Here is a 72089-nt window from a genome sequence, read left to right on the forward strand (position 1 = left end):
CGCCTCTCTCCCTCTGGTACCTGGCTCTGTGCCTGTCACTGGGTTCTGCCCAGATCTGGTGCCCCCTTCTCTAAGTAGTAATGAGGCCTCCAAACCTCCCTTAATAACCTCATCCCAGTCCACGGTAGTAAACAATAACACAAATACCAGCCCCTGGGCTACAACATAACAATGCTAATGGAAACTGTTCGGTCTCTTTAAGAAGGTAAAACTTCCACCCTTAGGACAACACATATCTTAGCCCTGGGTATCTTAGGCCCCTGGATCCTCACCAGGGATCCTGGTTTTCTCTGATTAAAAATTGCAAATTCTCTAATTAAAAAGTCAAAATCTGTGATAAAAATTAAAGGCCCCCCCCAACACCCTCCCAGCACTGCTGGTGTCCTGAACTCTCTGCAGCAGTCTCAATACCCCTCCTAATGCCCCTCACAACAGCCCTACAGACACTGACACCCACCCCAGCAGGTAAGTGTGTGTGGGAAGAAGGGGCAGGCCAGGGGAAAGGGAAGGTGCTGGAGGGGGTAGATCAAGAAGGCGGTGGGGGAGTGTGCCCCTGTGCCCACTCCCAGGAGCAGGGCCAGGGGTGAGGGCAGGGGTACCACTCTGGGCCACACACATGCTGGCTGGCCTGACAGGAGGTTCGCGCATGGAGGCTGCCATCGCAACTCTGCCACTACACCCTGTGCTACCATCCCACAGCCACTTGCACAGCTTTGTGGGCAAGTGGCACAAGGCGCAGCAGTGTGGTGGTAACCACTGTGTGCAGGCCACATGCATGCTGCCCGGCCGGGGGGTGAAATGGGGCTTGCATGCAGCGGCATGTCCCGCAACCAGCTGTACGGCTCCACAGCAGTGCAGGGTGGTGGCAGCTGCATGCAGGGTTGGGGGGCTTTGTGGGCAAGCGCTGCCACTGTGGAGCCGTGCCCTTCGCCCCTGGATCCTAGAGGTAAGTGGGGCTTGGGGGGCTGTGGGGCAGGGCTAGGGAAGATGGTTTGGGGGATGAGGGAGTGGAGGGTGCTGCCAGCCCCAGGTGGCACACTGCAGCTGGGTGCAGGGCCCGGGGGTGAGGGCAAGGGTGCCCCTCTGTGGGGGGACTTCGGAGGCAAGTGATGCAGGGTGCATTGTGTTGGTGACTGCCACGTGCGGGCTGCACGCATGCTGCCTGGCCTCCTGCCCAGGAGAGGGGGAGGCTGGCATGCAGCCGGAGCACAGCTCCGTGGCCGGTTCTGCAGGGTGGGGTATGGAGGCTTGCATGTGGCGGCTGCTGCCACTTACATGGAGACCTGTGACAGCGGTGACGGCCGCTGCCTACAAAACCTCCTGCTGCTGCTGTGGAGCCATACCCGAATGGCAGCATGGTGGTGGCTAGGCAGCGCAGCCATCCTTAACACCACTCCACGGCGTCCCTGCCCCTCCCCCCGCATGTCCCTGCCCCTCCCCCTGCAATCCCTTGCTGTGGCTGCAGTCAGCCACAGAGCTGTGCTCCAGCCACATGCCAGTCTCCCTCTCTTGGGCAGCTGTCCGGGTGGCATGTCTGCAGCCCGCACATGGTGGGCACCACCACACTGTGCCCCACATCACTTGCCTGCAAAGCCCCCCTGCTGAGGGGCACCCCTGCCCTCACTCCCTGGCCCTGCTTGCAGCTGTGATGTGCTGCCTGTCGCTGGCAGCACCCCCCAGCCTTGGCTGCCTCAGAGGCTCAGGACCTGCCCTCCCCCTCCGGCCAGGGCAGGGGGTTTCCTGCCCTTTTTGCAATCAGCTCTTGTAGGCTGGAGCTGTGCCAGCCTGCAAAAGCTCTTTGCAAAAGCAGAGAATCCGCAGGTTTTTCTGCTAAAAAGAGAAATCCATGTTTTCTCCAATAAAAACAGGGAATCTGTGGTTTTCTCCATTTTTCCATGGGAAATGGAAAACCCGAATCCATGATCCTCACAGTTCTTGCAGGCAGCAAAGTAGGTAGCACCTAGTCTCTGGTAGTTCACTTGGACAGAGGTTCCTCTCCTTGGCAGTTGCTAGAGAGAGAGCGAGTGTTCCTGCTAGCTCTAGCCCTAGGGTTGTATGTCCCCCAGGGCCAGCCCCCCTGGTCAATGGACCACCTGCAGGTGAGGTCCAGTCAACCCACAGCTGTGGAACTCTGCCTAGGCTTCTCAGCAGCCTGGCCAGGCTGCTTCTGCCCCTTAAAGTAGTAGGCATATCTTGGCGCCCTGCTACAGGAATGATACAATGCAAATCGCCTATCATAATGCACAATAACCACAGATAGCTTTGGTATGTTATATCACATTGATGACATGCCACATTGTGTTGCACGATGACATGACATCATACAGGTATGACACCTGTAAGAGAAAGCTTGTTATGAGGGTTTTGTGGAGGAGCAATGTGCATGAGAACGTGTATGCAAGATGGCCAGCTAGCAGATTCACAAAGCTGGTCACCACCGGTTTGAACCAGTTGGAGCTTGTTTTGCAGTTACTTTGTGACCTCAAGTGGAAAAACCCAAGGTGAGTGGAAATTTCCCAAAGATACGCGCGCATATATGCCTATATTTGCATATGTATGACCTGTTGGTATAAAAGGTGCTACCGAACTCAGTTTGGGGAAGCATTTTGTCTACTGGGCACTGAGTGACCCCTCTGCAGAGAAATAAATCATTTTGCTGACACTCCCTCATTCTCTAATTGATCGTGGCTAGGAACGAGCCCAGCAAAAGGGACGAGATCAGTGCTCTTCGGTGTATGAGCACACCCTTTGGTGTATGGGTGCTACGCACTAGCTGATCCAATTTCCCCAACAAATTGGTGACCCAGGTGAGACCCTAGTTCTCCGGACCAGTTGCACCGCCCCGCAACTATGTCCAGCTGGCAAATGAGGGTAAGTTTCCCCTCAGTGTCCTTGTTGGGGGAGTGGGCGGCCCTGAGTCAGAGGTAAGGTGATCTCAAATCTTTTAAGGGTAGGAGTGTCAGCTATATGCCCTGAGTACGGTGATTCTCGGGCACCAAACTGATTATTTGTTTTATGGTGTGTCAATCTGAGTACGGCAATTCTCAGGCTCCTTGTTATCTGTGTCTCTGTTTGTCTGTGTGTTAGTCTTACGCCTTGTCTTCTCTCAGTTCCTTGCCCTGGTGACACAGGCAACCATAGTGGGTTGTCTGTCCGACTCTTTCGGGCCGGTAAAGCTGTGTGGCACAGTTTATGTCTCCGTTCGTGCACTGAGGAACCGATTTCTATCCCTATTTTTTTCCTTTTGATAAGTCCCCTTTCCTGTTTGGGGCACAATTCTGGTCTGGTCTGTGAGTTGACTCTTGGTATCTGGTTTAGTCTAGACAAAGGGGTACCTCACCGAGGGAGATAACATGAGGCAGACGGGATCTGTCCCTGTCCCACTAGGAAGTCCCCTCGGAATTGTCCTTTCTGATTGGACTAAAATCCCGGGAACTGGTCAGGTTAAAAAGTCTAAATTGATCCAGCTGTTTGGCCTGGATATACTTATGGGGATCTGAGCCGACAATGGCCCAGCCTCAGCTCCTTTGACTGAGAAATTTTGAGGTACCTCAGAGGATCCCTGGAAGATCCTCATTCCCATCAGATGGATTTCTGGTATGTCTGGGCAAATGCTGCTACTGAAATAGAGAAGGGCCACATAGGCTCCTCCAAAGATAGGACCTGACATCTGGCTTCACTTCAGGCTAGCCCAAAGAACCCCTCTGAAACTTTGCCACCTCCTTACGTTTCGAAAGCCCCTCGATCTGAGGAGGACGAGTGGTGTCCAGCTGGACCGTCACCCCACCCTGTTCCTGACCCTATCTCAACTCCAGAGTCTCCTATGTCTTCGAACAGCGAAGGCGATTTGAGGTCTAAACCTTCCCATGAAACCCTTTATCCAAAACTCCCAGCACCAACCGATGTCTCCTCACCTGTGGCAACACACACACGAAGTTGAACTAGGGATCAATTGCCTGCCTGTTTAGCCCCATTACGTCAGTATCCAGTTGCCACACAAGACGGAATTCAATGTCCATACACTCATGTTCCATTCAATCCTCAAGACCTTGTTCTCTGGCAGACTAACACCCCCAAGTTCAGAGATGACCCAGAATCAGTGAGGCGCAGAATAGAAACTATAATTAATACCCACAATCCTACATGGAAAGATATGACTCAACTCCTAGATACTCTCCTTAGCAAAGAGGAGAAAGCAGAAATTATTAATCAAGGTAATCAATGGGCTCTAGAAGGGGGCATTGGCCACGATCGTACAGCATGGCCCCTAGACCCTCCAAATTGGGACACAAATGATGAACAGCATGGCCTTAACAACTTGCTGCACCTGCAACGAGCCCGGCAGACCCTCTTAGAAGGATTAAAAAGAGCAGGGAGAAAAAGAGCAGATTGGACTAAGGTCCAAGCTATTAAACAGGGACTGTCCGAACACCCGAGTGATTACTGTCAGAAGCTCCTGAGCACTATGAACAGACATGGTGGTGATTTTGATCCTAATAGTCTTACCAATCAAACAGTGGTGATTTCCACATTTGTTGGTCAAGCAACTGATGATATAAAGAAATATATCACCAAACACCATCCTGATTGGAACACCAAGACACTTCCCCAGCTAGTCGATTTAGCCACTTACGTTTTTGACCAGCGCCCTGAGGTCCAGAAACAAGAAAAGCTAAAGCTAAAACAAAAGGAAGTGAATATGCTAGCATCTGCCCTAACACAACACCTTCAAGCAGCACCCCAGCAAAGCTACAGCCAAGGCTGAGGGAGAGGGCAAGAGCAAGAAGGACTCTGTACCAGGTCACCCCAAGTATTCAACCAACCAATAATGGGGCCACAGCCAGATGACACCTGCAACTATTGCAAGCAAAGGGGGCACTGGAAGCGAGATTGTCCAGTTCGTCCACGGGGAGCCCCCGCACCATTCAGCGTCTCTCGTCCGTCTGCCATCCTGTCTGGGACTGATCACTACCAGCAGCTCCTAGAAGATTTGCCCAAACCTGAAGATTGACATGGGGGGGCTCTTCCACGAGATGAACCTTGGGGACTTTGATATAGCATCACATAAGCTAAAGTGTCCATCCTCTGAACCATATATTAATCTAGAAGTCCAGGGCCAAGTATATAAATGCTTAATCGATACTGGCACAGATCTTTCTTCACTGGGTGTCTCCCCTAGTCAGGCCAAATTAAAGGTAACAGGAATTAAACAGGTAACGGGAGTATCAGGAAAGCCCTTTAGCATCCCATATAGCGTTCCCACAAAGGTTATCATTGGTCCCTTAACTACTGTGCATGCCTTCCTACTTTCAAGCGGGTCACCTATTAATTTGTTAGGAAGGGACTTACTCTGCAAACTTTGTACCACCTTGCAGTGTAGCCCGGATGGAATCCAAATTACTGTCCCTAGCACTAATCTCTTGGCCTTCCAGACCATACTCAATGAGTCAGAACACCCTTCCCTCCCAGAAGATCTTCAAACCCTGCCCAACTCATTGTGGGGTTGGATCCCCACAGCAGTAGGACTCCCTAAGTCTGCCACCCTGATCTATATACAAACTAAACCAGGTCAGCCTCTGTCAGTACCCCAGTATCCCCTGTCCAAGGAAGCAGAAGAAGGTTTAGAACCACTGGTGAATAGTTATTTAGAACAAGAAATATTGAGAGAGTGTCTCTCACCCTGCAACACCCCCATTCTCCCAGTTAAGAAACCTAAACTTGGTCCTGATGGCAAACCTGTGTACTGGTTCGTACAAGACCTTCGGGCAATCAATAATTATGTTGTTCCATGGCACCCCGTAGTCCCAAATGTGGCTACCATTGTTACTACCATCCCAGCCACAGCAACCTGCTACACTGTTGTGGATTTGTGTGCAGCTTTCTTTAGTTTTCCTATACATCCAGCTTTGCAGTACCCGTTTGCCTTTACTTGGAAAAAGAAACAGTTAACCTGGACACGGTTACCCCAAGGGTATGTGGAATCCCCCACACTTTTTTCACAAATTTTACATAAAGATCTATCTGTGATCACTTTATCCTCAGATACCGCTTTAATTGTTTATGTAGAGGATCTCTTGCTAGCTTCAAACAGCATAGAGTATTGTAAAAAAAATACCAAAAAGCTACTCTCTGCCCTCGTGAGCCAAGGGCATAAAGTATCTCCTTTAAAGCTGCAGTACTGCCAGCCTGAAGTTGAGTATCTAGGCGATGTGCTCAAAGAGGGCACCAGAAAGCTATTGCCCAGACACTTGCGAGGCATTCAAGACCTTCCACGACTCCAGACTAAAAGGCAAATCCGTGCGCTTTTAGGCATGGCAGGATTTTGTAGACTTTGGATCCCAGCCTTTGGAGAAATAGTTCGTCCTCTAGTTCAAGCGACTGCAAATGAAGCCGAGGACCCTGTTCACTGGTCTAAAGATAAAGAGCAAGCCTTTCATCAAATAAAGCATGCCCTCATGACTGCACCAGCTTTAGGCCTCCCTGACTATACTAAGCCTTTTGTGGGCTGAATTGGCTGAAAAAGCCCCCAAACTGGTTCTATACTCTACCACTCCACCCCCTTATCATCCTCCGATTTCAGTCTCTGTGGAGTCTGAAGATGGACCTGAGCCTCTCTACCCTGCTCTCCCTGTCCCTGGTCAACCCCTGCCCCCTGACGAGAGCGCTGCAGCTCCCATGGTGTCAGCACCGGCTCCGAGCTCTGGGCTGCCTGCCTCCAGAGGTTTTTCTCCAGTCTGGACCCGGAGCCGAGGTCCTGTGGGGAAGGCATTTCCACCCAGCCAGGGGAAGGAGCACCTGAATGCGGTGGTTCAGGCTCCTTTGCAAACCTACCCAGTCCTGTTTGTAGATGGTGGGGGCAGCTTCCAGGTTCACCCTACTCTAATTCATGTGCCTTTCAGCCAAGGGGACCTCCTCATTTTGCAACAACAAACCCCCTCTTTTTGGGAGAAACCTGATGAAGTAGGACGGACTATTCGGCGCATAGTCCATACTTATGACCCCTCTTGGTCAGACATGCAGGAACTCATGGATACCCTGCTAACCCCAGACGAGCGGGCTAAAGTTTTAGACTGTGCCAGGGCTGTTGCCTCAGCAGCAAACAGAGATCCTTGGCCTTCTAATAAACTTAATTAGGATTACAACACCCCCGGGGGAAGGGCATCCCTGAGGGAAGCCCGGAATGATTTACTAGCAGGCTTTGATGAAGCGAGTAAAAAGCCTGTGAATTGGGGAAAATTCCATTCATGCAAACAGGGACCCAAAGAGCATCCGGATGCCTTCTTTACCCGTTTGTGTAAGGCAGCCAAGATATACGTTCGTCTTGATGTAAATAAACCTGAGCATGTGCCTTCGCTGGTATCAGCCTTTGTAAAACAGAGTGCTCCCGATATTAAGGAGCATTTCTGCAAGTATACTCCAGGCTGGGAAGAAAAGAGTATGTTAGACATAAGAAATATAGCAAGCTATGTGTTTGATGGGAGAAAGGAGAGGGAAAGAAAAAAGGAGAGAAAGGAAGATTTTAAGCTAGTAGCTGCAATAGTTGAGGGAACTATGCACAGCATGTCAAGAAGAGGACGGAACAGGGGAAGGGGCCAGGGAGGGTTTCAACAAAGGGGATTAGGTCAGAGAAACCAGGGCGAGGGGTGGTCCACAGTTCAAAGGGCCAGTGAAGTATGTTACCACTGTAAACAACCTGGACACTTCAAATGAGATTGTCCCCAGAGGAAGGGGATGAGCATCGGAGTCATCTCAGAATGGGGGCCCCCTCCGGACCAGTGACACAAGGAGCCGGTGTCAAAAACTACTCACAGGAAAGAAGAACTCAATGACCCGACTGACCACCTTCACCCAGTCTGCCCTGCGGTAACTATAAATTGCAATAAGAGCGACCCTGTTGCCTCAATTCAGGTAAGAAAGCAATGATATGACTGTTTAATTGACACTGGCGGTACTATGTCTATGTTATCTACAATTCCTGAGTGTGCAGGTCTAACTGAAGAAGGAACTGAGAATGTGATGAGAGTGGGGGGAGAATTGTTCAAAACTAGCAGGAGTGCCCCTACTCGAGTCCAAGTGGGACCCTTGTCATGTGAACACTCCTTTTTGTTGTCTGTCCGTGCTCCTATGAATTTATTAGGACGGGACTTACTGTGTAAGCTGAGGGCCACTCTGTGCTGTAGTCCGGAGGGAATAACTTTAGAATTACCAATTGACAAACTGCTTTATTTCGCCGGGACGTTGGCCTCAGGGAAAGAAAAGAGAGATTTACCGGTGGAACTACAACGATTGCCAGCCATATTGTGGGGCTGGGAGTCCACCGATGTAGGACTGCTGAAGTCTGCCACTCCGGTTGTTATTCAAACCAAGGGGGGAGTCCTGCCTTGCATGCCTCAGTACCCGCTGAATAAAGAAGCAGAAGAAGGTTTGCAGCCCCTTATAGATGAATACATCAGGAAAGGGATCTTAGCGGAGTGTCAGTCTCCTTGCAATACCCCCGTGTTACCAGTCAGGAAACCTAAATTAGAAAAGGATGGCAAGCCTGTTTATCGGTTTGTGCAAGATTTACGTGCTATAAATGATTATGTGATTCCCAGAGCTGCCGTAGTTCCTAACCCTGCCACTACCGTTACCTTCATCCCATGGTGGGCCACTCGATTCACAGGAATTGATTTGTGTGCTGCCTTCTTTTCAATCCCAGTTGCAGCCCAGTCTCAATACCTTTTTGCCTTTACTTGAAAGAGAAAACAACATTTAACCTGGACACGACTTCCCCAAGGATACACCGAGAGTCCTACTATCTTCAGCCAAATCCTGACGAGAGACTTACAAGGTATCATACTTACCTCGGATACAGTGCTTGTACAGTATGTAGATGACCTACTACTAGCATCACGGACTCAGGTAAGCTGCTGGACGGACACTTTAAGACTATTAGAAGAATTAGCTGAAAGAGGACATAAAGTATCCCCAGGAAAGTTACAATATTGCCAAAAGAAGGTTACATACCTGGGGCATGTGATCTCAGAGGGACTGCGGGAATTGTCTGATGGAAGGGTAAAGGCTATAAAGGACTTGCCAAAGCCTACCACTAAGAGGCATATGTGAGCTTTTTTAGGAGTGGCTGGATTTTGCTGGCCGTGAATCCCTGCTTATGGAGAGATGGTTAAGCCTCTGGTAGAGACGACTCGGAAGGGAGAACCTGAAGTGGTTCAATGGACCCCCGAGTTAGACCATGCTTTTCACCAAGTTAAACACCAGCTATCACAAGCCCCTGCTCTAGGACTCCCCAGCTACGAGAAGCCATTTGTATTGTTTGTCCACAAGAGATGGGGAGTAGCTTCAGGAGTCCTAACCCAGAAACTAGGACCTCAGCTACGCCCAATCGCTTATTACTCTGCCACCTTAGATCCAGTGGCAAAAGGGGTAGTCAGCTGTCTGTGCGCTGTTGCAGCAGCAGCATTGCTTGTTAAGCGATCGAAAGAGCTAGTTATAAGATATCCCCTCGAAGTCAGGGTTCCTCATGAAGTTAAAGCCCTAATGACTAAAGACTCAAGCCTTCTCTCACCAACATTTAGCCCGGTACAAAGTGACTCTGCTAGCTGCCAAGAACATGCGCATCTCATGCTGTACTAGCCTCAACCCAGCCTCGCTTTTGCCTTATCCCAAGGATGAAGAGCCACATCACGAGTGCTGCACCGTTGTTCGCATGATAGAAAAGCCCCGAGACGACCTCACTGATGTGCCCCTGAACAATCCTGACTTAGTCTTCTATGTGGATGGGTCCTCCTACATAGAAGCTGGAGTTTGTCGGACTGAGTATGTGGTCGTCACTGACTTCAACATCGTTGAAGCAAAGCCCTTATCTCCCCGGCTGAGTGCACAAGCAGCTGAACTGATTGCTTTAACTTGTGCATGTGAACTGGCAACCAGGATGACTTTAAACGTATACACTGACAGTCGGTATGCGTTTGGAATTTGCCATTCCACCGGACAATTATGGAAACAGTGAGGCTTCATTACTTCTTCCGGAGCAAAAATTGTGAACTCCACTCAGGTTCCTGAGCTCCTGGAAGCCATCCAGAAACCCAGACAGATAGCCATAATACATGTCGCCGCACACACCGGCGGGAGCACGCCTGAGGCTAAAGGAAATGAGTGGGCGGATGCTGCTGCCAAAGCCGCCGCTCAGCAACCCATATGTCTCAATGCCTTTGCTCCTGTGTGGGAGACACCCAGAGCCTTAGAAGGATATAAGCAAGCGTGCAAAGGAGAAGAAGAAGAATGGAAACGTCTCTATGGGGCTTATTCAAAGGATGGACTATGGTACACTAGCGATAACCGCCCCATCTTGCCTAAAACATTACAGTGGCCCCTGTGCCAAATAGTCCATGGGCAAAGTCATTATGGGGCAATTGCCATAGCTGAAACTATTCTCCAAGTTTGGTTCACCCCTGGGATCCATGCAGTGGCTAAACAAGTGACTAGCATCTACCCCACTTGCCCAGCGTTCAACTCTGGCCCAGAGAGAGAAGCCCCACCTGGGGGCCGACCTTGGGCATATCAACCATTTGAGGGGCTGCAAATAGACTTCGTCAAACTTCCTTGGTGCCGAGGATACAGATTTGCCTTAGTAGTGCGAAATCAGGTCACCCATTGGGTGGAGGCGTTTCTCACCATCCAGGCCTCTCATCAGCAAGTCGCTCACGCACTTCTAAAGGACATTATTCCGCGGTTTGGCATACCTCAAGTCATCGACTCAGATCAAGGAGATCACTTCACCTCCCAGGTCTTACAAACAATTTACACACGGTTAGGAATCACTAGGCAGCTTCACACCCCTTATCACCCTCAATCATCTGGAGGGGTAGAAAGGGCAAATTGGACTCTAAAAACCCTTCTAAGTAAAGTGTGTTCGGAAACTCAGCTTAAGTGGCCTGAGGCATTGCCCCTTGCACTGTTTGCTATGCGAAACGCACCTAGAGCTGATATTAAGATATCTCCCTATGAGCTTTTGTTTGATCATCCACCCCCCATTACCCGTAGTTTCCTTTCGCCAACTACCGGATTGCTAGCGGGAGATGAAAATTTAACCCATTATGTAATTTCTTTGCAGAAGCAGTTTACTACTTTACAGCGTCGTGCTTCCGTTCAGCAATCTGTACCCTTTAATTGCAAGATACACCCCTTCAGTCCCGGTGACTACGTGTGGGTCCGTGTTCCATGACGGAAAAGTTGCCTAGAGCCAATGTGGGAAAAACCATACCAAGTCCTACTAACCACCCACTCTGCAATCAAGATCGCCGAAAGGAATTCGTGAATCCATCACACACACATGAAACCTGCAGTGTTTACCCCATTACCCCAACGAAACCTCATCGTGTACCTCCCCCTTGACTGCGGAAATCCAACAGTCAATGGACAATATGTGCCTTGCAAGTACTGCCATGAGTATATTTGTGTTAGTAGTCTGTCTGCCCACATTAATCGGGTGCCTCTGCAGTCTCACCTGGTTCGCAAGAGTCTATCCTGGCACCCAACTAAGGTATACTAACACCAAACAAGTTTGAGACAAAGTTAGTCAAGTCCCACCTAAAGGGGCTTCCGCTGTCATATACAAGACCAATGCTCCCCCAGGTCAATGTAAGCTGTATGAGTATTACACTAATAGCCATGAAATTTGGTGTACAGACCCCACCACAGACGCAAGTCAAACTTACATCCAAAGTAAAACTACTAACCCTGAGAAACAATCATTCTATTTCAAAAGTGGAATTGGGACCTTAGTTTGGCGAGTGGCGTCCCCTAAATTACTAGCTATCAATCCTCACCAAAATGTAGAATGGCCTCATAACGCTCTTGTGAAAACAACCAATTCCTACGTGAGTAACCTAAACTTCTCAAACTGCTGAGTGTGTACTCGACTACCCAAGCATCCTAGCGTAGGTATTTCTCTCATCGGTCTTAGCCTTAGTTCATTCAATTATTCTTCTATTAGCAAGAGCACCCATAATGACAGTAAATGGTACTGTGAATACTAGTTCCTTAATAAAGTAATCCTCCCTGAAGATTCTGTGTGCTATGACAGAGACCTCAGCTACGCCCAATCGTCGGGAAGGAGTGGTAACAAGCCATGTCTTAGTAGTTTTACTGTGTTTGTAGAGAATGCCACAGCAGGTGCTTATAATATAACAATAACCTTAGACCCATCCTCTCTCAGATGGCAAAGTAATGGACCTGTACATGTAGGGCATTATTGGCTTTGTAGAAAAATTGCATTTAAGCATTTGCTACCCACCTGGTATGGCATGTGCACCCTGGGCATAGTGATCCTAGACATGACACTTCACCTGAACACATCGCTTCAAGCGTGGCACCGAAACTGCCCACATCGGTTTCGACGAGGGGCAGGCCTCAACCCTCTTGTCGAGCGAACTACCTCATTCCATTCCTTTGCCCGATGGTTCATACCTTAGCTAAGTATTTCTAAACTTGAAAAGGCTCTTGTAAATCTTTCAGCCTCACTGAAAGTATTAGCTAACAACACCACAGATGCCTTAACCCGACTGCAAACTGAAGTAACTCAAATGTCTCATATTACTTTACAAAATCTCCTAGCGTTAGACCTGCTTCTTACTAATCAAGGAGGGGTATGTACTTTAGTCAATGATACCTGCTGCACCAATGTAGCTAAATCAGGACACGTATTGGAAGATATTCATAAGATCCAGAACATGGCTAGTCAATTCCACGCCCTAACCACAGATAACACTTCTTAGGGTATACAAGATGCATAGACTCTCCTAACATCCTGGTTCCCCGGATTATTATGGGCTCACAAACTCGTTATTATTGTTGCTCTTAGATGTCTTTTAATTTTAACCTGTTGTTATATTCAATGTATTGGAACCCTACCTTCTGTATTATCCACAAGTTGTAGATGTACTATGCATAACATAAAAGAATATGTTGAAATGTCTAAAGCTGAAGTACTGGAGTGCCAGAAGCGTTTAGATACTAAGTATAGTAGAAAGTGATCCTGGCCTTTGAAGGCCAGGATCAAAGCAGGGATTGTAGAAATTAACTAACAAGACCATAGATAATAGTGTAGAAATTAACTACAAAGCAGACTCAACACTTCAAGGACACAGCTTGATAAAACTTCAGAATGACTAACCCTTAATCGCCTTGAAGTCTGAAACAAGCAAAGATGTAACCCCCTCCCTATTAGTTAGCATTTCAAAAAACAAGCATGTAGCCAAAAAACAGTTTGAAACAATTAAGAGTTTTCTCACACTGACCCGATATCTTGTTTTCTTTCACAGTGGAAAATTCCCACCTGCGTGCGGATCTTGTCTGTAAACTATAAATCGCCTCTCACAGTTTTATTCGGGGCCTCTGAGCTTGCTCAGAGTGCCCAGCATGCTGAATAAAATTTAAGACTGACAGCGACTCTGTGTCTTTGGGAACAGCTCCGTAAGGGGTCATGAACTCCTCAACACTGACACAGCCCTGGGGAGATGGGCCTTGTCCAGTGGCATACTACTCAGTTCAGCTAGATCCTGTCACCCGGGGAGCTGTTGTGTGCTTTCGCTCCATTGCCGCCGCTGCGACATTGGTGCTGCGGGCCCAAGATCTAGTTTTAGGGCATCAGCTTATCATGAGAGTGCCACACTCAGTCGAGGCCCTCCTTCTCCAACATAACGCTCAACATTTCTCAAACCAAAGGCTCAACCGATATGAAGTCCTTCTGTTAACATCTGAGAACATCACCATACAGTGATGTGCACAACTTAACCCAGCCACCCTTTTGCCAAAGGCAGATGAAGGACAACCACATCATGACTGCTGCAAAATGATTGAATTCGCCAAAAAACCCCGGAGTGCTCTAAAAGAGCAGCCCTTGCCTAACCCAGACTACGTTCTCTTCACCAATAGGTCATCAGTCATTAAGGGCACTAGGCATGCAGGGTATGCAGTAGCTACTATGCAGTGGGTTTGGGAAGCCAAGCCTCTTGCGCCAAGTACCAGTGTTCAAGCTGCAGAACTTACTGCTTTATGAAGAGCATGTGAGCTTACCAAAAACTGCTCAGTGACCATTTTTACTGATTCCTGATATGCGTTTGGCATTTGTCATGCAATCGGTCAACTATGGAAGCAGTGAGGATTCCTCACCTCAAATGGACACTCAATTGCTTATGCCACAGAAGTTAAAAATCTTCTGAATGCTATCTTGCTTCCCAAAGAAATTGCTGTTGTCCACTGTCTGCGTCACTCTAAAGACAAAACTGAAGTTGCTGTCGGGAACAACATGGCTGATGCAGCAGCAAAGGCAGCGGCCATTCAGCCCATTCCCAACGACTATGACTCCCATCTCTTATGCATCACTCTATCTGACCCCTCTTCCATCTACCAGCATCTTCAACCAGCAGAGGTCCAAGTCTGGAAAACCAAATACGAGGGTGCAAAAGGAGCAGATGGTATCTGGAGAGTACCTGATGGATGCCCCATCGCCCCTGGAGCTATTCTCCGTACACTTGCGCAACGAGTCCATCACCTGAACCACTCAGGAACAGAAAACCTAGCATACAGTGTGCTCTGCAACTGGTTTGCTCCTGGCATTTACGTAGAGACCGCCAGAATTGTAAATTCATGCCCTACGTGTCAAGCGCACAACCACTCGACAAGGAAAAGCCCTCACAAAGGGGGGAGACCATGGGCTTACTTGCCATTTCAGAGACTACAAATTGACTACATAGACTTGCCAAAAGCTCTCCATTACAGACATTGCCTAGTAATAATTGATCAGCTCACTGGATGGCCAGAAGCTTTCCCTGCCTCGTGAGCAGATGCCTCAGCTGTTGTTAAATCCCTCCTACAAGGCCATGTAAACCTCTCAATCTGTCACCATATGAGTTGTTGTTTGGTCACCCCCCACCATTGTATAAAGACTGGCAAAGTCCACATGTAAGTCTGCTGGGGGGAGATGAAAAACTAACTGATTATGTCTTATCGTTACAGCATTCTCTCAGTTCTCTTCACAGGTCTGTGGCACTAGTACAACCAGTACCCCTTGATGCTAACCTTCACCCTTATAAACCCGGCGACTGGGTTTGGATCGAGAAACATCGACAACAGAACTGCTTGGCACCGCTCTGGAATGGGCCCTTTCAGGTTCTGCTGACGACTCACACGGCAGTCAAGGTTGCTGGAAAAGAACCCTGGATTCACCATAGTCACCTGAAACTCGCTCCCACATCACCAGCACCACCCCCAGCAACACCAGATAAGCAAGCTGTTCCACCTTTAAAACTCACAAGGACTGAAGGAAACACATGGCATGTTAAAAACCCATTAGACTCCTCTTAAGTTGTAGATCCTATTTTAACAATAGTAACAATTGTTATTATAGTATTTAGTGCTGATTGTTGTTGGTTGCAAGGGCAGAGCTAAAAGGATGAAGTTAACAGTTTGCTCCTTTCTTGCCATCATCTTAGCTATAGTCACTCAGAGTATAGGCAATATCGTCCTACAACTTATCCAAACCTGGGCGAGATCCCTTGATAGTCCCGGTATCCCAGCCTGTCTGCCTGTCCCGTCCTCCGTCAGTGACAGCCCCTTAAAGGCCTATGTCACCCCGCTTGATGTAGACCAAGCCTTGTCCACTATCCTTAACCAGAGTGGGTCCATAAGAATCACAACCCACTTCAATAACAAGGTAAACTTTTCCTGGCCCAGGTGCCACCTGGCTCTAGATTGTTCTGAGTTAGACAATTCCTTGAATCCTATGCACAAAAATTGCAGTAAAGGCAATTGTGAGGAAAAGGAACAGTGTTTGACTATTCCCTGGGGAATATCCCCTTCAGGAGCAGTGTGGTCACGAGAAGATCACTCCCTGCAATAGGACCCACATATGATCTCAGATCCCCCATGGTGCACTGAATGACCATCCATGGTTAATAACATATATGAAACATGGAGGAAAAGGTATGTCACCCTTAGCCCCCTTACCGTCGCACAACCTCTAACTACCTGGCGATGTAACCAAACCATAACTAACCCATGCCAACAACAGCTTCTCAACTTTTATTTCCCAGCCTTACACGCACACTTACAAGGTCTAGCTTGTCATAACAGTAGGCTCGGCTTTAACCAAACTAACAAATGGGCCGACAAGATGTATCGCGACTATCCCAGTTCCTTGTTTAATTGGCACCTCCATGCAGGTGGAGACACAACTAAACTGATCCCCTGTAGTGAGGTTAGCACCCCAGCTCCACCAGGATTTTTGTGGATATGTACTGATGGAATACTCCGAACAGTATTACCTGCAACCTTAAGTAATGTCCAATGCACTCTAGGAGTTGTAACCTTCTGCCTACCGTTAATATACACTGGTATATCACCTCCCATAACCCTTTGGAGAAGGAACCGCCGAGAAGTACAAATACCCCGGTTTTCTAATGAAGCCTGGAGCCAACTCACTTATGGTGAACGAGTAAAAAAGAAATAAGAATGGGGATTTGAAGGGTTGTTTTTATGGGGCATAGGAATTGGCAAGGCTTGGGTAGCTGAACAGGTCGCAATCCTTGCCAATGCAGATTGTTTCAGCCTAGTTAACAAGCAATTACAGGCTACTTCACAGATGTCCCTACAGAATCGATTGGCCCTAGATACCCTGCTTATCCGCGAAGGTGGTCTATGTCAATACCTTAACTTGTCGAAGGATTATTGCTGCATAATTATCCCCAATGTTTCTATTCCACTCAAGCAACAAATAAAGAAAATTAAATCTGTGGCCACAAATGTTAATAAAGCAGCCTTAGCTAGCAATAATTGGTTTAGCTGTTTAATTAGCTCATTAGGATGGCCTGTTAGTGGTTGGTTAAGTTCCTTATTAACCCCCTTGTTCTCTATACTTGTTGTGGTTATTATAGTGTGTATGTTTGCATCTTGTATTATTGCTTACGTGAAAAAGTTGTTTTTGGGTACAATACAAAACAGGCACATCATGTATGCCCAGGAATGGCAGCCTCTAGTGTCAGCCACTGAGCTTATGCTCAAGGCTGAAAGGGGGGAATTGTAAGAGAAAGCTTGTTATGAGGGTTTTGTGGAGAAGCCATGTGCATGAGAATGTGTGTGCAAGATGGCCAGCTAGCAGATTCACAAAGCTGGTCACCACCGGTTTGAACCAGTTGGAGCTTGTTTTGCAGTTACTTTGTGACCTCAAGTGGAAAAACCCAAGGTGAGTGGAAATTTCCCAAAGATACGCGCGCATATATGCCTATGTATGCCTGTATTTGCATATGTATGACCTGTTGGTATAAAAGGTGCTACTGAACTCAGTTTGGGGAAGCATTTTGTCTACTGGGCACTGAGTGACCCCTCTGCAGAGAAATAAATCATCTTGCTGACACTCCCTCATTTTCTGCCTAATTGATTTCTAGCTAATTGATCGTGGCTAGGAACGAGCCCAGCAAAAGGGACGAGATCAGTGCTCTTCGGCATATGAGCACACCCTTCGGTGTATGGGTGCTACACATTAGCTGATTGAATTTCCCCAACACACCATTGTGTTTGCATTGCCTTGTAGCTGTTATGCTGTTTTATATTGCACTGTATGAAAATAATAGAATATAATGCACTATGTTTTATATTTTGCCATATATTATATCATGCCACAGGGTGGGCCCCTAGTGGCCCTGCAGCTCCTGTCCAACTCAAACTCTAATGAGACTCTCCCTAGATTGCTTTCCTGCCATGCCTTGTTCTTAATATTAAAGGTTGATTAAGGGAGGCTGACAGGCTTAGAGTGAGCCTTAATCCTAATAATCTCCCACTGGGTCTCAACCCAGCACTCAGGACTGATAGGTCCCTCATGGTGTGACTAGGCCCCTATAGAGCACCTCGTGCCTTAAGGGCAAGTTGTGTGGCTCCTTTTCGTCCCCTACACCACACCCCAAACCTCACGGAAGTTACTATAACTTTGTTTCCTCTGTTGGGGCTTTGGCCTCCTTGGTCTCTGCACCCTTAATCAAGGCTGGACCCAGGTATGGGGGAACCAGGCTGCTGCCCTGGATCTGGACAGAAAGGGGGCCCAAAAATGATAATTTTTTTGATTATTACTATCATTATCTCTGGCAAAAGGGAGCCTGATACTAAAAGTTCACCCAGGGCTGCCAGGAATCTAGGCATGGTACTTGGTTTAATTTTGCTAGGCCTTCTAGCCTAGGCCCACTATTTTGAACCTAGCTCTGAGGCACTAGTTCTCTCTCGTCCTTTCCAGTCACTGGTCCCCTGTCCTCTGTCAGCTGGGTCCCTAGACCCTATGTGACTATGCCCCTCTCTCACTGTGCCCCTCTCAGGCACTGGGCCCCTGGCTGCTCTACAGCCTTGCACTCTGCCCCTCTGTGGGCTCCATAATAGCTTAGAACTTGAGCCTGCTCCTAGCAAGGCTCAAGATGATTGCATGCCTCTTGGGCACTAATGAGGTCTCTGTAAACCTCCACTTACCCAAACTGCCAGTATAAACAGTAACATAAACCACAAGCCCCTGGGCTATAACAGAAATGCCAACAACAGCAGAAGCCTCCCCTGCCCTTTTAAGACGGCAAAGTTTCCTTATTTCCCAGTGGGCATACCTTTCTGACCAGTGCAGGCTGTAAGCTTGTATAACTCCGGTCTGAGCCTTCTTCTGCTCAGGTGAGTCCCTCATTAACTCCCCACTGCCACCTGCAAGCTGCCTCTCCGGCTGCTTACTCTCTTAAAGGAACAGGCATATCCCAGTGACCTCCTACCATTATATTAAGTTATATATTATGGGGGTGTACTGATAGAGATTTTGGGAGCCAATACTGATAGTTGATTTTAAGCAGGCATATTGGGTGATACCGATCCAATTTCCAATACGCCAGCCTGGCAGCTTGAAGAGCAGTGTCTGGCTGGTAAGTCTGTTGTGGTGGAAGGGGCAGAGGGTGGGAAGGGGTGTGTGTGTGGCAGGGTGCAGCTTGAGGCCCCTGCAGTGAGGGAGGGAGTGGGGTTGGGGCAGGTGCTGCCCAGCTTGGGGTGGACCAGGGCATGGGACAGAGCCATGGCTTGGAAAGGCAGGGGGTGGCTCCCACCACTGCACTCACCCTGGGAGGGCATGGATTGTGTGTTCTTGGATCTACATGAGGTGAGGGTGGGCTGCTGCTACAGCCTGGGGCTGGGGTTGAGGCTGTGCTGGGCTGGGCTCTTCTCGGTGGGGGGGCTGGGAAGGGCTATGCTCGGGGTGGGCAGTGGCGGCAGTGGAAGGGGGCCTATGTAGGGGTGCAGCCCAGCCCAGCCCCAGCCCATACTGGCAACCCACCCCACCCCACGCAGATCCAGGGGCACATGCCCCCCCATGCCCTTCCAGGGTGTGCACAGCAGTGGGAGCTACACCTGCTCCCTGCGCCCCCCTGGACTAGCTGTGGCTCCATCCCACACCCTGCCTCACCCCACCTGGGCAGTGCCTACCCCAGTCCCACTCCCTCCCTCACTGCAGGGGCTTCAATCTTCCCCCTCCACACCCCCTTCCTTCTGCTTCCCCTTCCACCACAACAGACTTACCAGCTGGACGCAGCTCTCCAAGCTGCCAGGCCGTGCTCCTCACCACCTACATGGTGCACTGTGGCTTCAGGCTGGGGCCTTGGCCTGGGCTGTTTTCCCCCCTCCCCTTCAGGCCAGAGCCTGGGCCATTCCCTGCCTCCCCCACACCACCTTGGGCTAAGGCCATTTCCCCCCCCCCCCCCCCCCCCCCCCCCGCCCTTTGGGCAGGAGCTTGGGCTGCTCCCTGCCTTCCCTCACCACTTTGGGCTGGTGCAGGGTCCTGGGCCATTTCCCCCCTCCCCTTCAGGCCAGGGCTGGGGCCAATCCCTGCCTCCCCCTGCTGCTTTGGGCCAGGGCCTGGGCCTTTTGGGTCGGGGCTGCTCCCCACCTGCCCTCTGCCACTTCTGGCCAGGGCCGGGGCCGGGGCCGGGGCCGGGGCCATATTCCACCCTCTCCCCCACCGATTTGGTCCAGGACTGGGGCCTGTGACCATGGTGGTGGTGGTGCTAGTGGTTGTAGCTGTGGCAGAGCGCAGCCACTGGTAACTCCCCCTCCCCTTCCCACTTCCCTCCCTGCCCTGTTCCCCACTGCCTCCCCTTCTTGCCACTGTTGATGGGGTTGGGGGGGGTGCTGGCCCCTGGATCCCAGAAGCAGACCCAGGGGACTGAGGGCAGCACTGCTGGCCTCAGCCCCCCCCACTCCATCCCTTCCATTATGGTGGCATTCTGGTCCCTGCCATCCCCCTCTGCTTCCAAGGAGCAGGGGAGGGGGCTGAGGCCCCCCAGTCCCCACTGTCATGGTAGCTCCTTCCCCCAAACCTTGGGCCAGAGCCATGACAGCCAATCAGAGTGTGAATAAAGTATTATGGACAGACAGAGGCTTTTATTATATTACTAGCCAATTGCCTGTCAAGAATGCGGGGGGAGGGGGAGCGGGCGAGGACAGAGCCTTGCCCCACCCCCATCCGGGCCCACCCCCTGTTCCCTCCTGCTGCTTGGGGTCTGGTCCCACTCCCCCTCTCCCCACTGCAGCAGTAGGGGGAAGGGAGGAGTGGAGCCAGGCGTGATGTGGGGGGAGGCTTGGCTTTTTGTCACCTAATCAGAGCATGAATAAAGTGCTATGGACAGACGGACACATTTAGGCTTTTATAACATTAGAATACTAGCCAATTGCCCATCAAGAATGATGGGGGGGTGGGGAGCAGGTGGGGACGGAGCCCTGTGCCCCCCCCATCTGGGTCCGCACCCCTTTCCCTCCTGCTGCTTGGGGTCCAGGCCTGCTCACTCCCTCTGTGCTGCAGTGGTTGGGGGGGAGGGAGGGAAGCAGGCCCCGGGCCAAAGCCAGTGGGGGTAGGAAGATGGGAGCACTGGCGGAGGGGCCAATGTGAGGTGGGTGGGGGAGGAGTGGAACTCGGCCCGACACAGGGGACAAGGCCTGCTCCTACCCTTCCCCCACTGCTGCTGTGTCAGGTCGGCCTGCTTCTCCCCCTTCCTGTGTTGGGCCCACTTCCCCCCATGGTGGTGGCAGTGAGGGAAGGGGAGAAGTGGGCCTGGGCCTGATGCAGGGAAGGACTGGGCCCAAGGCTGGGGAGAAGCTGACCTGCTACAGCTGGGGGAGCAGTGGGCCCAGTACAACCCTGTGGCAGCAGGGGGACAGGAGGAGCAGGCTTGGGGCTGATTTGGGGGAGAGCGGGGGATGGGGGAGAAGTGACACCGGGTCAAAGTGGAGGTGGGTCTACTCCTCTGCTCCCCTAGCCACTGCTGTGTCAGGCCGTGTCGGGCCAGGCCCACTGCTCCTTCTCCCAACTTTGGGCTGGTTTCTCCCCTGGGTTGAGTTTGGGCTCAGTCCTCCTTCCCCCCTCAGGCCCAGTCCCAATCCTCCCCACTCCCCATCTTTCCCATGTCAGCTCAGAGCCCACTCCTCCTGTGCCCCCCACAGCTGCCATGTCAGCCTGGGCCTCCTATTCTCCCTGCCATGGCAGGCCACTGTTAGGGTAGCTTGTCATATTTTATACTTTAAAGTTGCATGTGTTTATAGAGTGGTGAAATACAGAATTGTTAAAGTTTTCTTTTGTACTCAGCCTAAAGTTTTGTATAGCCTTATTGTAATCTGAACTTTTTATTTTTCTGGTGTTTGCAATATCAGTTGGCCTTGTTTCTTGCAAGCAGCTTATGGCCTTGAGTTTGCTCGCATGATGTTTCTTTTCTTTTTCCTATCATGGTAAGAAGTTATTCTAACACAACATAGTAATAGTTTTGTCACTAGCTCAAATTAACTGAGCTTGGTACTAACGAGCTGACTCAGAAGGATGAAATGATTGGATATATTAATGAAAAATGATAAAGGAGACCAATGGACAATCCTTAAAGTAAGACACCGGAAAAAGCCAAATTAAGAGGTATGCTCATAATGGGGCTGTTGAACAAAGGAATATGCTGACTGCAGAGAGACCAATTAAAAAAAAGGAGTCATTAAAGGAGTCAAGTTAAGGAAAAGCATAAAAGGGGAAGCAAGAAAGTCAAGTGTGTGGTTGTTGTCATCATCATTTTCATCATGAATCCAGTTTTCAACACCTGTCTGGATCATCCCAGCCAACAATGCACCCTTTGCTTTAGGAACTGAGTGGCTGTCTTTTCTGTGAAGCAAAGTATGACCTGGGATTGGGTGAGATCATTGTACTGTTTTTCTCTCTGAATATAGAAACTGGTAAGATAAGACTTGTTGCACTAATTGAGTTAGACTTTGATTTTAGGACACTTGAGTTGTCCGTGTTCATATTTCATGGTCCATTTAAGAACGTCTGTGGTCCATTCACGTTCAAGAAATTGAAGAAGAAAACATCAAATTATAGTTGCAGCAATTGACAAATTAATTCAGTACAATGTTTCTCTAGCCTTAACTTGTACACAAGCACAAGCTTTAAGCTAAACCATAGTCATTCAAGTTATCCACTCTGGCCTTCAGGGCTGTAGCAGGGTTGGGTCCCAAGGGATAGCCGTGTTACCCCTAGGCTCCTTAACCGTGCCAGATCTTGCCCTACAGGCACTCTCTATCTCACCCACCTCATCTTGTTGGTATAATTGATATAGGGAGGCTGCCCTTGATCTTTGGGTTTAGACACACTCTTGCCAGATTTTACTGAACCCTGTGCTTCATAGACCCCTTGGCATCCTACATTATGGTGGATGGTTCCTAAGTTTCTCAGCCTTATGGGCTATATGCGTGGCTCCAACTGGTCTTTTACCACACCCCAAGCCTTGCAGATGGCACCGATGTTGCTGTAATTTGGCCCCCTTGTCCTCTCTGAGCTCCCTGTGGCCCTCGTCTCTGTGCCTCACTGGCGCCTGTGCACCCCAAATACTGCACCCATGCTAGTGCTGGGATCCCCACACTGTAGCAGGCCCCTAATGAGGCCTTCTCCTTCCCCAAATAGCCTCACCCAAACCACCGGTGTTATCAGATGGCAAACAAACAACAGCAATCAAACATGAGTCTCCGGGCTATAACACAACACAAAGTTCAAGTCGTGCTCTGTCCCTTTAAAAAGAGTAAAAATTCTTCTCTAATGCTAGGTGCCTAGTAGGTGAAGGTACCTTATGGGCTCCTGGTGCCCCATTAGCCCTAAGGGTAGCATATCCAATAGCTGTAGCATCTCTGGGCCCTTCGTTCCTGAAGGCTCCTTCCCCTTCCGCTGCTGGCAGGGAACTGAACTGCTTGGTCCCAGCATTACGGTTTATATGGGCCTAGGGCCCTGCCTCTTCCGGCTAGCTAACCAGGTGTAGGTGTGGCAAATTCCCTCATTAGCCAGTTGTCATGGCAACCTGCACCTGGGCTCTTATCTGGCTTTTTATGTTCCCTCCCTGGGCAATCTCTGCTCTCAGAGGAGCAGGCACTTTAGTGCCCTGTGACACACCTCACACCCTTAAGACCCAGACTTACCAGGGTGGGTCTTCACTCTTTTCCACCTCACATCCTTCATCTTGGCCCCTCTTGAGTTCTTGTTCTTGCCCACCAACAATTCTGACACATGGAGACAGAGGTTTTCAGGTGCCTTCTTCTCACCTTTTCCCCAAGGTGCATCATGTGGGATTTAATAGGAGTTACCTACCACGGGCAGTCCCCCCACATTAGCCAACCTTGGTAGGATGGACTTTGGTCAGTTGAGTTCCTTGCCTTCTAGGGTCAACCCTCCCCTCCTACTCTACTTTCGGGTACCTACCCATATTTGCTGTCTGTGGGATAGTCTGAATCTTTTCACTCCTCCCCCGGGGGATGAGGGGGGGCTCTTGCCTACTTTTTGGGGGTCTCTCCCTCACTTCTGGCTTGTCTATATTCAACCCCTATATACCTTGGGTCTTTCCCAGGGCTGATTGTGGGGTTTCCACGCTCCCCTGTAGCTCTCTGGAGATCCCGAAGCCTTCCTCAGATCTCCCACTGTCTCCTCAATGCATTCCAGGCATATTCTTCCTTCCAAAACTCGTAACAATCCCTAAGCATTATCTGCTAGTTAGTGGTGTGAATACCAGCTTCTCCCCACACTCAGGCCTGGTCCTCCCCCTCATTGGGCACAGGCCCTCTCCTCCCCTTCCTCCACCACTGACACCGTGGCACACCTGCTATTCTTCCCACCACTGCCACATTGGGCCCTGCAGGTGGTGACAGCGGAAAGGGGAAGGGGCGGGTCGAGGCCAGAGCTGGTGGCTTCACCCCCACCTGCAGCATCCCAACCCGCTCCTCACCACACTGCTGTCACCTGCAAGGAGTAAGAGGGAGGAAAGGCCATCCTCCATCTGCTCCATTGTTGCCACCTGCAAGGAGCAGGGCAGGGGAGGTGAGGCCAGCACTGCTGGCCTTGCCCCCCCATTCCATCCACTTTATTGCCCCTGCCTCCAGGGAGCAGGCCGATGAGGGGTGGGGGGAATGAGGCCAGCTATGAGGGGTGTGCTTGCCTCGGCTCCCTCACCCTCTCTCCGGTCCTCGGTGCGGCTTCAGAATCATGGTGGTGCTCCCCCATGCTTGAAGCACTCTGATTGGCTGTTTCTGTCAGCCAGTCAGAGCACGAATAAAATGTTATGGACAGACAGACAGACTTAGGCATAATATTATATTATATTATATTATATTATATTATATTATGTTATATTACTAGCCAATTGCCCGTCAAGAATGATGGTGGGGGGGAGGGAGTGGGTGTGGATGGAGTCCTGTGCCTCCCCCCATCTGGGCCCGTTCCCTCCTTCTCTCCTGCTGCTTGGGTCCAGGCCTACTCCCCACTTCCCCACTGTGCGGGGAGGGGATGAGTGGGCCCAGGCCCAAGGGTGGGGAGAAGCCGGGTCACCACGGGGGGGGGGCAGTAGCGGGCCCGGGTGAACTCAGTGGCAGTGAGGAGAGGGGTTGGGGGAGCAGTGGGCCTTGGCCTGAGGCGGGGAGGAGGCCCAGTCCTCCCCTCCCCTCTCTGCTGCCGTGCCAGGCCAGGCTGGGCTGGGTCCACTGCTCCCACCCACCGCTGTGATGGACCAGCTTCTCCCCCACCTTGGGCTTGCTTATTCTCCCCACCCCCATTGGGTCTGGATCCACTCCTCTCCTCCCCCTACCACTGCTGACACCGCGATGCACCCACTCCTCCCCCCACCCACGATGGGACCACTCCTCCCCCCACTGCTGCTGCATTGGCCCATCTCAGCCCTGCAGGGGTGATGACAGAAGCAGGGAGGGGCAGGTTGAGGACATGGTTATGGGATTAAGTAAGAACTTCCTGTTGTGTTTGTAATAGGAGGCTAGAGAGCAGAGAAAGTCATCTCTCTGGTGGAAAGGCGGTGTGAATGAACAGGGTCCTTTGACTCTAGGGTCCTTGGGAAAATTAGTCTTTTGTGGATGGTTACAAAAGCAGTCTTGTGTATTTTGTGTGGAGTCTGTAAGGTGTAAATTATAAGGCAAAGTGTTATCTAGGCAGTGCAACTTCAGAGAGATCAGAGACAGTTAGAGGAATGTAAGACAGATACTTTGGGATCCTGTGTGCCCAGGAGAATAGAGGCAGCAGGGGCACAGAAAGAGACAAGGTATGTTACTGGTCCTAGAACAAAGCTTGCTGGATTGTGTATGTGTTGTAAGAACTAACAAGCTGTGGGAGAAAGAACAAGATTTGCTGGATGTATTGGTTTGAAACATGAGGGGGTGGCACGAAAGTGGCAGGAGCTGGCAGCAGTGGCGGGAGCTCCTGCAGACTGCTGACACTGTCAGCGGCAGGGGGTGGGGGCGGCGACCACCTGCAGATGCCACCAGCAATGGCATCGGCAGCCAGCGGGGATCACTGTCTGCCTGTAGATGCCACTGGTGGTGTTGGGGAGTGGGGTGGTGAGCGGCAACCCTCTTTTTGTAGGGGGTGCACATCCACACTGAGGGGGTGCATGTGCACCCACGTGCACCCCCTACACATCACCCCTGGTTTACAAAATGCAAGGCAAGAAGGTCTGTGACAGCTGAAAAGCGTGCCTGTGTGATAAAGGTGCTTGCTGAAGGTTCTATGAAGATTAGACCAAGTTTTTTTTGTATTTGTTTAGCTATTAAGGTATATATTGTTGCTAAAAGCCCAATTAAAGTTTAAGATGTAGTGAGGCCTTGTATAAAGTAAAGCCTAGTAAATTTAGCAAAGACTAGAAGCAATAAGGCCCTGTGGTGCAGTTAAAATTACCTTATCAAAGGAATGCAAGGCTTGTACTGCAATTGGTCAGTCTAAAGACAGTTGAAGTAAAAAGAATCTGAGTGGCTGTGCTTTATCAGTGCCCTTCAGAAGCTATAAATTGGCTAGAATATCTGGAAACCATTCAGAAGGAAAATACAGCTCAGTGAAAGGATTAGTTAGCTGTTGCCTAGATCAGTGGGCCCGTGGACCTTGAGGAGCCCAAGAACTGACTTCCAGAGTCCTTCCCAGTACCCCTCAGACAGCACTGATCAGGGACGCCTGACTTCACTGAACTTTGTAGAAAGAGAAACTTGCTGTGCATCAGGCATCAGAAGAGACTGCCGATAAGTTGCTGACGCAAATTGTTTTTGTCTGTCATTGTTTGTCTTGTTACTATGCGTAGTTGTGTTTTTGTTAAGTCAATACACCTTTCTTACCTTTCTACCCTTGACCATACTGTCAATCCTGAACCCTCTGCAGGTGGCTGAGACAAAGGGCCACTGATGAGAATGGATTGTGAAGTCTGTAAATCATAAAGGATATGGTTAAAATCTGGTAAAGGAAAGGAAAGCTGGAAGTACCCAGAAGAGAGTGTGTATTCCAGATAGCTGCTAGAGCGAAGACCTGTTGAAGAATGAGAGAGATTCTTTAAAGGGGGGTTGACAACAGACTCACAGAGCACAGAGAAGAATTAAGAGTCGGTACTAAAGAGCAGAGCCCAGCCAGAATTTGTGAGAGTGTGGAAAACCAGAGACTCAGTCCAAAAGGTGTGAGGCAGATTTAGTAACTTGGAGTCCAGGAAGGGTTAAGTCAGGAGAGAATAGAGCTGGATGGAGTCCAGAGACTCTGAGGGGAGCCGAGAGAGAGAAAGATCTGATGAAGGATCTCCAGGGCCCTAGAAGATCTGGCAGTTCAGAGAAAAGACCACTGTTAAAGCTGCCAGAGCTGGGATCCTGCAATCTCAACTGGCCCGATGAGAGATCAGGAAGCCCAGAAGTGAGAAACTGTGCCCATGAGGACTGAAGAAAACCAGAGCAGGAGAGTGGAGAGTTTGGTCCTAGACAGGACCTGAAACTGCCACCCTCCTGGGTGTGGTTAGTGTGGTGGAGCTACCTGTAGTGGGGTAGTCTCTGCAAAATGCTGCATAATAACTACTCTGGGGAATGGGCAAGGGCGAATATCGGGCATCTTAAAACCCTAGATCCCACCACCTAGTGGGTTACCCTTCATTGGGAAAAGGCTAGGGGGAGCATACCCCAACAGAAAAACTCATGGTGAAGATCAAGGAAAAGAAACACACCTTGGTGCCACAGCAGAGCAGAGACTGAGAATGGAATTTTAGAAATAACTGCTTTATAGCAGAAAGAAATTTAGCAACCTTGAATGAGAGGTGTAACTTGATCTTAGAGAGTGTCTGAGGTGGTTAAGTAAAATACCTTCTATTGCTGGTCCCATAAGAAGTCAGTAGTAAAGAAAATTCACCCTTGTGCTGGAAACTGTGAATGTTTGTAACAGAAATAGGAGCCTAATGAGTAAGCAGCTTTGTTAAGGTGTTGGTGCAAAACAGAGAGTGTGAGCAGTGTGGCATGTTTGTTCTGTGTGTGTATTGCAAGGCAGGAGAAACTGCTGAAAGTATAAGTATCTTCAATCTCATTGGTAAAGGGGGTGAAAAATATTGGGTTTTTTTACCTCACCTCGCTCTCCATGAATAGTATGAATCTTTTACAGAGGCAAGTGTTAACAGCTTGTTAAGACAAAAAAAAAGATGGTTCTGAATATTCAGGCTCTTACTGTAATTGATAGAGGTAGTCAAGACAGGTAAATGAAGGCATTTCTTAAGGCGCAAGTGGAAATAATTAAATGTGGCACAAAACAGTTGTGTGTTTTAAATGAGAAATCAAACTCCCCCCCAACAAAGGCAGTGTAAATATTCACTAGAGGCTGAAATAAATGATCTACTATAACAGGGTTGGCCAAAATATGGCCCACAAGGCCATTCTATCTTGCCCATGGGGCCCCTAAAAATTTAGAAAATTTAGAAAATTAATATTTATTTGTCTTTGGTTCCTCTCAAAAATGACAGGAACCAGGGCAGTAGAAAGCCCTGCCCCATGGCCAGCGCCCCCTGCTGCAGCTGCTCACAGCCTGCACAAGGCTGTCCTGAGCAGGCCCAGGCAGCCCCACACGGGCTGTGAGAGGTTACAATGCGGAGTGCCAGGCACAGGACAGGGGAGGGGCCACTTTTCCCACTCTCAGCACCAGCTTATAACCCGCCGCCACTGCCAGCCTGGGCCCTGCACTGACTCCAGGCTCACCCATTGCGGCTGCGCTGCGGTGGCAGCAGCTGCAGCCCCACAGCTTGCCACGTTGGGCAGTGTTTGCTGCTGCCTGCCTGGAGCTTGAGAGCTGGGCAGCACACAAGCAGCGGTGGCAAACACTGCCTGGCACAGCAAGCAGGGGTGTGTGGGCTGCAGCAGCTGCTGCCTCTGCAGTACAGCCCCTATGGGCAAGGCCGGAGCCAGCACGGGGCCCAGGCTGGCAGTGGGGGTGGGTTACAAACTGGTGCTGAGCACAGGAAAAGCGGCCCCTTCACCGCCCCGTGCCTGGCGCCCCACACTGCAACCATTCACATAGCTGCATGGGGCTATCTGTGCCTGCTCAGGACAGCCCCGTGCGGGCTGCGAGCAGCTGCAGCAAGGACCGTTGGCCATGGGGTGGGAGAGGGGCTGCTTTTCCCCACAGTCAGCACCAGCTCATTCTGTGCTGCAGAGCAGGGGGTTGGGGCTGCACACTGCCCCCCACCTGTACCGCAGGGCTGGGGGGGGCACTGGGACTGAGTGGATGCAGGAGCACAGAGCCTGCATTGGTGTCCTGGGGCCAGTGCCGGTGGGGCTCAGAGCAGGGCAGCAGGGGTACAGAGTCCTGGCCAGCAGGGGCTCTGTGGAGCCAGGCCAGCTCCCCCCTCTCCCTGCTGGTGCAGCGCAGTCAGGCTCCACAGACCCCTGCCAGCCTGCGTCCTGCTCTGTACCCTACTGGTGCTGGCCTTGAGATATTGGTCCCAAGACATTGGTTCCAAGATGGTGACCAGGGGGCCGGGCATCTGTCAAGGGGCAGGACTACCCATGTGGCCCTCGACACTTTGCCAAAACTGGGTAAGCAGCCCTCCCCCAAAAATAATTGCCCGCCCCTGTACTGTAAGTTAAAATAGATAGTTTAAGTTAGGAAATAGTATAGTTGTTTAATATGTATAGCTCCCCATTTTGGTCTGTTTTGAAGGCAAACAAGAAAACCTGAAAACTGACAATAAACTTCAGAGTTTTGAATGCAGTAACCACTGCTCCTGCTATCATTTTTGATTATTTCCTTGGGACAAACATTATGTTATAATTTGGAATTGATATTCATAGGAACAATAGTATTGTTGTATCTAAATACCTTAAAGATTTTATAATGTCCCAGAAATAAAGATATGGAAAAAACTGTTTGAATAAAAATTCTGAGGGGAAAAAAGTCCCTTTAAAGGAAAAAAAATATTTTTAAAATGGGTACTTAGTTAAGTTGTAACAAGGGTATTGGCATCCCTTGATCTCACTTTTGGAAAAAATTTTTGGTAAAGGTCCTAATTACAATTTCCAAAATGGTGCAATGAACCACTGAAAACAGTAAAATAAATGTAAATAATCCTTGTTACTATATCTATCTATCTATCTAATGCAGGGATGGGATGGGCAAAATACAGCCCGCATTCTGGATCCGGCCCACGAGGCCATTCTATCCAGCCTGCGGTGCCCCTAAAAAATTTTAGAAAATTAATGCGTATTTATCTGTCCTTGATTCCTGTCAAAGATGACAGGAGCCAGGGGCAGTAGGACACAGGGGAAGCTTCAGTGGGCTCCTGCAACAGCAGGGCCCACCCAGCCCTGCCCCCCCAGCTGGAAGCCCCACACAGGGGCTTCTGGCCTGGAACCGTGTGGCTCCTCGTGACTGCACCGGCACAGAAAATTCAGGTAAGAGGCGAGGGGGGGAAGGGCAGGGGAGGACCGCAGGCAGGGAATGAGCTGGGGCTGAGTGCGGGGGAAAACCAGCCCTTCCCCTGCTCTGTGGCCTGTGCTCCCTGCTGCAGCTGCTCACAGCCTATGTGGGGCTGTCCTGAGCAGGCACAAGCAGCCCCACGCAGGCTGTGAGTGGCTGCAGGGTGGGGGAGGGGCTGCTTTTCCCCACACTCAGCACTGGCTTGAAACCTGCCCCTGCTGCCAGCCTGGGCCCCACACTGGCTTTGGGCTCACCTGTTGGGGCTGTGCCATTGTTGCACAAACAGCAGTTCTTTTCCCTGGAGGCGCGCTGAGATCACAGACACACAGACATCAGTCGGCACAAAAGGATGTATTTGTTTGCAAACAAAGGTTAGAGTGGAGCAAGCTTGGTGCTCAGATCACCTCTAACGAACTAATTGTGTTTGCAAGTGGCGTTTATCTTCTCTCTCCTGGACATGTGTGCAGACACAGGAGTTCCTGCAGCCTACTTCCGTTTTATACAAACATACATGTAACTACATCATTACATAAATTGCATGTATAATATAATTAGCTATTTGAGTATATGGGGCGGAGAGGTAAATATGCAACAGCTCATTAAGCATGCTTAAAACCACAAGAGTTCATCAAAGGTTCATTCCCCCCCCAAGGCCATGCAGTTTCTGTAATCAGCATGAGAAAGACTAAGGAGGGACTGGGGGGAGAGAAGCCTTGGACAGTATTTCTTTCTTATCAAGAGCAAGATGCAAGCTGTGTAATTCTAACAATATTCCCCCCTCAAGATGCTTTCTGCTTCCCATTTTTGACTAGTACTCTTAACATCTGCCTTACTACTCACTAGCCACTTTGGGGCCAGAGGAAAAGCCCTCCAAGGCCACCGTCCTCCGACCTCCTGGAGTCCCCCACAGGCCCAGCAGTTGGTGAGATTGAAGGTACCTGCAATTCTTTCCATCATGTCAACATACAAATTTGCTCCTGGGGAAGCAATTGAGGGGAACGGGGATATAGGGTGGCGGCTAGGGCTGCTTAATTCTGCCTTTTTTACTACATAGATAACAACAAGGCATATTAAGACTCCTGCCATATTCTCCCTCTCTTGAGATTGAATACAGCCTAAACTCTTCCTTTGTTACTTCCTTATTTGATTTTCTGAACTCTGATTAAGCCAACTCAGGCGCACTTGGAGATCACCAGTAGGTTCACAGCTCCACCTGCTGGCTTCTTGTTCCAAGGACAGCTCAGCCTCCGGAGTGAGGTCGTCCTGGGAGCTGGTGTCCTGTGACGCTCGTGGATGTCGTTTCACACGGGTATGGTGTATCCAACGGTCATGGCCGGCAATCTTTACAGTGGTGTGGGTTGTTAAAAGTACCTGGAAAGGGCCACTCCAATGCTCAGTCAAAGGTTTCTTTTTCCACCGCTGCACCAAGACCCAGTCTCCCGGGCGGAATTCATGTACTGGAACATTTAAAGGCAGACGTTGAAAGGAGGCTGCATACCTGTGAAGAGAAGACAAGACAGACTGCAAAGCAATAACGTACATGTGAAGCTCACTATTACCTCATTCAAAAGTTACATTTTCTTGCATCCCAGGAGGTAAGACTCGAGGAGGCATGCCAAACATAATTTCATATGGGGTTAATTTAATGCCCCGTTGGGGAGTGTTTTGAATGCAAGTAAGAGCTAGCGACAATGCCTGAGGCCACTTAAGGTGTGCTTCAATACAGATCTTGGTGAATAGAGTTTTTAAGGTCCTATTCATGCGTTCCACTTGTCCTGAACTCTGTGGTCTTCATGGTGTGTGTAGTTTCCAAGTGATCTTGAGAGCTTGTGTGACTTCTTGAACTACCTTTCCCACAAAGTGTTGTCCTTGATCCGACTCGATGGATTCAGGCAGAGAATACCAGGGAATGATCTGCAACAGATACTTCACTACTGTAGCCGCAGTGGCAGTCCTGGTGGGCCATGCCTCGACCCAACTGGAGAGCTGGTCTACGATGACAAGTAAAAACCTATGATGTTCGGACCGTGGGAGCTTGGCAAAATCAATCTGCCATGCTTGTCCAGGGTATGCTGCCCAGGGTCTACCTCCCATTGGCACAGGAGGTTTCGTTCGAGGGTTTACTTTCTGACATGTGATGCACCTGGTAGCAATATGCTGAGCTTCTACATATAGCCTTGGGGCTACTGCTTGGCGGATCACTAGATCACCCATAGCCAAGCCTCCCATATGGGTACTTGCATGGAGCTGGTGCAGCACCTCCTGAAGCAATGGCCTGGGTATCATGACTTTCCATCCTGGTACTATCCACCACCCATGGGAGTTCTTTTCTGCGCGAGCCTCCTGTGCAAATTTATCTTCTTCAGGGGAATACTGCGGGACTAGATCCCGGACGTATGGCCATATGGCATGGGACAAGGCCTGCCTGGAAACTTCCTCCATCTCTCCACCAATAAATGTGGCTTCCTTTGCTGCCGCATCAGCCCTTGCGTTTCCAAGCTTATGCTTTTCCTCAGCAGCCTTCCCATGGGCTCGCACATGAATTACTGCTACCTCTTTAGGCTGGTGGAGTGCATCTAGTAGCTTGATAATCTGGGGGCTGCTAGCAATTCTATTCCCAGAAGCCATAATGAAACCCCTTTCTTTCCACAATAGTCCGTGCTCATGAACCGTAGAAAAAGCATAGCGAGAATCAGTATATACATTAACCCGCCAGCCTGTCCCCAACTGTAATGCTCGGGTGAGCGCAGTGAGTTCTGCAGCCTGTGCTGACCATGAGCTCGGCAATGATTCCCTCCATACTACCTTATCCAAGGTTACCACTGCACATCCTGTTTGTCTTTTTCCATCGATGACGGAGCTGGAGCCATCTACGAAGTATTCAGCATCTGGGTTTTCAGTTGGGTCCTCAGCAAGATCAGGTCGCACCTGTGTGGTTTGATTCAGGACCTCAAGGCAGTCATGCGTTGGTCTCTCTGGTTCTGGCAGCAAGGTTGCAGGGTTCAAGGCTGTAGTATGTTTGAAAGTAAGTCCTGGATTAGAGAGCAAAAATATCTCATACCGTGATTGTCTGGAGGGGTTGAGAAACTTTCCTCCCTCAGTCCCTAGAATCTGGGGAACTCCATGTGGGGTGTGTATTTCCATGTCCACACCCATGACTATCTTCTGGGCTTCTTCGACAACCACTGCTGTGGCTGCCACAGCCCGAAGACAGGCTGGCCACCCGAGCGCAACTGGATCTAGAACCTTTGAGTAATATCCCACGGGTCTCCAAGTTGGGCCTGATGGTTGCGTCAGCACCCCTGATGCAACCCCTCAATTCTCATGAACATACAGTCGATATGCCTTTTTATTATTTGGGATGGCCAGGGCAGGGGGCTGGGTTAATGCTGCCTTAAGCAGATCAAAGGCGTGTTGCATTTCTTTAGTCCATTTCCATTCAGTGAGACTCTCCTTAGTCAGGGAGTCATACAGTGGTCTAGCCTTTCCACCATAATCTGGTATCCATAGTCGACAGAACCCAGTTAGCCCTAGGAATGCCTGCAGCTCCTTGGGTGACTTAGGTGAGGCTAGACCTTGGATTGCCTGTATGCGATCTGCACTCAGGGCTCTGACTCCCTTTGAGAGCTTATATCCCAAAAATGTAACTTGAGGCTGACATATTTGGGCTTTTTCTCTAGAGACCTTATATCCTTTTCCCCCTAGGGTGTTTAGCAGTGATCTGGTGGCTTCCTCGCAGAGTTGCAAATTTGGGCTTGCAACCAGCAGGTCATCCACATACTGGAGGAGAGTCACTGCGGGGTGTGATCCCTTCCACTCCTCCAAGTCCTTCTGAAGGGCAAGTCCGAAAATATTGGGGGCTGCTATGAATCCTTGTGGGAGAACTGTCCACATGAGCTGGGCTTTATGGAAAGTATCTGGGTCCTCCTGTTCAAAAGCAAACAATTTTTGACTCTCTCGGTGAAGGGGAATAGAGAAGAAAGCATCTTTCAAATCTAACACTTAAAATATTTCGGCTTCCCCCGGTACTTGTGTTAAAATCATGTGTGGGTTCGGGACTACAGGGTGGTCTGAAAGAACCTTCTTATTTACTGCTCGCAGGTCTTGGACCAGTCTATATGAGACCCCATCTGCCTTCGGCACTCCAAGAATGGGGGTATTGTATGGTGAGGACCCTTCCACTAGCCATCTGTACTTCTTGTATTTCTCTATTAACTGCTTGAGTCCAAACCTGGCCGCTTGGCTAAGTGGGTACTGCTTTACCCGAACGGGCCCCTCCCCATCCTTGAGTATGATCCTTACCGGGGAGACGGACTTAGCTCGCGCAGGGGTTCCATCAGCCCATACCGAAGGGTCTACTCCAGTCATGTGATCTTCAGAACTTACTGCAGGGCGTCGGTCCTCCAGGAGAGCCATCTGATAGTTCGAGCTCTGCTTGACAGGTAGCTGGACCACCATCTGGTCATCTCTGAAAAATATCTCAGCTTGCAGTTTTGTGAGTAGCTCTCGCCCAAGTAGCGCAACCAGGCAACTTGGAGAGTATACAAAGGAGTGCTCAAGCAAATGATCCCCCACTTTGGTGAGGAGTGGCTTACAAATGGGGAGTCGGGATTGCGTTCCCTCAATCCCTTCCACAAGAACATGCTGTTCACTAGTTCCTGCACGGGGGGGTGGTTTCTGGAATCATTGAAAATGTAGCCCCAGTATCAACCAAGGCTTTAAAGTCTCTGCCACCAACCCTAATAGTTACCATGGGATCTTCTCGGGCTCCAACCCGAAGGGTAGTGGTCTTAGATCCCTGTTCCCTTCATTCTGTGTCCTCACCCTTTTCTTCTGCCCGCATGAGGTGACCCCCTTGGTTCATCGTTTCTCTTCTCCTTCAACTTTGGGCATTCCCTCTTTCAGTGTCCTTTCTCCCTACAGTAAGCACATACGTCTGCTCCCACTCTTCCTCCTTTCCCTTTCTGTATCCCAGTCTTTCAGGGTTGCCTCCAGTTATAGCAGCCGCCAGTGCTGCCATCTGTCGCTGAGCCTTTTTATCCTCCTTGCGCTCCTGCACTTGCTCACGATTCCCATATACCTTATATGCGATTTCCACCAGCTCTGAAATTGGTTTCCCGGAACCTCCCTCAGTTTTCTGTAGCTTCCTACGAATATCAGCAGCAGATTGACCAATAAACATAAGATTTACCATGCGTTGATTATCTGGGGCTTCTGGATCTAGGTCTGAAAACTTGCGGAACGCCTTGTACAGCCTCCCGAGGAAGGCTGAGGGATCTTCTTCTTTTCCCTGTCTCACTTCATACAATTTAGACAGATTAGTAACCCGGGGCACTGCCTTCCCCACTGCTTCCACTATAATCCCCAGATACTGTGCACTCAGCTCTCTTCCTGCTGCGGTATGATTATCCCATCCCGGTTCCTCAACAGGGCAGGTATCACATAAGGCACGACCGGCGGCTCCCTCCGCTTCTACCCTGGCTGCTGCAATGTGCTCTGCCGTCCCCAATACTAATCTCCTCTCCTCAGGGGTCAGGAGGGTTTGAAGCATCATCTGGACATCAGCCCAAGTGGGTCGATGGGTTTGCCCAATGGATCAAAACAAGTCCCTCATCTTTTCAGGGTCTTCACGAAAAGAGGGGCTCTGATTCTTCCAATTGAATAGATCTGAAGTACTAAATGGGGTGTAGACAAAAGTTGCATCGCCCCTCTCTCCGATAACCTCTCGCATCGGGCAGTTCAGCACCGGCCGTGATTCTACAATATTGCGCAAATTATAGCCCTTATTCCCTGATTCAGATGGGGCACTTGGCTGAGGCACTCACTCTGAGTCTTTAGGTATATTTTGATACGCCGGTGGTGGTTTCCCTGAGGGAGGGAGCGGTGGTGCAGAGGGACTGGGTCCTGGGGAGGTGTCTGATTCATCCTCGCTACTTGTCAGGGTGACCGGAGAACGAACCCGATACTCGGCCAATTCAGGATCCCCCCCCCCATTAGACTTGGGGAGTACAGGCGGTCCTCCTCGGGTCTTTCCTTTAACAACCATCACATGAGACTTTACTAAGCATTTCTTAATCCAGGGTGGCTGATCTTGGACCACTCCTAACCAACAGTCTATGTAAGGGAATTGATCCCAGTGTCCATTCTGCATAACTATTTCATGGACAGCTGTCACTTCTTTTACTACAAAGGATCCCTTCGGGGTCCAGTGGACCCCGAATGTTGGCCACTCGAGTTGACAAAACTTAATTAAATCATCCTTTTTCATCTTTACCCCATAATCTGCCTGCTTTATAAATTTGCTAAAGTTCCGTAAAACACAACCCAGAGGAGTACTTGAGTTTTCTAAACGGGAGCTACCCGCACCCATTTTAATGCCCACAAGAGTGCATCCAACACACACCAAATACCAGAAAGCATGCACCAAAAGATCCAAGTCAAAGACTGTCCGCAAAAGTGCGTCCAACGCACACCAAACTCCAGGCCAAAAGAATCCCCGGAACAAAACCAAATCGAACAAGTCTCTTTGTCCCCAGATCCAAAAACCAAATTGGGCAAGGGAATTTGTATACTCAAGTATCCTAGAGATCTCGATTGGAATGCTGGAATGTGTGTCTGGCGTCCTCAGAAACCAAGAATTTTACACAGGTAGCCTTTAACCTCCCGGGTACCCCGACTCACGTCTCAAACCCCCTGGGCGAGCCCAAAAAGGCGGCTCTGTGCGCACCCCCCATGGCGGCAGGGACGATCTTGTCACTGGGTCCCGGGGTGGTCCAGGAGGCTCCTGACTGGCTTGCCAAATTGTTGTACAAACGGCGGTTCGTTTCCCTGGAGGCGCGCTGAGATCACAGACACACAGACATCAGTCGGCACAAAAGGATGTATTTGTTTGCAAACAAAGGTTAAAGTGGAGCAAGCTTGGTGCTCAGATCACCTCTAACGAACTAATTGTGTTTGCAAGTGGCATTTATCTTCTCTCTCCTGGGCACGTGTGCAGACACAGGAGTTCCTGCAGCCTACTTCCGTTTTATACAAACATACATGTAACTACATCATTACATAAATTGCATGTATAATATAATTAGCTATTTGAGTATACGGGGCGGAGAGGTAAATATGCAACAGCTCATTAAGCATGCTTAAAACCACAAGAGTTCATCAAAGGTTCATTCCCCCCCCCGCAAGGCCATGCAGTTTCTGTAATCAGCATGAGAAAGACTAAGGAGAGACTGGGGGGAGAGAAGCCTTGGACAGTATTTCTTTCTTATCAAGAGCAAGATGCAAGCTGTGTAATTCTAACACCATGGTGGGAGCAGCTCTGGTGCCCCTGCTTGTCACGCCAGGCAGCGTTTGCTGCTGCTGCCCACCGGGAGCTCCCATGCTGGGCAGCACAGAGGCAGTGGTGGCAGCCGCACTACAGCCTACCACAGTGTGAGCTCTGGGCAGGCAGCAGCAGTAAACACTGCCCACCGTGGCAAGGTGGGGGGTGCGCTTTCCTCCATGCCGAGAAGCTGCTTTCACTATGGCGCAGCCCCGATGATTGAGCCTGGAACCAGCATGAGGCCCAAGCTGGCAGCAGGGTGGGTTATAAGCTGGTGCTGACCATGGGGAAAAGTGGCCACTCCCTCACCCCATGGCTGACAGCCCATGCTGCAGCTGCTCGCAGCCTGTGCAGGGCTGCCTGTGCCTGCTCAGGACAGCCCCGCGTGGGCTGTAAATGGCTGCAGCAAGAAGCACCGGACACAGGGCGGGGGAGGGGCCACATTTCCCCCACACTCAGCACCAGCTCATTCCCTGCCAGAGAGTGCAGGATCGGGGCTGTGCACTGCCCCCTGCCTGTACCACGGGGCTAAGGGAGGCGCTGGGAGTGACTGGGTATGGGTGCCGGGTGGCAGGAACACAGGGTCCTGGCCAGTAGGGGCTTTATGGAGCTAGGCCAGCTCCCCACTCTCCCTGCTGGTGCAGCCCAGCCAGGCTCCACAGACCCCTGCCAGCTTGCGTCCTGCTCTGGCCCCACTGGCGCAGGCCCTGGGACATTGGTCCCAAGACATTGGGACGTGGGTCCCAAGATGGTGACTAGGGGTCGGGACATATGTCAAGGAGCAGGGCTACCCATGCAGCCCTCAACAGCTTGTCGAAACTGGGTAAGTGGTTCTCCCCCCAAAATAATTGCCTCCCCGATTGTGTGTGTGTGTGTGTGTATGCATGTATATATGTATATGTATGTGTGTGTATGTATACAAGAAAAACACCCCAAGAATTGTAATAATATGTGCATTGTTACAGCACATATCAGCACTGTAAATTTGTAAATATGAATGATATTTTACTGCAAGGCGTTTTGCATGTCAGGTTTGTGAGTTTTGTTTTGCAGAAACCATAGTGTAAAATTCAATCTAGTATCAAAAGTGGCTGAAAGACTATAAGGCCTCATTACCATCAACAGCATTTTCTTCACCTAAGTCATGGTTTTATCACCAGAGCAAAAATTGTTTTGTCTGTGTTGTTTGTCCTGTTGTGTTGTCTTTTGCTTGGTTGGTTTATTTTAAGTTGTCACTAGTGTAAATGTATATAAATATCATAAAGGTGTGATAAAAATAATTGGTAATATTCCCTCTAAAAATTGAGTTTGTCTGTGGATCCCAGACCAGGATACTTTCCATCTAGTTTGGACAGGAAAGTTGTTCTAATCTTTGAAACAAAGAACAACTATTCATATGAAAGTTTCAAGTTATAAAGTTTACTTGTTTAATAAAATGGCATTTATTAAAAAAGTAGTATGTGTGTGTTTAGTAAACAACCTGATGACATTTTTAAGGCTATAAAGGAAATCTCATTTGTATTTAGATACTATTTATAATACCAACATACCAGTGTTAGAAATATTATTGAAAATGCGTTATCAATAGTGTTGTTAGAACAGCACAGCTGCCAGCTCTCCCTGGTGGGAGGGGGAGGTTGGAGGAGAAGCTACTAAGGGCTCTTTGTATTAAGGTATCACTCTCTCTTTGTTTTGCAAATTTACTATCTCTTTGTTACAGTAAAGCATATACTCCTTAGTGTTCTCATGCAGATAAGAGTAAATTGCAATTTTTAATGGTCCTGGCCTTGGGGCAGAAAAGGTTTGAACTTTTTGTAACCTAAGGTACTTTCTGAGCAGGCGCAATTAGCTAATGCATATAAGCCTATCCGCCCCGCATACTTAAGTAGTTAATTATAATGCACATGCGACGGATGACGTGACGTCATTTCATATATGTTTGTATGAACCAGAAATGAGATGTAAGAGTTCCTGCTTCTGCACACGTGCTCAGGAGAGAGGGGATAAAAGCCAGCTGAGAGTTGTCCTCAGCGGTTGGAGTGATCCTTTGTTTCCGCTCCAACCCTATTTGCAAATATATACCTTTTGTGTTGCTAATGGAGTGTGTCTGAGACTGAGAGTTCTTCGCCTCCTGAGAAATGAACCGCAGCCATTTCTGCAACACCAGGATGTGTGTGAAAACTTCATTAACCCATTGTTTTACAGGAAAAGCAAGAGTTGATCAACCTAGGGCCCCAGTATTTGTATAAAGAAGTAAAGGAAACACTTTATTGATTAAAGCAAAATACAGAATTGACAGGTATATAAAATGATGTGAAACCCTGGATAGCTAATTATATACAATGTGCAAAAGAAGAGGCCTGACCTTCTGAATCCCAATCACTATTTCATCAAAGGAGGGGAGGCCCATGGAGTAGGTTACAAATATATTTCATTAATAAATTGCCTTTAATTCTAGACTATTTGTAAACAATATATATAACCTTATCAAATTTTATTTGAACAGCCCCTGAAATTGGCGATTGACATGGATCAGTTAAATGATGTGGGAGATACCACAAACTACAATGTATATAAATGGTTGGCACAATTAAAAAGAGAACAAGGTAACCCTTCAAATACAAATGAAGGAAGCCATTCAACAAATGCAGGGGAAAATACAGAAACAAAAGATTGACAACCCATTTTTATGAGAAATTGATGATCAAATTTTTCTAATATTATAAAAGCCTAAATCTGTCTGTCTGTCTTTCTGTCTGTAACACTTTATTCATGCTGTGACTGGCTGACAAACAGCCAATCGGAGTGCAAAGAAGCATTATGACAGAAGGCAGCCCATCGCCATGATATTGGGGATACAGGGGACGGAGTGGGGTTGAGGGCGATGCCAGCACAGCTCCCTGGAGGCAGCAGCAACAGAGCAGATGGAAGTGGGGAGTGAGGCCAGCTCTGTAGGTAACACGCGGGAGAGGGAGTGGGCCCAGGCCCAATGTGGGGGGGGGAGGGGAGCAGGCCCAGGCCCAACATGGTGGGGAGGGGAGCGGGCCAGGGCCCGATGCAGGGGGGAGGGGAGTGGGCCTGGGCCCTCTGCTGGGGGGTTTGTGCCAAAGTGGGGGAAAACCTGGCCCACCACGGGGGGTGGGAAACAGTGGGCCCGGCCCAATGCAGCCACGGCAGCAGCTGTGGGAGGGAAAGAGTGGGCATCCTCTCCCACTCGGCCCCATGTCCACTCTTCCCCACACCCCTCCCCAGCATCAGCCCTGAGCCCGCACCTCCCTGGGCTCCATCCCCCCCCACTCGCCCCCCCCCATCATTCTTGATAGGCAATTGGCTAGTGTATTTATAACTAGGCAAAAAAACCCAAAATACATTGGATTCCAAGTGCATTGGACTGGTGTCTATCATTAGCTGTCTTAGTCCAGTGGTATATGAAATAGAACTGGGGAGAAGAATCAAAATGGGTACATGTATTTCAGTTAAAGTTATTCAATGGTGTATGAAATTTAATACATTAATGTATTTGAAAGCTACAGGATGCCCAACGACACCGATAGACTGAAAGACCAGTGGTTGTTAAACACTGATGAAGGAGAATGAGCGTTTTGTATTTGTTATTGTGCTCTTCTGTTTTTGATATGTTTGTGCGTCATGAATTGAACCTGACCAATAATTTAACATACGTATATGGAAACTGCACATGATGCTGGAAACTGCATGGCATGAACATGGGATATTTTGGCTTAGCCTTCCTTATTGCTTTTAGCTTTGTTCAGATTTATCAGCATATTGTTACATTTTTGTTACTGTTCTTTTGAGCATTTTGAATTGTGCAAGCATCCCTAGAGATGGAATAATTTAATTGATTGCCGTTTCTCTTTAGGAATCTGTTGGACTACCTTAAATTATTGGTTACAAAAGAATTCACAAATTAGCTATCTTATCAGTACAGCATGAGAACAAAATCAGCTGCATATTATAACTATTTTACACCAATGTTCAGAAATTCTGAGAATATCTGAACAAGCTAGACAAATGATGATACACCATAGGTATGATATTTTCAAGGGATGGTCACCATCATGGGTGGCAGTCCTAAATGTTGTTACATTCTATTATCATTGTTAGCATGTCTGTGCAGGGCACCATGGACTCCCCTGGTTCTCGTCTGCTACGACTTTGATCTTGTTAAGAAAATGGAGAGGAAAGTGATGATCTGATAATTAGTACCCGCGGAAGGACCACGCTTGGTCTATTTTATAATCTAAGTGCTTTTTATTCTCTCTTATTTTACAGGAACCCAGTTGGGAGGCAGCAGCTTGTCAGAATTGTCCCTGCAGTCACCCTTGTACTTTGGCGAGGATCTCTGACCCCTCAATTGGGACGGTAAGTGCGGCAGTGCGCTTCGCCTGCTTGTTGAATGTTCAGTGTCCGCAGGGTCCCCTCCACGTCTTCTGCCCTGTGGAAGGTAACCTCTGGGCTTCTCAGTCTTGCCTGAGTCCTAGCCCACCCCTCATAATCAAAAGAAAGTAAAAAGGAAAGAAAAAGAAAAGTTTCCTTTTGTTCTGCACCTGCCAGGTGCTTCCTGCTGCTAATCATCTCATTAGCGGCTTGTTGCAGCTGCTGCTTGTCTTGCCTTTGATGTGAGGGGCCAGTGTGCAGACTGTGGTTCTCCCATGATTGAGACTTGCCTTCTTGGCCCTTGGCATCTCTCTCCCCTCAGGGTTCCAATGTCGCCCGGCCTCTTCAGGGTTCTGGGCAGGTGTTGCCACTCCTGCCGCCCCCTCAGCTTTACGTAGCCTCTCAGCCCTTTGATGCAGACTACGGCTTCTGCCCGTGGCACGGCTAAGCATTTCTCCACACTCACCACCATTCCCATGGATTCCAGATAAGTCAAAGTGAGGGTCTGGGCTCTGGGATCCCTCTTCTCCTGCTGATCCTCCGTCAGGGATCCCTCTTCTTGGATCCTTCTCTCCGGAGAGTCTCCCTCACAGCTTCTCTCTCTTTCTGTGGTACCCAAAGGCAATTAGTCCATGCCTCATCGCTCGTTTTATGCCGGTTTTGGCGGACTAATCACCTAAGTTTCCCTTAGGTGTAATTTCCCCCACCTGGCAGGGTTTGTTGTTGGGTCAGTCTAGCCCAGTCTTGCCTAAGTAACAGTGCTCCTGCCAGAGTCCCTGTTACACACCTTCCCCCCTAAGTTTGATAGTTCCTTTCTGGGAAGGGCATTCTGGAGCCCATAAGGGACACCCCTCAACATAACAAGAAAAAAAAGCAAGGAGGAAGAAATAAAAGAAGCAGAAAAGAAAGAGATCTTTGGAAGTCGCTGTCTTCATTCAACTTCCGACCAGTAAGTCTTAGTGTTGGCTTTGACAGGTCTTGTATCCCCGGAAGGGTCGCCTCTGGGGTGGGATAAGAAATCTATATTTCCATTCCTCCAGCCTACTCGGTGTTCCACTGAAAAAAAAAATGGTTGTAAAGCCAGGGACCACCTTATAAGCCTAGCATTATTTAATTTAGCTGTTCTTAGCCATCGCAGGGTCGCATGGTCTGTGATGAGCACGAACTCCTGGCCCAACAGGTAATATTGGAAGAGCTCTATGTCCCATTGGATCGCTAGACATTCTCTTTCTATGGTGGAATAACAGACCTCTATGGGGTTCAGCTTTCTACTGGTGAAGGCCACTGGTCTTTCAGCTCCCTGTTCCCTTTGGAATAGTATAGCTCTCAGTGCTATTGCTGAGGCGTCTGTTTGCAAAAAAAAAGTTTTCTGAAAGTCCGGCATGTACAGAACCAGGTGCTAGCATAAGGCCTCTTTTAGTTGGTTGAAGGCCCGGAGGGCCTTTGGGTTCCATGAGACTGGGTTGTCGCGCCCCTTTGTCAATTCTGTCAATGGGGCTGCTCTTTCCGAGAAGTTGGGAATGAACTGCCGGTAGTAGTTGGTGAACCCCAGGAAGGATCAGAGCTGCTTTAACGTTCTTGGTAAAGGGTGTTGTTTTATGGCCGCCACCTTATCAGCCATTGGTTTTATAACCCCTTGACCCACTAAAAATCCTAAGTACTGCATCTCCCTCTTTCCTAGGAAGCATTTTTTTGGGTTTGCAGTGAGCCCTGCCCGTCGGAGGCTCTTTAGTACTTGTTGCAAATGTTTACAATGGGTTTCCCAATCAGACAAAAAGATGATAATGTCGTCTATGTATGCTGCTGTGTAGTCTTGATGTGGGGCCAGCGTGTGTTCCATTAACCGTTGGAAGAAGGCAGCTGCCCCGTGTAGTCCAAACGGCATCCTCTTAATTTGGAAGAGCCTCCTAGGGTCCCAAAAGCTGTTTTCTCCTTATCTTCTTCTGCCATCAGTATTTGCCAGTACCCCTTTGTTGTAATTATTTTGCACTTGCTAAGTGCTATAGGTGGCCATGTTCGCATGTGTTTAGTGTTTATGTAACAAGTGCTGGATGGATGGGAGACTCTGGGGCTGCAGCGTGGAAGCACCATGCAGCTGGAATTTTCCGCACGGGGTCTCTCAAGGGGAAGTCCAGGGCCTGTCAATAATGTGACAGTCACCGCTTCGGGCCAATGAGAAAGCGCCACATATAATTAGACCGCCCTGCATCACAGAGAGTATAAAAAACATCGCGCTGTGAACTTTGGGGTCTTTGCGTGCCCGACGGAACGTACGGACTGAATCGACTCGGAGCGACCTTCGGCCTGGCCAGCCAGAGGGGAGGACGCCAGACCCGCCTGATCCCGGCGACCCTTCCCGGAGATACAACACCAGTGTGAGTGGGTGCTCACTGGTGCACCCAGCATAGTTGATTTTGTTTTGTTTAACCCTTATTAATAAAATTAAGCCTGACCTTTAAAGCGAGTGTGATCTGCGTAAGCCTGACTATCAAAAGATCCTGTCCACATGGTGTCACGAACAGGATGGTCGGCTGCAGATCATGACAGGGATGATCAGTCCCGCTGTCAGGCATGTCCTTGGGTGTCCGGCTGCAGGCAGCTTGTGGACGCTGATGAACTTTGGCGCCATCTGCAATTTCATCAGGCTCCCAGCCACACCGATAATGATGGGACCCAAGCATTTTGTGTGTGGCTTGGGGAAGACCCCAGGAGACCTTGGGAAGCCCGTCTTACAGGCCGCGCTCTCGGCTGCATATTAAGAGATCCCGCAGTCGCTTTCTCTATCCCGTCGGCACAGGGGGAGCAGGTCGCCGCAGCCAGCGAGTTCCCCACTCCCGAATGGGATGCCACCCCCTCCCAAGAGTGGGACGGTTGTGTGGAGGCGATCGCGGTGCTTGCAGGTGACAAGGGGTGCTTGCAAGAAATTGCGCCCCCCTCCATCCACGATCCCCGGCGGCGTCAGTCACCGGCGGCTGCACGCCCTAGCTGAAGATCTCGGGGTGTTAAAAGAAGGGAAAAAGAAGGGAAAGAAAGTCGCATGCTTGCGTGCTTGTCTTGAAACCCTCGTATCCACCCTTAACCGCTTGAATGATTATGAAGTGGCGGTTGTTACCATGAGCCGCGCCAGCAAAGATGGCGCCCTTCAACAACGGCCGAGCGGTGGAGACAAGCCAGAGCCCCCGCCCCCTGCTCCGCCTACTGCCCCAACACCATATTTGGGAGACAAGGCACCGCCTCCACCGGTGACGCCGCTATATCCGCCACTCCTTGAAGGGCGGGGCAAGACTCGTCCTCCTCCTCCAGCGCCTCCTCCTCCAGAGCCTCCTCCTCCAGAGCCTCCTTCTCCAGCGCCTCCTTCGTCAGCATCCAACTCCATGCCAACCCCTCCACTTCAGGTTCATCCTGTTGAGATTGTGAAAACCCACCAGGACAACGACGGCAACATTATCACCGAGCGAACTACTAGAGACCATGATCGTGGTGAAATGAATGAACTCATAAGCAGGACAGCCCGCCAAAGCGATGAGACGCCAACCCAGTGGCTAGGACGTCTGGTTTTGGAATGCGGTCATGAAACACTCAGCCACTGGGAGGCTGTAGTTTTGACCACACATGGAAGTTACAGCTTAGGACTCCTACCCGGATCCAATGTCCTAGAAATTTCACGTACCCCGTGGCCTATTTTGCTTCCTGCTCTAGTGGCAGGAGCCATTCACAAGAAGCCACATCAAGCACACGAGGGGGCCCAACCGATGCACGCTCCGCATTCACAGCCGTTTGCTAACGCATTAGCTGGTGCAGTATATTTCTCTATCCCGAAGAGACGTTCCACGATTGATGCCAGCATATCTGTTTTCACCCGATCAGGAAACAAGGGCAATAGCGACGATGGCGACGATGATGACGGGGACGAACATCACTCCAGTGATGACATACCTATCTCTTCCAGGCCACCGGATTCCACATTCACCGGACCAGGGGCATCACCCAATCAACCAACACAACAGCCTCGTCATGGTTATGACCCATGGCCTCAGCGACATTGCAAGGACCCTCTTCAACTTCAGATTTCCCCGGCGATTTTACAAGCCGTGATTGACATCTATGCAGATAATCCAGAGCTCGCAGAGCTTCAAGCTAGCTCTCTTCATCATCAGCCAATTGCAGCGTTGTACCGGTTCCAACACAGACGACGACAAAGACAGCATGAGCACGGAGCACCAACACACCCTGCACAAGCCCTGCTAGCCAAAATCACCAACTTCGTCCATGAAGCACCACGTCGGTATCCCGAACGTACCCCAGAGGAACGTGCCCGTTTTGGGTTCCTCCTAAATCACGCTGGCATGAAGAAGGAGATACTTCGTAACCTAGATGAGGAGACTCAGAGACAGTTAGCGGTTAAGCTTGGCTTCCAGTTTACCCCCAAGCCAAAAAACTAGTATGGGCGGACGCTGATACTGCGGATCCAAGCGCCCACCGGTGCAGTGATATTAGTGATCCTCCGCAGCCACAAGACATCCCCAACTTGGAAAAGCCTACCTTACCAAGTGCTTAACAATGCCACCTTGGATTCCCGCCCCTACGCAGTCGTACCAGTCATCCACCCCATCACGAGACAACAACTGCCAATTCGTTTCTTGTTAGATACTGGTGCAGAGATTACCGTCATCGATCCTGCCACCACCCCCCATACTCCCACTCGACACACCATTCATGTTGCTGGCATTAATGCTACCTTTACAGTCCCACTAGCCAAGGTACATCTCGGCAATCCAATAATAACCGTAGTCGCTGCATTGGGACATCTCAATCTGCTCGGCGTATCGGAGTTACGAGCACTACACATGAAAGATCTCGTGTGCAGCGCCCTCCCAGTTACCAGGGCTGTATCTCGCCTGCCACCTCCGTTCACACCGCGACTGAAAGACCCGACAGCCCCTCCGTGGCGGTTCACCCCTATCCGTACCAAACCTCATCTGATCCCATCTCTGCTTGCTTTCCTCGATAGCCTTACGGCGGAGGGAAAAATCGAGCCGGTGCAGTACAGCCATTATGTATCCCCTGGCTGGGGAATCCCTAAACTGAAAAATCCCTCTGAAGCTCGCCTGGTTGTCGACTACCGTCAAGCCAATAAATGCTCAGACTTAGTCCAGCTTGTCCCAGTTGTAACACTACTGGACTTCCAGGCGGAACTCTTACAGGTCATGACCCAAAGCTCTTGGACTGCTACCACTATTGACCTGTCGAATATGTTCTTCACCCTTCCTCTTTTTGATCCTGAGGGAGTCCTGTGTATGGGTATCCAAGGCCGCATATTCCGCTGGAGGGTTTGCCCTCAGGGATATTGTAACTCACCTGCGCTTGCTACGGCCGCCATGAATCAATCCCTTCAGCGTTTTCCCAACTCCCATTGCAACGTGAAATTCTTCAACTATGTAGACGACTTCTTGGTCATGGGGACTCCAGCAGAACTCGTTAAACGTGTCACCACCGACCTCGTCAACCACCTACGAGAGGAAGGATGGGACATCAACATTACCAAGTCCCAGTTGGAACCCTCCTCCAGCTGTGTATTTCTGGGCACTCAATACACTCCTCAGGGTCGCGTTGCATCACCAGCTGCAGTGCCTACCCCGCCATGGGATATGGCCTCTGATACAGGTCCTACGGCAAAGCAAGCCCAGCAATTTTTAGGCAGCATCAATTGGCTCCGCCATCACGTTGCGCCCGAACACCTCGGTACACTTGTGATATTGCAGCATCGATTGCGAAAGAGGACGACAAGTCATCAACCCTGGACGCGGCGGGATAATCACTGGGTCCACGACTTTATCCAAGCTGCCACTTCCACACCCCTAGTGCCATTTAGCCCAATGACACCGCTTCGTGTTACCGTCGGTTGGACTCCTACACATCTTTGGGTCACAGCGGACACCTCTAACGGCCCGGCCACATTTCTTAACCGGACCCTCCATAAGGAGCAACATCGTTATGGACACCTGGGCAAATTATTGCTCTGCCTATGTTTAGCATCTGAACATCATCTTCACCACAGCGTTCATGACCTCTACGGCCCAGGTGCCGCCCTACTTACACACCTCGATCCTACATGAATTCCAGGAGACTTCTATGGGGCTCCTTCCACCTGGCATACGCTGGTGACACACACCCAATACAACTGGGCTGCATGGACATGTCACGACAGTGCCACCGTCACCCCGACTGTCCCTTCCCATCCTATCTTGTACGGGACTTCGCTTTCAGGAAGCGTGGCCAGTGATGGTACGTCGCAATTCGGTGGTGGGTTTGCTTGGAAGTGTTCGCTATGTGCTGCCAGCCACATAGAATGGGCGAACCCCGACTGGCACGACACACCAGACACACCCCTTACACATCAAGCACAGGAGCTCGAGCTGCGAGGAGCCATCGGCGCACTTAAACATATTGCCATTACACATGATCAGCCATTCATGACAGTGGTCCTTGTCCTGGATTCTCGCTGGGTCTATGATGTCCTTACGGAAGTAGCCGAACCAGAACGTTTTCGTTCCCAGTGGGATGACATCTTTGAAGTACTTCACCGCATGAATCATCTCCCGATGATCCGACATACTAATTCTCACGTGCCGGACACCGACCCATTACATCAGGCTGTTGATGACTGGTTAGCTCTAGGTCCAAAGACAACATCACACGATTGTATTGATGACATTATCCATCCAGCCGCGGAAGTGCATAGGTCACTAAAACCGGTCTGCGATCCGTACCATAAATGGCTTCGTGACCTATGGGGCCATCCTGGTTCAGATACCACCATGCGGCGTTATCGTAATGTAGGTGGCTGGCAATACACCACCCGTAATGGCCTACCCACACCACGCGATTGGCGACGTGTGCTTCAAGCCTGCCACCAATGTGCCCAGATTAAACCTTTTAGAAAGAAATTTTTCCAGGGAGCTTACAATGCCGAACAACACCAACCTGGGGCATTTTGGCAGGTTGACCTAATAGGCCCACTTCCCAATGCGTGCCAGCATCCTAAGGCGCTTGTTGTTGTCGACCTCGGTTCCCGTATGGTCGGTGCGATTCCCATGACTAGAACCGATGGGCCTCGGTGCGCTCAAGCTCTGTTGCACCAATTTTCTCAATGGCAGACTCCATGAGAAATACAATCTGATGGTGGGCCACCTTTCAACAGTCACCATATTCGCAATTTTTTCACGACGCATAATATTCGTCATCACATACACCTACCATATCATCCCCAGTCTAATGGCATCGTGGAGCACGCCATTGGAGAATTAAAGCGCAAACTCTTATTGGAACTGAAACAAACCGATTTCAAGGGATGGTCGAAAGTGCTTTCGCAAACCCTGCTCAACCTCAACAGTGGAAAAAACCTCTGGGCAGAAGGACCTCTTCAGGCTCGAGGGGGATGGGACCCAGACTTTAAACCTGGGGACCCTGTATGGGTTGCCTTCCCAACCTCGACCCCCACCAAGTATCCACCCACATTTCCTGGCGGGGTCGTTGAACCCACGGCTTTAGCCCATACCTACAAGCTCCGTTTAATTGACTCAGTCGATGATCGTGAGCATTTAGTACATTTCAACTGGCTAAAGCCTCGCAGTGTTTTGTTAAGCTAACAACTGTTTGTTTTCTAAGTCAGGTAACCCCTTGCGATGTCCGCCCATCGACAGGACGAGGAGGCCGATACCGAACCTCTCATCCGCCCATCCATTGCGCTGCCACCGCGAGACCCACGGGCACTGCCCCTGTCATTTGTGGGGCTATGGGTGAGACTTGTGGGGAGACCAAGGGGATCGGGAGCAACTGCCCCCACATCGGGACCGAGTGTAATCCCACGCCGACGTCGGAAACTATGGTTACTGTTTTTGATCTATTTCTTGTTGTTAACTAATGTCATTGTAATGCTTTCCTTTACAAAACGCGCGAAGCGAAGTTTAGATTTATCCCCATTACCCGTTGCGGATAACTTATTCCTCCGCACCTCACGGGAGTGGATGTTACTTACTGGACACACCTCAGGCTCAGTTTGTGCCCATGCACCCACCTCAGCTGCAGATAGCCCTTTTCGTATAGCTGTTATCCCTGTTAATTACACGGAGTTATTTTTGAGTTTTACACGTAATTCTTCCGGTAACGAAACTATCCACTATTTAGCATGTAGAACGACTTGTTCCGTTAAAACCCTTACTTATGCATGGAAGTGGAATGGTACCCACCCAATTAATTGCACGGTCCAAGATGTGCCACAGGGTTGCTTTAATCTTACCCATGGGCCACCTTGGGGAGCACCGCACTCCATCGTGCCCGACCCCAATAATGTCACTCTTTCTATCCCGTCACTTCCTCAAGCCATTTTACAAACAGTAAAGGTTAAACTTTCTACCCTTGACACCCAGTGTTTTTGGCCGGGGTGTCACACTATTCCATGTACTTTCAAAATGTCCATGTCCAGGAGGGCTTTTGAAGATGTTACAGCATTCCGTTTGTTTTCCACAAAAGCTTTTATGACAATAGGGAGCAATTTTGGTTTATCTGCTCACCGTAAGGCATTCAAAACCTTTACCAACCACTTTAGCCCGGATCTCAAGTCATTATTAGCCCTTTACGACACAAAACACCCCCCACTAGTGGGGCTAATTCCAGCTCCCCATGACACCATGTTTTATTGCCAACAGGATGAAAATTCAACCCAGGCCATTTTATATAGTCATTTTCCATATCACTTGAACGTTTGTTGTATCTTGGTGCAGGTTACCCTATGCCCTTATCAGTTTTCCAATGTCACTCATTGGACTGCCCCGCTTACGCTCCCAAATAACTCTCGGGAACGCCGCAATGTAGTTTCCACTGACCAAATCACAGGTGTCATGGGAGAACCAAAATTCTGGTCCAATATGACCCACACTGAGCGTAGGAAGTTTGCTACCGGATGGACTTTATATGGTATATTCGTCACTGGTGCTTCTGCCTCTGCTTTAGCCATTCAGCAGTTACAGACTTTAGAACTGTTGGCAAGACTCGCCAACGGTACGGCAGATGCTTTAGAAATGTTTAATTGCCAGCTGCAGGACACCTCTAAAATGGCGTTCCAAAACCGTCTTGTATTGGATTTTATGTTAGCTAAAGAGGGTGGGTTCTGTGCGACGTTGAACCTCACTGCACCATATGAGACTTGCTGTCTCGTCATTTATAATGCCTCAGAACCCCTCTCCAAAGCTATCAACCAAATCCGCAAGGTAGCAGAAGACACACGCACAATCGTTCAGACCCCTTTTAATTGGTTAACAAGCACATTCGAATCACTATTTAACCTTCAGCTTTCGCCGTGGTTAGTAAATCTGTTAACCCCCCTGTTTACAATCTTGATTGTGATTTTAGTTGGGTCTTGTTGTATTGGCCTAGTTGCCCATTGTATCCGATGTCAGGTTACATCTGTCATGCTTATTGCACATCACAAGCACTTTCCCCAGACAAATGTTAACCCCCAAGAAATGAGGCGAAGCGCATTATAGAGCTAGTTCAGTAGCCAAGTTCCATTTCTGTTTAACTAGTTAAATTTAATGGTAATAATTACCTTGAACTGAACTAGACATGTTAAGGTTCCTGTTCAACTGCGCTTTGAGTGTTTGGGCCGTTGCCCCATTTTCCCTCTAAAGTTTAGAGTGTGTTAAGTAAAGGAAGCAACTCCAATGTTCACAGCTGTTTGACATTCCTTTTGTTATCTTATTATTGTAGTAGTTCGTTTACCTATTTGTTGTAAGCTACTTGGCTCACTTGGCCAGGGGGGCATGTTGTAATTATTTTGCACTTGCTAAGTGCTATAGGTGGCCATGTTCGCATGTGTTTAGTGTTTATGTAACAAGTGCTGGGTGGATGGGAGACTCTGGGGCTGCAGTGTGGAAGCACCATGCAGCTGGAATTTTCCACATGGGGTCTCTCAAGGGGAAGTCCAGGGCCTGTCAATAATGTGACAGTCGCCGCTTCGGGCCAATGAGAAAGCGCCACATGTAATTAGACCGCCCTGCATCACAGAGAGTATAAAAAACATCGCGCTGTGAACTTTGGGGTCTTTGCGTGCCCGACGGAACGTACGGACTGAATCGACTCGGAGCGACCTTCGGCCTGGCCAGCCGGAGGGGAGGACGCCAGACCTGCCTGATCCCGGCGACCCTTCCCGGAGATACACCAGTGTGAATGGGTGCTCACTGGTGCACCCAGCATAGTTGATTTTGTTTTGTTTAACCCTTATTAATAAAATTAAGCCTGACCTTTAAAGCGAGTGTGATCTGCGTAAGCCTGACTATCAAAAGATCCTGTCCACACCCTTTTTGAGATCTAATGTGGATATGAATCGGGCCTGTCTGACCTTCTCTATCATGTCATCAATCTGGGGCATCGGGAAGGCATCAAACGTGGCAATTTCATTTAGCTTCTGGTAATCGATACATAAGTGAATTGAGCTGTCTGGCTTTGGTACCACTACTGTGGGGCTCCTCCAGGGACTTTTGGATTCTTCAGTGATCCCCCTACTCTTCATTTGCTCAATTTCATGCCGGACAGCTGACCAGAGATGGCGCGGTGTTACGAATTATGGTCTTAAAGCCATGTGCAGTTTGCTCTAGGCTGGGGCAATGATCACACAGAGCAAGTATCCAAAGTCAAATACAGAATCTTTATTCGCTTGGGTGAGGTGCCTCTACAGAGAGGGACCCTTCCTACTAGTTATAATACTTTTTTATACTTTCTAAGTGCATAAGCGTTAGTTCGTGATTAGCTCGTGCTCGTAAAAATACCCAATCATCTATTAACTAAATCACTATTCTGTCCGATCAAGCAGCACGGTGAGCGTGAACACCAAAGTTTAACTCTCGTGAATTACATGCTCCCTATATTTTGTCTCAAGATGTTTCGTTATCTAACAAAAACAAATCATGCCCAACTTTCAAGGTTCTCCTGTTGAAGATTCCCCTGTTGACTGGATTCAGCTAGTTTCATATCATATCAGTAACCCTTACACAGTAACCCTCACACAGTACCCCTTTTCCCTCCCAGCTGTCTCGTAAGTGCTGTGTCCACTTTTATGAAATGGAGGTGAAAGGACAAAGAAATGTCCTCACTTTTAGCATTACAAAGCCTTGCTTTAACCCTACAAGATTCATATACAACAGTCCCCCCTTTTCTTTTGCTTGTCAGAGAGTTATACGGGAACAGAGGAATAGCTATAGCCATGGACTACGTTCATAATAGTCTTACAACACATGCAAATACATTGTAGGGAAACAAACAGTACAACAAAAATTACTATCACAAAGATAAAAACACACAAGATTCTCTTCGCTATGAGGCTGAAGTTGGGGAACCAGGAAGTCACCCAACTCCATAACGAACTAGAGTCTGAATCCTTAGTCTGTTCAAAGGTTGTCCAGGCTCGCTGAATGGAGTCAATGTGGGTGTGAAGAGACTCACTCTTGTCTGGGATCCAGGTCCAGCATTCAGTCCTTATTACTGTGCAGGTACCCCCATGGTCTGCCAAAAGACAGTCGAGTGCCATGTGGTTCTGTAAAGCAACCTGGTGGAGTGAGTATAATTCTAGAGAGATATCCTTCAAAGCCCCAACAGACTCATTGACAAATGCTTGTAAAAAAAGAGTTACCCTATTGATGGCCTGTAAAGCCTTAGCTGCCCCGTACCACGGAAAAGCTGAACCAAAAATGCCAGATACATCATTAATGTACGGCAAACTAGTATGATCTATGCTCCTAGCTTGAACACTTGCAGGTAGGTGAGATAAAATCCGTACTCCGGGTACTAAAAAACCGAGACCACACCACCCAGTCCGGTTGCGTGGGAGCCAGAGGTATGCTTTACCCCTACATAGAAAGTACATTCCTGTCAGAATGACCAAAGGAAGACCGATTTTACAGTAATCATCAGAGATTTAGCCCTAAGCATTCCTTTACCTGCATAGATAGTTATATTTGCTTGACAAGATAATGAAAAATTACAATTCCTCTCCCATCCCACATCTGGTCCATATGTGTCATTCTGAAAGTAACAGAAAAAAGACCAAAACTCATATGCAGGTCTATAGAGAATTGTCTGGGGGACAGTAGGGGGCACCTGAGATTGTATAGTCCAGTTCATTTGAAGTTGGGTCTTATTAAAAATGGTCTCGTTCCACCCTAACGCTGTTAAATTATCCTTCTCTTTCCAGTTCTCCGACCTAATAGTTAAGGTGTAGTCTCCAAACTGCTGTATATTGATTCCTAATCCTAGAAGGGGAAACCCTTGTGCTTGTGTCAATGGAATTTGAGAACAAACCCAACACTGTGAAAGATTATAAGCACGAGTGAAACTCTGAATGAATTGGTGATAATAATTTTCCTCAGGGTGCAATCCCACACTATCATTTAATGGGGGAGGATATATTGGTAAAGACATTCCCAGGTGTAAGGCACAGACTAATAGTCCCAAAGATGTAGACTTTCTCATGATTGCCCTAATTTTCACGGTATCCTGGCTGCCAACACACAATTACCACACTTAGGACAATTACTATTGTAATGAATATGAGTTCTTGCAGAGATCTAGGATCCCAATAATTCCCCACAACAGTCCAGGGGTCTGTAGAATTATTCATGCAGTAAATGGTTGATTTGTTGATCTTCACTCAGGTTTAGATGCCGGGTCCAGGTTTGGTGCCTTCTTCATGTGGCTATGATGTATCCAGCTGCTTTTGCCGGCAAGCTTTAAAGCAGAATAAAGTACATAACAAAACTTGATAGGGCCCCTCCCACTGAGGCACCGAAGGGGAAGATTGTGGTATCTTTTTAACCAGTACCTAGTCACCCGGTCTGTATTCATGTATCTGTAAACGCAAAGGCAGAGCCTGGAAAAGTTGCGCCTGAGTATTATTCTCTTTAAACTCCTTTTGTAGTCTAAGAACAAACCTAGACAACATTTCATCTCCATCCAAGAGGCTGGCATATGCAGGAACATACGTTCCTGGGACCAAAGCAGGTCTACCAAAAAGAATTTCAAATGGGGACAAACCTAGGGGCATCCTTGGTTTAATGTCCCACAGACCTAGGAGCATCCTGTAGCCTAATGTGCCACAGTACTTTTGGCAGTACCTCTGGTCACTTAAGTCCAGTTTCTTTGCAATACTTAGCTATCATAGTTTTAAGAGTTTGATTCATCCGTTCCACTTGTCCAGCTGATTGTGGATGATACAGGGTGTGGAGTTGCCTAGCAACTCCTAAGGATCAACACACTTCTTCCAAAATCTTTGCAGTAAAGTGTGACCCTCGATCAGAATCGATTACTTCTGGTACTCCAAAGTGCGGTATAATATCTTTCAAGAGAAACGTCACAACCGAGCAAGCGTCTGCTTTTCTAGTAGTAGTTGCTTCTGGCCAACCTGAGAGTTGATCGACAATAACTAGAAGGTGCTGGTATCCCGCGCTCTTAGGCATGTCTGCATAGTGAATTTGAATGCAGTGAAAAGGAAAAACTGACCATGGTCTCCCTCCTTTTGATTTAGCATTGAGTTTCTGTTGAGCTGAAAAGGCTAAACAAGTACTGCAGGCATTGAAAACACGTTTGACAGCTGGATAGACATGGGTGCAGACCACCATCAGAGAATCACACTCATGGTGCCCTCAATCTCAGCATGGCCTAAAGAATGGAAATAGTGGACAGCTTGCAGAAGATAATGTTTCGGAAGAACAGGCTTACCTCCAATCTGCCAGATATTGCCAGGACTCAGTTCCCCCTCCCAGCGTTTCCAGTCAGCAAGTTCATCATCGGGCACGTCATCGTAAAGGTGATGCCAGTTAAGAGAGGGAAACATCATATCCGTCGTGTTCGTCGGATTGGAGACAGAAAGTTGCATCGGTTGCAAAGCAGCCGCCTTAGTGGCGGTAGATTATTACTACGTGAGACATCAGAATCTGGTTGAAAGTGTGCGTAGCAATGAACAACTGCCAGTTCCAAGGGCACTAGGATGGCGTCCAATAAAGCAGAGATCAGGTTACCATTAGCAATTTTGCTGCCTGAAGAAGTGAGAAACCCACGTTGCTTCCACAACTGACCTGTAGCATGGCAGATGCCAAATGCATACTTGGAATCAGTAAAAATGGTGACCAGCCTACCAGAAGCAAGTAAGCATGCCCGAGTGAGGGCATGTAATTCAGCTGTCTGAGTGTTCATTGAAGGAGGGAGGGAGGCGGCCTCAACAACTTCCCATAAGGTGGCAACAGCACATCCGGAAACGCGGCGAACGTCTGAATAAAAGGAGGATCCATCTGTGAACAAAATCAGATCAGAATTCAGTAGGGGTTTTTCTTGCAAATCCTGGCATGGCTTACCACTTTCAGCAATTACGTCCATGCACACGTGGTGCGGTTCTCCATCGTCCGGCAGTGGCAGAAGGGTAGCTGGATTAAGAACATTACATCTCTGAAGAGAAACATTATCCGCTGCTAATAAAATAAGTTCGTACTTATGAGCATGTTGTGGAGACAAAGCCTGTGTAGTATGTTGCTTCAGCAAAATCTCAACTTCATGGGGAACCCATACCATCAATGGGTGCCCAAGAACAATATGGCATGAGCGCTCAACCATCACAGCTGCCGCCACAATGGAACGAACACAGGATACGGAGCCTTGAATGACTGGATCCAGTTGTACGGAGTAGTAAGCTACAGGGCGCAGGTGGTCTCCAAGATATTGTAATAAGACATCACTAGCAACTCCTTGCCACTCATGGCTGAAAAGGAAAAAAACCTTAGAGTAATCTGGCAAACCTAAAGCAGGAGCTGACATAAGAGATCTTTTCAGGGTTACAAAGGCAGCATCCATTTCACGAGTCCAGATTAGCGGGTCTGCAGCTATGGAGGTAGTTGCCTGCACTAGGGGCGTGGCAGTTTCTCCAAACGCTGCAATCCAAGGGCGGCAGAACCCCATTGCCCCCAGGAAAGGCCGCAACTGCTTTTTAGTGACAGGGTGAGGATGATCTTGGATAGCCTGCACCCTGTCAGGGGAAAGCAATCGCTCCCCTGGCCGAATTACAAAGCCCAAATAGTTTACCTGAGTTTTGCACAACTGTAACTTGGATGGAGATGCACGATGACCTTTAAGTGCCAAAGCTTCAAGCAAAGCTACAGAATTAGACAAACATGCATTACAATCAGGGCTGGCTAGCCACAGATCATCAACATATTGAACCAAAATAGACCCTACAGGTAAGACAATATCTTTCAAATCATCTGTCAGAATACGTGAAAAAATTGTGGGAGACCCAGCAAACCCCTGGGGCAATCTGGTCTCTCTAAGCTGCTTCTCTTTCCAAGTAAAAGCAAACAAGTATTGTGACTCAGGATGGAGCGGGATGCTAAAAAAAGCCGCACAAAGGTCAACCACAGTAAAACAATTAGCAGAACAAGGGATTAAAGTAAGAATAGTACTGGGATCAGGAACAACAGGATGAGGAACAATAACATAGTTATTAATTGCACAGAGATCTTGCACAAAGCTGTAGATTGGCTTCCCATCAGGGCCTGGTTTAGGCTTCTTAACAGGCAGAATTGGGGTGTTACACAGGGAGCTGCATGGAACAAGAACACCTTGGGACACATAACTATCAGTTAGCACAGAAATCCCCTCCTCTGCCTCCCTAGGCAGAGGATACTGTTTCACCCATGGTGGTGACCCGCCCTTAACCTTAATATGAACCGGAGTAGCAGATTTAAGGAGGCCTACGTCCATAGGATCCATACTCCAAAATCCTTGGGGGACTTCTTGCAGTTCTTTAGGAATATCAGGAAATGAAGCGGACAAGGCAATGAGAGATTCAACTGCCTCTTCAGGAACAATCAGGCGAAATCCCTCAGGTGCACACTGAATGTGTGCCCCCAACTTTCCTAAAACATCGCGACCTAGCAAGTTAACAGGACCTCCAGGCATTACCACAAATTTATGAGAGAGCTTTAGAGTTCCCAATTCAATGGGAATTGGGGCTGACATCGGGACCAAATGCGGATTACCCTCAATATCCTGTACCAAAACCTGGTCCTTGGACAAGCTGTCAAGAAGAAAGGTTAAAGTAGAAAGGCTGGCACCAGTATCAATAAGAAAAGGTTCAAAACAATTCCCAATTTTAATACAGAGCTAGGACTGGGGTCCCAAATCCCATTCTAATTCTCCAAGGGATCCTAGGATCTCCGCTTTCAGTCACTGAGTGGCATTAGGATCTAGGGGAGCGTTCGGAGGGAAGGGCGGCATTGGCAGAGCATTTGGAGGGGGAGGTGGCACCAGCCCCTGGTGCATCCACGGGGCCCCATGAGGTCTCAAGGGACATTCATGCTTCCAATGTCCTGGTTGTTTGCAATAATTACAATTACCCAAATTGCCCCTTCCTCCCTGTCCATATTCACTTTCAGCTCTGTCACCACCTCTAACGTCTGGGTACCATCTGCCCCGACCTCGTCCCCCGCAGCCGTGCCCTCCATAGGGCACTTGCAGAGCGGCCGCTAATATACTAGCTTCTTCTCTTCTCTGCTTACGTTTCTCGTTAATTCTCTCTTCATCTCTCCCACTATACACAAAAGTGGCTAACCTTACTATTTCCTCTAGAGGCTTCCTGGGCCAATCCAGAACATGCTTGGAAAAATGCTTCTTTATGTCAGAGGCAGATTGGTCAAAAAAGGAGGAAACTATCACTGGATGATTTCCTCACCCTCAGGGTCAAGTCCCCCACCATACATGTGGATCTGTTTAAGCAAACATGCCATAAATTCTGATGGGTGCTCCTCCGAAATTTGTTGGCATTCCCTAATTTTTGACCAATTAGCAGGCTTCTGTCCGGCTAGTCTAATAGCCTCTTCCAAACCCCCTCTCACAGTACGACATAGACCAACCTGCTGTTGATCCCCATAATTCCACCCTGGGTCTTGGGCAGGCCATGGGGTACGCGTCAGCGTCCGCCCAACGACGGTTAGTGTCCAGAATAGCAAATTTCTCATCTGGGGTGAGAAGAGTTTCTAACAACTGCTGAACATCTGCCCAAGTTGGATCATAAGCTCAAAAGATCCCTCTAATAGTTTGCAAAACCTTCTCAGGATTGTCTTACAGCCGCAGCATTTGCTGCTGCCAGGAAATTAAATCCTGCGGACTAAAGGGGCGATATACGCGGGCCTCAAGGGCAATCTGCCCCCCTTGTGGGGGTGGAAGGGCCATAGATATCAAGGGAGCCTGAAGAACAGTAGAAATAGAAACAGGATGAGGCAAGGATGGATATAAAGGAGGTACAGAAGAAGGAGAAGGGACTGAAGGGGTTAAAGAAGGCAAAAGTGCTGCATGGGGCGGAGCGGCTCCCGCAAGATGTGCACAAAGATTACCGGTACAGTTCTGCCATTTTAACTCCTGCTTCTCTCTTTTCTGGCGCCGTGTAGTAACCCAATTATCCCATACATACCAGTAATCCACCTGGCCAAGAAATTTGTCTTCCAGTTCATGTCTGAGAAATGTTAGCCTGTCCTGATCAAAGCTTCCATCTGCGGGCCATTCCAGGGGCATCCCCTTGGTACCAGTTGGCCAGTCCACTTTACACAAAACAACTGCCTGCTGTCTGGATAACCCCTGAGTACCATCTATCTTTTTCCAATTCCCCAGACTTTCAGCCAAAGGAGTCTCCTTAACAACACTCTGCCCAGATCCCATATCTACCAAGCCCCCTTACCACCAAAGCAACAGTCCTCGCTCCTCCTCCTTGGAGTTGTCCATGGGTGAACTCACCCAGTGCCAGCTGTGGAGTCGTTCCGGGAGGACGAGCGTGGCACTCTGTCGCCGGTGAGCCTAGAGTCCCATCTGGGGTGCTAAGAACTGTTACGTGGTAGTCTCCTCCAATGATGCCTAATGATACGGTCTGGTGGGGTCACAATATGGTGGCGGACTCCCTTAGCTTCCCCTGGTATTTCCCTGAAAATGTCCTGGAATTTGACAACCAGGGTTCTCATTTCGGCCTGACGGCTTGGTTCTAACTGAGCATCTACTCTGGATTCCCCTCTGGCTCCTGTCAAATCTTGTATGGTAGTTCCACTTTCTTCCTCAATCTTCTTCACCGGTTTACTAGCCACCCCTCCCCCTGCCGCCATGTCCGCAATAGGTTAATACGGTATATTTGCCTTCTCTGTGTTGGTGTTGTTCATAGGACCTCATAATTTATGGGTCCTGTGCACCGAGTCATGCAGAAAGGCCCTTGCCACCGAGCCATAAGCCTGTGAGTATTATCAGGAAGCATCACTGCCACCCAATCCCCTACCTGCAGTTCTCTTTCAATACCCTGGGAGACATATTGCTGTTTCTGCTTCTTTTGGCATTGGCTGAGCTTTCTTTGTGCTACTTCTTGGGTTTTCTGTAGCCATTCTCTGAACTCCCCTACCAACCGGGGTTGGGATGGGTCTGTCCCAGCCTGTGTCCATTCGTCACATATGAGATCTAACAATCCTCGAGGGCTATGCCCATAAATCAATTCAAATGGGGCGTACCCCTTCGAGGCCTGGGGTGCCTCTCTTATGGCAAAGACTAATGGGGGTAGCATAGTGTCCCCCTTCTGAGGATCCCCCTGAATGCATGCCCTAATCATCCCTTTAAGAGTCCGGTTGAACCGTTCTACCAGGCCATCGGTCTGGGGATGGTAAACTGAGGTGCGCAATTGTTTAATTTTCAGCACCTGGTAGACCCCCTTTAAAATCTTAGACAGAAAATTTTTTCTTTGGTCTGTCAGGATTTCTTGGGGTATCTCCACCCAGGCGATCCACCATAGTAAGGCTGTCACTATAGCTGGTGCTGTCACTGTCCTCAATGGTATAACTTTGGGGAACCGTGTGGCGTAATCAGTGATTACGAGAATGAATTGGTACCCCACCTTACTACGTGGGAAGGGTCTGGCTATATCCAAGGCAATACGGTTAAATGGTCATTCAATTAGAGGCATAGTTATTAGGGGAACCCTGGCTGGTTTTACTCCCCTGGTCTTCTGGCATTCTGGACATTCCGTGCAAAATTTCTCTGCCATTTTGTATATACCTGGGCAAAAGACCTTGCATTTAAGTCTTGCCTCTGTTTTGTCTCTCCTGAGATGCCCACCCATGGGCAGGGTATGGGCAACCCATAGTAAGCCCTCCCAGGGCACCAGAATCTCAGTTCTCTCTCCTCCCTCCTCTAGGTCTTCTACCCAGTAGAGCAGGCCCCTTCTTACCTCATAAAATTCAGGGTGGGTGGTCTGGGTGCTGCTCCTGTGGCTTCCTTGGGTTCCTCAAGCTGGGATCTCCATACGTTCTTGAACAAGGGCTCCTGGCATTGTTCTTGTTGAAAATCCCCTTCCCCTATCACTTGATCTATATTGAGACTTTCTTCCTGGCCCCCGAAGCAAAGAGCTTGGGGTCTCCTTTCCTCTCCCTCAGGTACATTTGTCATCAGCTGGTGAATGACCTCTTTCAGGTGTAGCCAATCCATGCCCAGCAACATAGGGTAGGGTAACATTTTGGCCAGCCCCACCAGGATCTTTTCTGTCCACCCCAGCACTGAGAGCTCCACCTTTCTTCGGGGATATGTATAGGCAGCCCCATGCATGCATACCATGGAGACGGGTTCCCATGCTCCCTAGCTGTAGGGGTAGCAAGTCACTGCACACCATGGATTGGGAGCAACCTGTATCTACAGTTGCTGGTATGATTGTGTCACCGATACGAACCTCCACCACAGGCTTGCTCTTCTGGTCCAGACCCTGGTGTCGTCCGAAGCTGCAATCCATTTTTTCATCGTGGGTCTCGGCCAAGTGGCGAGGGTTGTGGGGTGGCCTAAGGCAAAATCGGGATATATGGCCCTTCTCACTGCAGCAGTAGCAGGTCACTTCCTGATAGCCACCTTCCCGTTCCTTCTTCCACATAGCTTCCCCCTCCTAGGAGGTGCAGTGGTGCTCTGCTGCAGGGCGGGAACAGGGCTGCCAGCTCAGTCCCTCTTGGGTGCCTCCCCTTCCCCTTTGGCAGCTGCATAATCTTCAGCTAGTTGGAGTGCCTCCTTCATCATTTTTGGTTGGTGGCGCTGGACCCACCTCTGTGAGCTACATTTGAGGTCTGTTAAAAATTGCTCCAAGATTATCACATCCACTGTCTCTTGCGTGGTGTGTATGTTGGGCTGCAACCATCGCTCAGCGAGGTCCCGAAGGGTCCCGATGTTACCTGGCCTCTTCAGGGTCTGGGCAGGTGTTGCCACTCCTGCCACCCCCTTGGCTTTATGTAGCCTCTTGGCCCTTTGATGCAGACCACGGCTTCTGCCCATGGTGTGGCTCTGCATTTTCCCACACTCACCAACATTCCCGCGGATTCCAGGTAAGTCAAAGCAAGGGTCTGGGCTCTGGGATCCCTCTGCTCCCGCTGATCCTGTGTCGGGGATCCCTCTTCTCGGATTCTTCTCTCCGGAGTGTCTCCCTCGCAGCTCCTGTCTCTTTCTGTGGTGCCCAAAGGCAATTAGTCCATGCCTCACTGCTCGTTTTATGCCGGTTTTGGTGGGCTAATCACCTAAGCTTCCCTTAGGTATGTAATTTCTCCCACCTGGCAGGGTTTGTTGTTGGGTCAGTCTAGCCCAGCCTTGCCTAAGTAATAGGGCTCCTGCCAGAGTTCCTGTTACAATCATCTTTTCTAGACTAACTGGAATAATGCTGATTGTAATGTGTTGTATGTGTTGTTGAATGAAACAAATGTATTTTACATTGAAATCACATGCCTTAATTACTTTACAGTATATAGCCTTTCAAAAATTATAGAGTGATCCATTCAAAACAAAATGTTTTGAAGGATCAAAGAAGGGAATGTTACGTAAATAGCATAAATACCAGTTTGATGTTAGGTAAATAACATGGAAATAGATTTTTACCTATTGCTTTTAATCTTACGTATTTTCTTGAGTTTTGCATTGCCTTAAGAAACTCCATTTTTTATTGCTCTGTAGCTTGACATAAGTGCTTGACCTTTTACTCTTTTGTATGCTGTATGTGTGAGAGTGTGTTTGTAGAAAAGGAAAACATCAGCTGGTGACTGGCTGAAGAATGCAGACAGATAAAAGACCAAACAGGAAGAATCCACCCCAGGACAGCAAGAGAACAATGGGAATCAACCTTCAAGAAAGAACACAGTGATAACCCAGCAAAAGCCCATTAGATTGGGTGACAAGGCTGTATAAGATGGGGTGAGACATAACAATTTTGGGTACTGTTCTGCATGCCATCCTGGAGCATTGGTTTGTCTGACGAGATGGACTGGTAGGAGCCTGACTCCCACTCATGATCGACATGGCTGGCACTAAGTTGATCCGAGCACTGATAAGACTGGTAATGTATACCAGTGTAGAACAGAAATTGAGGTATGAATGTAGTGTATGTGTGTGTGAAGCATTTAATCAATAAATGCAGCATCTCGCCTTATCCTCCCTCATAAGGTCTCACTTGTGATTTGAGCAACTGGCAATATGTGTAACATCACCATTCCTCATCTGGTCCTGCTTCACCCTCCTACCCCCACCCTGCTTCAGGTCTGACCCCACTCCAACAACCCCACCCCTGCTTTGGGTCTGACCCCACCCCCCCACCTACTGGTTTGGGTCTGACCCCATTCCTCCCCTCCCTCCCACTTTGGTCTCCCCCTTCCCTCCAGTTTGGGTCCAACCCCACTCCCCCCTTTCCCCACTTTGGGTCTCTCCCCTCTTGCTTTGGGTTGGTTGTTTCAGTCAGCCAATCAGAGTGTGAATAAAGTGTTATGGACAGACAATCAGACAGACTAAGTCTTTAATAATACTAGAATAATATGTTTCTGCCTTGTATTATGATTGTGGATTGGATTAGATTAGCATTGTTTTTTTCTTTTGTATTGTACTGCACTGCTATACAATAACCCTTGTATTGCTTTGTATTTTATGTATGTACTAGCTAATTGCCTGTCAAGAATGATGGAGGGGGAGTGGCCAGGGACAGAGGCCTGAATCCAGCCCTGCTCCCCTAACCTTCAGGGGCAGGCCTGTTCCCCCTCTTCCCCGCCCCACTGCTTTGGGACTGAGGCTGGGACCAAGGCTGCTCTCCTGTCTCCTCCATTACTGTTGCCTGCTTTGGGACAGAGGCTTACTCCCCCAACACTCACCCCACCACTTTGGGGCCAGAGCCGCTCCCCCCACCCCGGGGAGCTGGTGGGAATAGAGTCCAGGGTCCAGCCTTGCACCCCCACTGCCATCGTCCAGCCACACACCCCCAATTTGGGCCTGACCCTTTTTCCCACCCTCTGTGGCTTTGGGCTCAACCCTGTTCTCCACTGGCAGTTCAGGTTGGGGGATGCTCCCTCTGTCCCTGCCTCACCACAGCAACCCCAACCCCCTTCCCCTCCTCGCACTGTCACCACATCCTCCATGGAGTTGGGGTGTGCTCTCCCTTTCCCCGACTCTGCTGCGGAGCTGGGTCTGGCCCCTTACCCTCCCCACTGCTGTTTCAGGGCTTGGTGGGACCGCTTCCCCCCACCCCATTTTAGGGCTGGGCCAGGCCCTGCGTGCCCCCCCCGCCACTCCTCCATCTCCCATCCCCTCTGCATCGGCGTGGGTCTGCTGCTCCCCACCCCCTGCTGCCACAGCAGGCCAGCTTCTCCCCACCCCTTGGGTGGTTTTTTCCCCTCTCCCCCACCACTGCAGCATTGGCCCAGGCCCGCTGCTCCCCCCCTCCACATTGGAGGGAGCAGCATGGGAGAGAGAGGGGGCCTCAGCCTCCCCCCCTTCCATATTCACCACCTGCAGGGAGCAGAGGGGTGGAGGCAAGGCCAGTGCTACTGGCCTTGCCTCCCCCATGGCATCCCGAGCCTGCTCCCTCCTGTGTCACTGCCACCACCTCCAAGGAGCAACATGGGGAGGGGCAACATGGGGGCGAGGGCATGCCATCTGCTTCAGTGCCCCTGTTCCTTCCCCTGTTCCCCCACTATCATGGTGCCACTCCACCGTGCTGCCACCTCCTGTCCAAATGCTGCATTCACACTTTGGTAGTTTCCATCAGCCAATCAGGGTGTGAATAAAGTGCTATGGACAGACAGACAGACTATGGCTTTTATAATATTAGAATGTGTATATGTGTGTGTGTGTGTGTGTGTGTGTGTGTGTATGTACGTATATTGCATTGCATTCTGATAGAATCTGATTTCGCCTCATGTTACGATTGTAGATTAGATTGGTTTGGATTGGATGAGATGCCTTTGTTTTCTATTGACTTGCATGCCACTGTAATAAGCTTCTGCATTGCTTTGTATTTTATATTTTGTATTTAGATATTGTGCATGGCCTTATGAGATCAGATGTGTTTGCCATGCATTTTCATTTCAGAAGGGCCTGAATTAGGTTAGATTAGGTTGGATGGCATTGGATTAAATTAGCATTGTCTGCTTTCCTTTGCTGTTGCATTGCATTGCAATATAATACCCTTGCATTGCTTTTATATTGGATTCTGTTGTCCCCCATCCTCCTATCTACTTCTCTTGGCCCTTGGCTACTTTGCAGTGTCACCCCAGTTCTGTTATTCACCCCCATCCCCTTCTTAGAGATCTTCTCCCCACCTACCACCTTCCCAGCTCCTACACAGTCACCTGGAAACCTCATTGCCAGAGGCATCCCCCCCTCAGTGCCCGGCTGTCACACCAACTGGAGGCCTGGTTCATCCTTACCGACCTCTATGCCTTATCCTGGGAGCCGTGGAAGAGTGGTAAATGTCAATTCAGCCTTTGTCAATCCCTGTGGAGGCATGCTCTGCTTGAATCTGCCCCCAGGAACGTGCGTGGAAACCTCCTGTGAAGTGCAGCCCCTGAGGATGTTCTCATGATATTCTCCTAGCCCTATGGATGAATGAGTGGATGGATGGAGAGAGGCTGTAAAGGGATGGAGGGACTGGATAGACAGAGGGTGTGTGGGGATAGATTGAGGGACAGTGGGCCAAGGTGGGCCAGGAGTGATGGAATGGACAGATGGATGGGATGGATGGAGGGATAGCTAGATGGACAGAAGGACTGAAAGAGGAAGGGAGGGTGTGTGGAGGTCTATGGAGGGAAGATGGGCCTGTGTGGGCTGGGAGTGATGGGGGCATTGGGGTTCAGACTAAAAGGTAACTCACTCATCTGCCTGGAAATAAACCCTTTTCCCTATGATCCAGGGCTCTTTTTTCTCCCTGCCAAATTGGGATCTGGGTGTCTCTGGAGGGGGTAATTATCCACCTCCCCATGGGGGTAGTGGTTCATCCTTAAGTGGCACTTGGGTACTACCACTGCCTTCAAACTGGGGGGGGGGGCATCAGGGAGGGAAGATGACCCCATATGGGGGTAACTCAGCCCTATATGAATTGGGAGGTGAACCATGGTTCATATGGGGATGGGGCCTAGCTTTATATGGAGATAAAAGAGAAATGGAGCCTTATGTAGGGCTAGGGGGAAGATTTTGGGTTTTATATGGGGACAGAGAAAGGAATTGGGGCTTTATATGGAGATCAAGGCCTTATGTAGGTAGGGAACAAGTGAGGGTCTTATAGTTCCATAGTTTCATAGTTTCTGCCATGGAAGTAGGGGTGGAGACAGGGCTGTATGTATGTTTAGGGGTGCATAGAAGGCCTTATATGGCAGAAAGGGTCAGAGACATGGCCTTATATAAGGGTGTGGGGGGGAGGGAGGGCCTTATGGAGAGAGGTTGTAAAGTCTGGGAGGGTGGAAACAGGCCCATATGTGGGGACAGGGAAGGAAAAAAGGTCTTATGGGTAGGGGACGAGACAGAGCCCAATATAGGGCTAGGGGGCAGAGACAGGCCCTATTATGGGGTAAGGGAAGAGAAAGGGCCTAATATGGAGGCACCACAACAGACCTGGCCCATGGTGGAAGGAAACATCCAATGATCATCACCTGCTGGAATTCACCATCCAACACAAGGTGGCAAAGGCCTGCAGCAAGGCAGCAGCCCTAGATTGCGGGGGGGTGGACTTCAATGAGCTAAGGAGAATAGTCAGGGAAGAACTGAGGTCCTGGAGGGGAGGGGAGTCAGGTGTCCAAGAAGAGTGGTCGCTCCTTAAAGAGACGATCCTCCAAGCCCAAAGGGAGGTAATCCCAACACAGATCAAAGGGGGCAGGAGGCCCCCATGGCTCACCAAAAGCATTCAGGAATGTCTTCTAGCTAAAAGGGAGGCATACACCCAATGGAAGGGAGGGGCCATCACCAGGAAGGACTATACTGTGGTTGCTTGGGGCTGCAGGGGGCAGTCAGGAAGGCCAAGGCAGAGATGGAACTGGGACTAGTTACCTGGATCAAGGATAACAAGAAGTCCTTTTTTAAATACATTGGGGGCAAAAAGAAGGTACCAGGTAACGTGGGGCCCCTGCAAGACATGCTGGGAAATTTGGTCATCACACCAGACAACAAAGATAACCTATTTAACGACTTCTTTGCCTCCATTTTCCTGAGCAGGGTCTGTGCACCCATTGGGCTTCGATCATCTGGTCACATGCCGCTCAGCTTTGAATGTGTATGGCTGTCCGTCGCTCCGTCCCTGTGGTCTTGTTGAGCGGATATCCCTCCCCGGGGTAGTCTCTTCCCCATTCCCACCTGCCACGACTTCGGTGATTCTTTCAGTGGTGGGGTCTGACTACTGGGGCTTGCCTGCATCTGGGACCTCTAGGCAGCAGTCTTCTGTGAGGCTCCAGCCTCCCCTATTCCTCACCCTGTACACAGCCATGATGCATTGCTGATGTCTCTCTTGGCCTGACCCCCACTTGCAGGTATTCTGGGCTCTCCCAAAAATATGTATTAGGCCTAACTCAATTTCCCAAATAAGAATTATGCTTTATGGGTCTGCATGGTCATCTTGATTCTTTATATGACAAAAGCCTTCTTCTGATTGAGCCAACACTATGGCTCTATGCCACAAACCTCCTGACCCCTCCAAAGGTGGGAAACAGAAAACACAAAAGAAAGAATACTATCAATACCCATGGCATCCTGACTACACCAAAACAGGCCATCCTAGCCCTAAAGTTTCTAACTGGCCCTGTCTTATGTATGCCCACACGTGGCGGCTACCACCTTCCCCCTTCCCTACGGTGGGTCATCTGCGAGTTAGCTGGATCCTTGACGATCCCTCCAGTCCCACTTACTTTGTGTTCCTCGTCGGGCAGCTTTATGCCACAGGAGCTTGTCTCCTGCAACCCCTCCTGCTGCTTAAGCTCTTTGTTACCTGCCTGGGGCTGCTCCTGGAGCCTGACCGAACCTGCACCAATCCCACCTGGCTCGATGCCTTGGGTTCCGTCGCTCTCCCTTCTTCCTCAGGACCAACTCTGGTTGTCCTCTTCGTCTTTCTGATGTCCTGGATTCCCTCCCTTGGGTCCTCCGTTGGGACGCAATGTGTTGGCTTACTTTCCCTGTGGACCACTGCTGGCGTCTTCCTCACAATGGTCTTCAAAGCAGCCTTCTGCCCCATGAGAGTCGGTCCTGCCTTCTCTATCCCCTAAAGGAGTCCTGGAAATACCTCCCCTGCTGATCTGCTTCCCGGTCTCTACCCACCGCCTCGCTCATGATGTCTTTTATCCCCCTGTGCCGGCTCCTCCCATGCCTCTCCCCAGCTGGCCACAGTTTTAAAAAGACACAGCTAATGAGCCGCATGGGTCCCGCCGCCGCTTCCAGTTTCGCTGTGGCTCTGCCTGCAGGTAAGAGATTCTTCTTCATTTTCTCTCTCTCCTTGTCTTCCCTGGGGTATTCTGGCCCCCAGAATCCCCCTTGACCCCTCAGGGTCCGTCCCTTGTGCCCTCCCTGTGACAGACTGGATCAGCCCCCCCAGTGGGCCTCCCCAGACCCCAGGGGAGGTGCATCTAGGCCAAGAGTCAGTGAGGATCTAGTCAGGGAACTTTTGGAGGGACTGAATGTATTTAAATCAGTGGTCCAGACGATCTCCACCCCAGAGTGCTGAGGGAATTAGCTGTGGTCATTGCGGGACCCCTGACATGGCTTTATGAGCACTTGTGGTGGTCTGGTGTGGTGAGAGAGGACTGGAAGAGGGCCAATGTGGTTCCCATCTTAAAAAATGGGAGGAAGGTGAACCTGGGAAACTATGGGCCAGTTAGTCTTACCTCACTCCTGGGTAAATTTTTTGAGAGAATTATTCTGGCACATGTCCACAAGAGGCCAGCAGGGGAGATTATGCTTAGGGGCAACCAACATGGGTTCATTAGAGGCAAGTCCTGTAAGACCAACCTGGTGGCCTTCTATGACCAGGTCACCAAATCCTTAGATGTAGGGGTAGCAGTGGACATAGTCTTTCTGGACTTTTGGAAGGCCTTCGACACTGTCTCTCTCCCTGTTCGCATTAAAAAACTGGGGGACTGTGGTGTCGACACCTACACAGTCAAATGGGTCACTAACTGGCTGGAGGGCCGCACCCAGAGAGTGGTGGTGGATGGGTCATTTTTGACCTGGGGGGATGTGGGCAGTGGGGTTCTGCAGGGCTCAGTACTCGGGCCTGCACTGTTTAACATCTTCATCAGTGACTTGGACGAGGGGGTAAAAAGCAACCTGTCCAAATTTGCAGATAACACTAAGATGTGGGGGGATGTGGGCATGCTAGAAGGGAGGAATAGGCTACAATCAGACCTAGACCAGTTACAGGGGTGGGTGGATGAGACTAGGATGGGATTCAACACTGACCAGTGCAAGGTGATGCACCTGGGGAGGAAGAACCAGCACCATACCTACAGGCTGGGGAACTCCCTTCTCGTCAGTGCAGAGGCAGAAAAGGATCTTGAAGTCATCATTGATGTCAAGATGAACATGGGCCGGCAGTGTGCAGATGCAGTCAGGAAGGCCAACCGTATCTTGTCATGCATCCACAGATGCATCTCAAACAGGTCCATGGAGGTGATCCTCCCCCTCTATGCGGCACTGGTCAGGCCACAGTTGGAGTACTCCATCCAGTTCTGGGTGCCACACTTCAGGAGGGATGTGGACAACATGGAGGCCCTACGAGGTGAGGCTATGGGACCTGAACCTATTCAGCATCCACAAGACAAGCTTGAGGGGGGATATCGTGGCCTGTTACAAACTAGTCAGAGGGGACCAGCAGTCCCTGTTCCCCCAAGCACTACCAGGAGTGACTAGAAATAATGGTCACAATCTGGCAGAGGGTAAATTCAGATTAGACATCAGGAGGCGCTACTTCACTGTCAGGGTGGCTAGGATCTGGAACCAACTTACAAGTGAAGTGGTGCTGGCTCCTACCCTGGGGGTCTTTAAGACAAGGCTAGACACCTTGCTGGGGTCATTTGACCCCAGTACTCTTTCCTGCCATGGCAGGGGTCAGACTTGATGATCTGCTCCGGTCCCTTCCTACCCTACTAACTATGAAACTATGGAACTATGGAACAGGCCCATTGACACTATCTATCAACATAGAATACTAGATCTGGGTTTTGCAAGGGGTTGCCCTTTAGATCAGTGCAGGGCAATTATAGGTGAGCAGTAACAAAAATGCAATCATGGGGTTCACCATCTGAAGGGGTAGGTAACAGGGAAGCAGGGTTTAAAACAGGGCACCTTGTTAGGGTGACATTTCTAGCAGAGAGAAGCAAGATTTCATACTTAGTTAATCTAGCATTTGAAAGGTGTTGGGTTTTTGTTTTTAGTAAAAGTGCTGCTACAGCATGTGGGACAGCAACAGTAAGGGGAGAACCTAATACAAGATTGGAGGAAAGTTCAACAGTGACGGCGGCTGTAGCTACACAACAGAGACATGGAGGAAATCTGGCTGCAAGTGGGTCAAGAGCAGAGCTATAATAAGCAATGAGACGGTGCTTGTCTCCGTGTGTCTGAGTAAGTACTGCAAGTACAAATCCGTCCTTTTAATGACAAAAAAGAATAAAAGGTTTAGTATAATCGAGAAAGCCTAAGGCAGGAGCTTGTGACAGAGCTTGTTTAATAGAGGCAAAAGTGGCTTCCATCTCTGAAGTCCAGGGTAAAGGCTCAGGGGTATTAACAAGAGTCAAATTTTGCAACGGCTTAACTATAGAGGTATACCAAGTATCCACTGACAGCATTAGCCAGCCATGCCTAGGAAGGTATGCATTTAGGACACAGTAGTTGGTCTAGGGATTTTAAGAATAGCTTCTATTCTGGAAGAGGAAAGCAGTTGTTCTCTAGCAGAAATATCATGACCTAAATATTGGAAATGAGGAAGACAAAGTTGTAGCTTTTCTTTAGATGCTTTATGGACTTTTAGGGCAAGAGAGTTGAGGAAAGTTATAGAATCAGTTTTACAGGCTTCAAGGAAGGTAGACATGAAGAGGAAATCATCAACATATTGCACAAGTACAGAATTTTTAAAAAATATTATGTCATCTAGATTTTTCTTCAGATTTTGAGAAAAAAGAGAAGGGGGTTCAATGTAGCCCTGGGGCAATCGCGTCCAGGTATACTGAAGTCCTTGATAGGTAAATGCAAAGAGAAATTGGCTATCAAGGTGTATAGGAATAGAGAAAAATGCAGAACACAAGTCAACAACAGTAAAATAACAAGAATTAGAAGGAATACAGGACAAGATAGTAGCTGGATTTGGTACAACAGGAAAAGTAGGTAAAACTGCAGAATTTACCGCACAAATTGTACAAAGCGATAGTTATTCTTTCCAGGTTTATTTAAAGGAGGAATAGGTGTATTAGAAGGGCTCTTAGTCACGACAAAGATACCTTGCTTTAAAAGGGCAGTTATAACAGGGCGTATCCCTTCTTCAGGTTCTGGACGTAAAGGGTATTGAGCAACTTTGGGTAAAGGTTTAGCTGGGTTTAATTTAATTTTTACAGGCTGGGCAGTATGGATTTGTCCTACTTCATTAGCATGCTGGGACTAGAGAAATGGAGGGACAGCTTTTATGATTTCTTCTTGCAACACAGAAAGATCAGGGAACTTAGGCTCAAGAGGTGAACTAGCTAAAGCAGCAAGTACTGCTATCTCATTATC

General features: G+C 49.3%; 1 long non-coding RNA gene across 1 annotated transcript; it reads left to right on the forward strand.

Moving 5' to 3' along the window:
• The first annotated feature begins 31602 nt into the window (after positions 1 to 31602).
• LOC149858547 (uncharacterized) lies at positions 31603 to 52294 on the forward strand. The gene is made up of 3 exons (XR_016443814.1): positions 31603 to 31875; positions 41895 to 41984; positions 49668 to 52294. It is a non-coding gene; the product is annotated as an uncharacterized LOC149858547 (long non-coding RNA).
• Positions 52295 to 72089: the final 19795 nt, after the last annotated feature.

Source organism: Crocodylus siamensis, chromosome 8 (genome assembly GCF_052110815.1).
Source record: "Crocodylus siamensis isolate JL-2025a chromosome 8, ASM5211081v1, whole genome shotgun sequence".
NCBI lineage: Eukaryota > Metazoa > Chordata > Crocodylia > Crocodylidae > Crocodylus > Crocodylus siamensis.